The following is a 68,073-nucleotide window of genomic DNA, read 5'->3' on the forward strand; positions in this document are numbered from 1 at the left end:
TCTCTTGGACCCCAAAGATGGATGCCGGCTGATGAACGGAAGCTACATCAACAACCTCCCACGTATGCAGTGGCCAGGAGAGACCCATCAGCTTGAGCACGGAGCTGCCTTGGTCAGCCTGCCCTGCACTGACTGCAGCCGCCTCCGCTCCAAGAGGCTGGGGTGGAGCACGTTTCCCCTAGAGTGTGCCAGAGGAAATGTCAGCCTGGCATCTGAGCAGGGTCCATGTGCACACACAGGCACAGGGCCACCTGCCCCGGCATATGGCCCTGTTTGTCAGCTCAGCAGCATGAAGAACAAAGGCCAAGTAGAGGAACAGAAGCGATTAGTTCCCATCTGTGCCCAAAGTCAGAGCCAGTGGCTTGCAGGTGTCAGGTTCACTGCAGGAGAGCTCACACCTCTCACCTGTTGGACATGTGCAGCTCCTGCCTGTAATGTGGAGAAGCGACCCAATGGCTGCCAGGCCCAGGTTCCCCCACGCTCAGCGAGTCTGTGCCTTGTCCCTGTCTGTGCCTGGTGATGACTGGGTCTGCGTTCTCCCTGGAAGATGTGCCCAAGTCCATGGGGGCAAAGGTGGTGATCACCATTGACATGTCAGCCAGGATGAGATGGACCTCACCAATTATGGTGAAACACTGGGTGGTGGCTGTTGAGGAAATGCTACAACCCCCTGGCCATAGTAGTTGAGGTAGAGGCGGTGCCTGATGGTATTACGAGCCACTGTTCACCTGAACGACCATTCATGCAGGGTGCTGCTGGTCAGGCTCCAACAAGGAGCTGACATCTGGAGATTGTTTATTCACTTCCAAGGCTATGTCATAGATAAGTAGGGGGACTGGACTCCACGGTACCGGTCAACAACTCAGAGTTGACTGAATATAAATTCAGTCTATTGTAAAAATGCTTTGAGGATACAACCACTTTAAGAATCCAAGGTGGCACCTGTGGCTCAAGGAGTAGGGTGCCAGCCCCATATACCGGGGGTGGCAGGTTCAAGCCCAGCCCCAGCCAAAACTGCAAAAAAAAAAAAAAAAAGAGAGAGAGAAAGAAAGAAAGAAACCAAGATATTGTGTAACTTTGTAACCTATGAGGAGGATTCTATTTGCCCCATACTATGATAAATAATAACATTGCTGATGTTTACTTTTACAGTAAGGAAAAAAATAACAAAAGGAAAAAGGAGGCAGAGCAGTTCTTTGAGGAGTTATCCCTGCTGCATCCCCACCCCACCCCTTCTGCCCCATGGGGGAGTGATGGGAGCAGCTCCTAGGCTCCCAGTCCAGCAGCTCTGTGGTCCATCCTTCACCACCCCTTCCCAGGCTCTGGGACAGCTTTGGGGGCAAAAGGAGGAAGGGAGACAGGCCTGAAGTCTCTGTCACTGGCCAGAACACTCCAGTCCCTAGCTTGACGACAGGGGTTGGTTCCTCAGGGCCTGTCCTGTGCCCTTGCCAGGCTGGGCTGGAGGAAGCACTGGGTAGCACACTCAGGCAGCCGTGATGGCAGCAGATGTTGAACATGGAGGAGATTCAGACGCACCTGGCCTACTTATGCTGTGTCTGGCAGCTGGAGATGGTGAAGAACAGTAATTACTGCAAGTATCTGTGCCCTCCCATCAACAGCTATGGCACCTTGTACTTTGCCAGTTCAACGAGATCTGTGTTTCAGCCATCACTGCAGGGGAAGAGGCACTGTGGTTCCCTCACTACACTTCCTGACAGGGCCCCCCACCTCCTGATGGGGCCCTGGATGTGCCCATGATGCAGGGGGCTCCCCACACTTCCTGATGGGGCCCCTATACCTCCTGATGAGGCCCTGGATATGTCCATGATGCAGGGGGGGGCTCCCTGCACCTCTTGAAGGGGCCCTGGATATGTCCAGGATGGAGCTCCCCACACCTCCTGATGTGGCCCCAGTATGCCCAGGATGCACAGGGCTCCCTACACCTCCTAATAGGGCCCTGGATGTGCACAAGAAGAGGGGTACCAGTTTAGACAGAGAGTGTTTGAGATCTGGGGTCACAGTTGGGTTCTAGAGAATAAGCTGCAGGACCACCGAAGGACATGAGAGGAAGACCTGTGGGGGTAAGTGCCCTGCAAGAGGGCCTTGACCCTAATCCCCAACTCTGGGGCCTAAACAGGAGGGCAGGGCAGCAGCCCTGAGGGGAAGGATGGTGGTGTGAGGGGGGGACTGTGGCAGGCAGCTGCATGGAATGTGATGTGCCTGTCCTCCGTGGTTCCAGGTCCCCACCTGCCCCAATGCCTCCTTCACGGACCTGGCCGAAACTGTGTTTTGTATTGAGCCTGACAAGGTTGCTATGACGGATGGTGAGTTGTCCAACTGAGGCTGGCAGTGGCAGCATGACCTTCTGACATTGTGCTAGGCCCCACTGTCCCCAGGCCTGTCACCCCAGCCCACCACTAAGGCTCCACCAGCCAGGAAGCTTGGCAGCACCCCTGTCTGGCCAGCACATGTCCTACAGCACATGTCCTGGGCCCATCACCACCCCAAGCCACTCAGGCCTGTCCCCTCAGTCACCTCAAGCCCCCACCCACACTATAGACCTGGGGTGGAACTAATTGCCCCCCACCCTGCCTGACCCAGTGGGCCACAAAGGCCCATTCAGTATCCACAGGTTCTGTCTGGGCCCTGCACTAGGGGCCAGGCCATTGCCTTCCTGGCAGCAGGCTCTAGGGGGTCAGCTCCTCTTGGGGAGGCCCTGGCCTGGGGCGCCCGGTGAGGTGGCAAGGTCTGTGGAAGACCTACCAGTGTGGGACAGGCTGACCGAACCTGCCTCTTTTCAGGGCAGCACAGCAGTGTAGGGACACAGGGTCTGGGAGCAGCAGTGGGGTGGAATCTGCTGCCTGCTCTGCCCCTGAGGTTCACCTGCTTCAGGCATGCCCTGGCCTCAGGAGGGAGCAGTGTGGACCTTCCCTCTGTCCAGATGAATCTGACTACCAGACCCAGTTGGAGGAGGAGCTGCTGGACACCCAAGGCATCCCCCACAGAACTGGCTCTGACTGGGCGAGCTGAGGGCCATCCGGGTCCTGCCCATGGGTCCTGGGCGCTGCTCCCCCACTGCAGCCCAGCTGCCCTCCAGGAGCCAGCCCAGGGTCCGCCCTCTGACCTGCCCGGCCCTCCTGCTCTCACCTTGCCCTTTGCTCCTAGGAGGACGCTTCAGCACGACACCCCAGGCTGGCTTTCCCTAAACCGCCCCAGGGCTCCTCTCTCCCCTGGGTCTCTGACCAAGACTGGTAGAGGTCTCTGTTGACAGACATATCCATATCCCTAACGCAGCAGCGTGTCTTGGGTCTGTCGGAAAGGCCACTCCAGCTGCCCGGTTTCCATGGTCTGGGCTCCCCTCTGCACTAGCAGCCCCCGCACTCATGCAGCAGTCCGGGGGCTGTGCAGTCCCCTGCGAGCCCCCGAGGCCCCGGGAGGCGTGGGGGGCCCCCCGGAGGCTGGGCCGCGCGCTAATAAGGCAGTTCTGACGCTGCGTCGGGCATGTCTCCCGTGCTGAGGTCCCGGTAGGAAATGAGACGGTTCTCTATCCTCCTCCAAAGACCCTCTGCTGGGGACTGAAAACCCAGGGCAGCAACTCCAGGCCAGCCACGCAGAGTGCGCAGTGTCTGGATGGAACGCGGTCCCCCAAAACCAAAAGTCTGCGGGAGCGCTCCCTTCGGTCTCCGCAGGGGAACCTTCTGGTGTAAGAGGGAGAAGCGCCAGTCCTGTGACCCCTGCAGGTCTGAGAGCAGTGGGCCATGAGGACCGTGCCTAGGACCCTGCGGTCAGGTGACCACCGGCCTCAGTTTCCCCGCCCGGAGAGCTGCAGCAAGAACACACCGAGCCAGGCGGCCCCGCCCGTCTCGGGACGCCAGGAGGGAGGAACCCCAGTGCGCCCCGCCCCATGACGTCACGACGGGCGGAGCTGCTCGCCCCCGGCCCGGGGTGAGCTCTCCCTAGAGCAGCGGGACGCGCGGGTGCCGGGCGCGGCCATGCGGGACCCGGGCCCGACCCCGACCCTGAGCGCGAGCGCGCCCGCGACCCTGACCGCGACCCCCGGTGTGGCGCGGCTCCCTCGGCGGAGGCGGCGGGCGCGGGGCGCGCTCTGAGACCCGGGGGATGCGCGGCTGCCCCGACCATGGGTGCCGCCGCCTCCAGAAGGAGGGCGCTGAGGAGCGAGGCCATGTCCTCGGTAGCGGCCAAAGTGCGGTGAGTGCTTGGGGGACCCGCGCTCCGGGTCGCCTAGCTGACCTAGCGTCCAGACCCCGGGACCGGGTTCTTGCGCTCCTACCCACTCCTGGCTGTCCCCCCACCCCCTCCTGGCTGTCCCTCCCCACCGCCCCTCCCCCACGTTCTCTTGTCGCGGCTCCCTCTCCTGGTCCCCTCTCCAGCCCTCCCTTCCTTGAGCCCTTGGTGGGCGAGAGGGCGCTCCGGGTCCGGAGTGGGCCTCTGGCTTCACGACCCTGCTCCAACAGCCGATGGGTCATGGCCTTCAGGTCTGGCCAAGGCTCACTAGGACCCCAAGGGTTCCCTGGGCTTTCTCGAGTCGGATGGTCCCTGACCCTTTCTTGTTGGTGGGGTTGGCCTGCGTGGGGGTGCAGACCCTAGGCTTTGGCCAGTGTGGGCTATGTGCACTGACAGTGTCCTGTCTGCGTACCCTGCAGAGCAGCCCGAGCATTCGGAGAGTACCTGTCCCAGAGTCACCCTGAGAACCGCAACGGCGCAGGTGGGGGCCCATGAGGCGGTGCCAGTGCGGGTCCAAGGCACCCCCAACCTGGGGGATACCTCCCCTGCCTTGGGTGGAGTGTGAGCAGTGATGGTTGGGGACTAATTCTCTGCAGGGCTGGCTCCCTTACTCCCTACCCAGAGCCCCAGGAGCAGCTCAGAGTCACTAATCACCATGGCACCCACCCAGCCTGGGCCGTTGGCATGGCAACAGGCCTCCTGGCACCCTAGGGCTGGCACCACTGTCTCTGGGCCAGCTGGTGGGGGGAGGGGAGAAGTTGGCGCCAGGCAAACTGAGATTGCTTGCTGGGAGATGGCCTGCCTGTTCCTTCCCCCAGGACCACCCACAAGTGGCATGGCTTGTCATCCTCCCCACACCCAGAGCTTCAGGCCCCAGTAGGAGGAGCGAGGGGCTTGGACATGCTTTTCCTGAAGGTATCGGCACTGAGGATTTGGGTAGCCCACATCAGGCCAGGTGCCCACAGCATCCTACTGGTGCTTCTCTCCTAGACCACCTGCTAGCTGATGCCTACTCTGGCCACGACGGGTCCCCCGAGATGCAGCCAGTCCCCCAGAACAAGCGTCGCCTTTCCCTCATCTCCAACGGTCGCTATGAAGGCAGCCTCTCAGAGGAGGCCTGTGGAGGGGAGCTGGCTGGTGAGGGCCCTCAGCCCCGTGTGTATACGATCTCCGGGGAGCCAACTCTGCTCCCCAGCCCCAAGGCCGAGGCCATCGAGCTGGCTGTGGTGAAGGGGCGGGGCCCACGGGAGCGGCACCATCACCATCACAGCCAGCCCTTGAAAGCCAGCCCCGGTGGCAGCCACGAGGATGTCAGCAGGCCCTGCCAGAGCTGGGCGGGCAGCCGCCAAGGTTCCAAGGAGTGTCCTGGATGTGCTCAGCTAGCCTCCGGCCCCTCCCCTCAGCCCTTTGGGCTGGACCAGCCACCTCTGCCCGATGCCTCTGGCCGCCGCAAGAAGCTGGAAAGGATGTACAGTGTTGATCGAGTGTCTGGTGAGGATTTGTCTCAGGGCACCGACAAGGTTGGGGGTGTGCTGCTGCTGCACAGGGGAAGGGGACAAGGGAGGTTGCCCACTCAGGTGTGCCAGCAACCTCAGGTTAACCCCCTCGGGCTCCTGCCTCCTCCCCCATACCCCATGAGCTGTGGGCTCCCTCCACTCCTAAGCAAAGATCTTGATGCCTCTTGGTCAGCTCTGGCTCGCCAGCAGCAGGTCAATCAAACAGTGCTTCCTGGAGAAGGGGCCAGGGAGAATCTCAGAGGGTGAGCAGGCAGGAGGCATGCCTTACAGGGAAGATTTGGTTGCTTTAGGGAGTCCTGGGAGCTGCCAAGACCAAGCCAGCCAGGAGGCCTCTTCCCAGGGGTGTTGAGCCATGTCTGGTAGCTGTTTCATCCCACAGAGAGGTCTTCCTGGGATATTCTGCCAGCCCACACCTGGGCATCACGGAAGGCCTGTGGCTGTAGGGCCCAGGAGAGGGTCAGCCTTTAGCACCGTGGTGTCCAGCCTCAGTGAGGGCCTTAACTGGGATCTGGCTGGGCTGATACCAGAGCATGGGGACTACAGAGAGTCCCCTGGGCTCTTTCTACCAAAGGGAGACAAGATGAATTTGTTTCTGGGCAGCCCTGGAGACAGACTGTGCTTTCAAAGGAAGGTTCCTCAAATTTTGAGCGGTTAAAGGGAAAGGAAACAACAAAAAAAAATCAAGTCACCTTGAGCATGGTCTTGATGCGTGAGCACCTGGGCAGTGCCTTCTGGTCTCATTAGGGGCCCAACCCGCACCCACCTCCCACCTGGGAGAAGGCTGGGGCCACCCTGCCGCCTGAACCCTACCAGCTGCCACTGGTCCCTAGACCTAGAAGCATCCCCTTCCCAGCAGGGTGCCCCCACACACCCTACACTAGCTCTCGTTTGTGTCTTTCAGATGATGTCCCCATCCGTACCTGGTTCCCCAAGGAAAACCTTTTCAGCTTCCAGACAGCAACCACAACTATGCAAGCGTGAGTCTTGTGTCCACTGGGCAGGGTCAGGACTGGTGGCTTCTTTCTGGTGTTTAGGAAATATTGACCACCCTTTCCCAAGCTCTGGGTCCTGGGAGCTACTGCTGAATAGCCCCATGCCTCCATGCCTCCATGCTTCATGCTGGACCAGGCCTGGCAGGGGAGTCAGGCCACTCTTCCCACCCCAGGGAACATGTTCTGGTCTGAGACCTGGCCCAGGGCTATAGCTGAAGCATTTGTCAGTGGGTGTGTGGGGTGGGGCTAGTTTTCTTGAGCATGAGTCTGCCCTCATTCGCAGGCCAAACAGCAGCCCACTTCTGTGTTATAACAGGTGCATGTGGTCACAATTTAGGGGTCCCCTGGGGCTTTGGTCCTCACCTTTGACACATGTCTGGGGTTTCTGTTGTGGGATTCCTTCCAGGGAGGTACTCTTTGCCAAAGAGGCCACTGCACCAAGATGCTCCCTCCCCACACAACTGACCTAGGGGACCCACCCCACTCCTGCCCTAGGCTTCTGTTCCAAGGCAGACAGGGTGCAGGCTGGGCACAGTCAGGCCTCTGCAGGACTCCCCCACCTCACTTCCCTGCCCCCACACTGAGTCCAGCCTGGCCAGCTCATAGCACATGATGACATAGGCTGCAGTGACATCAGCTTCTGCGGCCCTTTCAGGGCTAACACACAACATAGCGCATGGTGGCTGCTGGTGGCTGAGGTACCTGTGAGGGACCCTGAGTCAGTGACAAGAAGGGAACTAATTGCAGGGCTCTGGAGGGGCTGAGGGGAGACCCAGGGCTAAGGCTCACTTGTCTTCCCTCTCATGCCATCCCTTCCCGCTGCGACTTCAGCATCTCGTAAGTACCCTTTATGACCTTGAACTTAAGGGCACAGCTGTTGTCCCTGGGGAGACCCTCCAACCCCCAAATAGTTTTGGGCAGGCCAGGGACTGGGCCTTGACTAGGAGGGAGTGCTCTGCGTGGGCCCAGCTCCCTGTGGGCACTGAGGTGACAGCAGGGCCTGCTGGGGGCTGGGCCTCAGACAGGTGAGGCAGGCCAGGACTCCTCTGCCAAGCCCTGTGCCCCAGAAGCCCTGCTGGGCCCTGTGTGCCTGCTTCCATCCCCACATTTGTGTCCCTCCTGCCTCCGGCCAAGGGCAGTGCTGATTCGCGGTGGTTTCCCAGGGTGTTTAGGGGCTACGCAGAGAGGAAACGCCGGAAACGGGAGAATGATTCCGCGTCTGTAATCCAGAGGTAGGGCCTGCCAGCCACTCGCCACCAGGGTCTATCTCTGGTCTGTGCTGGCCTGGCCTGGGCTCTCCTGGCCCTGGCAGACCTGATGGGGGAAGGGTGGTGGCGACCACTGGCCTGGCCCTGCTCTGGGGACGTGGCAGGGAGGAGAGGCTGTATGGGCTGGCTGCAGAGCACTGTTTCACCCCCAGGCCTGCATTTTGAGGGTGTACTGACAGTCCAGCTGCAGCCAGCCAGCCCACCTGTGTCTCTGGCCCAAAAGTCCAGAGCTGTGGGGCTACTGGCAAGGCCTACCCTCCCCCTCTCCCACTAACTACACAGATGTCTGGGGAGCTTGTTTGTCCATTCTGGACATTGGGCCTTGACAGAGTACAAAGTTTGGGGGAAGAGTAGACCTGCCTCTGGGGTGGCCTGGGGGCATGCAATAGCAGGGGAGAGGCACCTGCAAGCCCCACACTGCCAGGGCGGTGGCACAGATAGGACCCTTGCCCTGGCCTGGGCCACCTGGTAGGGGAGGCCTGCAGGCTTCAGGGTGTGCATGGGTACAGGGAGGGAATGCACGGTTGGTAGTGTCTGGATGTGTTTGTAACTAGAGAAGGCTTGATCTAGGGCAAAGGGGAGTCCGAGATGGGGGGATGTGTATCGGTAGGAGAGATACTGGGCAGGATTTGCTTTGAGGTGGGTGGGTGGTGCACGGGAGACCAGAACCAGGGGGAGCATTTATGTCCCACACGGAAAGGGGCAAGAGTGGAACTTCTGGAGTGTCGGGAGCGGGCCACTGGCCACCCCTTCACGTCCCTCCTCAGCTCCCTGCTTCTTTCGCCAGGAACTTCCGCAAACACCTGCGCATGGTCGGCAGCCGGAGGGTGAAGGCCCAGAGTAAGACCTGGGTGCAGGATGGGCGGTGCAGCGCTTGGCCAGCTGGGGCTTTGCGGGTTGCTAGATGCACATTCCCCAGCATTCCCCAGCCGGGTCCCACTGCAGTGCTTTTCCCAGGCCACACCTACTGAGGCCACACCTCCAGCCTTGCCCCACCCAGGCTCCGCCCTATTCTGTTCTTTGGTGTCTATGGACTGCGTTTAGATGGCCGCTGGCCCCGCCCTAGTCACCCCCAACCCTGCTACTGCTCACTCCAGTGTCTCCCCAGGCTCCGCCTCTGCACCCCTGGTGTTTCCCTAGGCTCTGCCCTTTCCCTGGCCCAGTGTCTCCTCAAGCTTCACCCCTGACCCAAGTTTCCCTTTGTTCCTCCTCTGCCCCGTCTCATTTTTCCCCAAGCAAAATCTCCCCGGACACCCTGAGTTTCCCTAGGCTCCTCCCCTGCCCCATCTGCTTTCCCCAGGCTCCTCCCATGCCTCGCTCCCGTTTCCTCAGGCCCCGCCCTTCTCCCCCCCACTCTGTTTACCCAGGCTCCTCCCATACCCCCCATCTGCTTTCCCCAGGCTCCTCCCATGCCTCGCCCCTGTTTCCTCAGGCCCCGCCCCTCCCTCCTCCACGTTTCCGCAGGTTCCGCCCCCTGTGTTTCCTCTGGCCCGGTCCCTGCCCCAACATCTGTTTTCCCCAGGCTCCTCCCATGCCTCACCCCCGTTTCCTCAGGCCCCGCCCTTCTCCTGTTTACCCAGGCTCCGCCCCTGCGCTGCCCCAGTGTTTGCAGGCTCCGTCTCCACCACGCTGCTCCTGTGTTCTCAGATCCAGCCTTGGAGTTTACCCTGTTGTTGGTCATTGCCTACTTTATGTGACCTGATACTCCACCCACACAAGCTTTCATCTCACTTGTTCCCAGGCCTCCTTGGCTCCGCAGCCCTGGGCCAGAGTCTCCCCAGGTTCCGTCCTCCCAGGCCGCTCGCCCCACTCGCTAATGTGGGTTTTGCTCTCTGCAGCGTTCGCTGAGCGGCGCGAGCGGAGCTTCAGCCGGTCCTGGAGCGACCCCACCCCCATGAAAGCCGACACTTCCCACGACTCCCGAGACAGTAGGTGCCCCGACTGCAGGCTGGCCCACCTCCCCCAGAGGCTCCCCAAGGCCCCCAGATCCCTGCCAGGGCCACTAGGCTTCTGCGCTTTTGCATTCAGCCTCAGTTTACCTGTCTGTGAGATGGGCTGCTCCAGCATTTCCTGTCTCTTAGGTGGGGTCAACTAAGGGCTGTGGCAGTGCCAGGCAGGAGGCCTTGAGGGGCAGGGGCTCTGATGCCCCACCCCCAATCGCTCCAGCTCTGAGCTCAGGCTCCGTGGCCAGAGTTAACACTTGCTCACTCATTTCCACTTGCTTTCCTCCTGGGTGTCCCCTCCCCTGGTCGAGCCACTTCCACTGGTTCTCCCACCTGCTTAGAAGATCCAGGATGGGCCTTCTGGGCTCTGTGGCCAGGGGCTACACACAGGACAGGAGGTGCTTTGGGTCTGCTGTCCTGGTGACCCTGCCTGCCCTCCAGGCAGTGACCTGCAGAGCTCCCACTGCACACTGGACGAGGCCTTTGAGGACCTGGACTGGGACACTGAGAAGGGTCTGGAAGCCATGGCCTGCAACACTGAAGGCTTTGTGCCACCCAAGGTCATGGTGAGAGCTGACCCCAGAGTGCTCCTCCCTGTCACTGGAGCAGAGTAGCAGCTCTGCTTGGGGCCATGCAGCCTCCCCTGGCTGTGTGGGAAGGGGAAGGGTCTTGTCAACTGCTCTAGGATGGGCCTGGAGGCTCCTGACTAAGCCCCATCCCTGTAGCCCCATCGTCCACATCATGGGCTGCTACATTCTGGGGAGCCCCAATGGGGAGAAGGTGTAGCAGCCCAAGACCCCTCCCCAGGCTCCTGGTGACTCCACACTGGAAGAGCAAATGACCTTTCATTTTTCCTGGTGTTTCTCTTCTTTCCCCTTTACCCCCCTCCCCACCGAAGTCCCCTATGCCAAAGTCCAGCCAAACCTGGGGGGATCCTATGCAAGAAAGGGGTGCCCTGCCCACCCCTTCCCCTTCCCCACCCCTGCCTCCCCACCCCCAGTCCCCCTAGCTGATTTCCCCCATCTTCCCCAGCTGATTTCCTCCAAGGTGCCCAGGGCTGAGTACATCCCCACCATCATCCGCAGGGATGACCCCTCCATCATCCCCATCCTCTATGTGAGTATTCCTCTCTACAGATTCCTGCACGTTCAGAAACCCCCATGGGTGCTGGTGCCCTCACCCCAGGTCCCTAGCATGTCTGGTGGGGGTCTAGTCTGTGAGGAGCTCTGACGTGACCTGTGTCTGTCCCCAGGACCACGAGCACGCAACCTTTGAGGACATCCTGGGTATGTGCCCTACTCAACCTTGTCTTGGGGCTTGAGAAGGTGCATGCTGGCCCTGAGGCTGTGGGGGAGCACAGCGCTTACACCCCACTTCCCTGCAGAGGAGATAGAGAAGAAACTAAACATCTACCACAAGGGTGCCAAGATCTGGAAGATGCTGATTTTCTGCCAGGTGGGGCTCAGCCCCACTCTTCCTGCCCAGGAGAGGAGGCTAGTGTGTGTGTGTGTGTGTGTGTGTGTGTGTCCGAGAAAGAAGGGAAAGGAGTGTCAGGTGTGTGGACACCACTGTGGGAGCCCCCCTCTGGCTCTGCCCCCACAAGCCTGACCCAGGCCTCTTACAGGGAGGCCCTGGACACCTCTACTTGCTCAAGAACAAGGTGGCCACCTTTGCCAAAGTGGAGAAGGAAGAAGACATGATCCAGTGAGAAGTGGGCACCGAGGCTGGGGGGAGGGCTAGAGGTGCAGGCCTGGCCCTGGCGTTCACCCCACAGCCCCCTCCCATCTCTGGGACTGGGGCTGGAGGCTGCCTGTGACCCCTATTCCCCGACAGCTTCTGGAAGCGGTTGAGCCGCTTGATGAGCAAAGTGAACCCAGAGCCGAACATCGTCCACATCATGGGCTGCTACATTCTGGGGAACCCCAACGGGGAGAAGGTATAGCAGCCCAAGATCCCTCCCCAGGCTCCTAGGGACTCCACACTGGAAGAGCAAATGACCTTTCACTTTTCCTGGTGTTTCCCTTTCCCCTTTACACACACCCCCCTCACTGAAGTCCCCTGTGCTGTGCCAGAGTCCAGCCAAACCTGGGTGATCCTATACAAGAAAGGGGTGCCCTCCCCACCCCCTCCCCTACCCTCCTTTCCTCCCTCCCCACCCCCAGTCCTCTCCCCATCCCAGCTTTATAGCCCTGCCCTTTCTTTCAGCTGTTCCGGAACCTCAGGACCCTCATGACTCCTTACAGGGTCACCTTTGAGTCCCCACTGGAGTTGTCAGCCCAAGGTGAGTCAGCAGAGCCTATTTCCTGCTCTGGGGGCCACAGTGGGCCACCAGTGAGTGGAATCCAGGAGACCTCAGGCCAGGCCTGAGCCCCGGCCTCACTATCTCTTACCCAGGGAAGCAGATGATCGAAACCTACTTTGACTTCCGGCTGTACCGCCTGTGGAAGAGTCGTCAGCACTCGAAGCTGCTGGACTTGGATGAAGTCCTGTGAGGACCAGGGCTGCTGCCCAGTCACCACCAGGCCACTTTCTCTGGACCAGGGACTTGGGGCTGGGCTGCCTCCTCCCCCAGACCACTCAGTCCTGGTCTTGCCCGGCCGCTTCAGGGCACCTCAGACGTTCTCAGGTTCTCCCGCGGGGTCTGGTTCTCACTGCGCTGATGGGGCATGATGGCCCCAGTGCCTGGGGAGGCCAGTGGATGGGCAGTGGCCAGGCACTGACCTGCCCATGCCTCGCTCGGAGGCTGCAGCCCTGGGAATCCATCCGCGGGGTCTATAGAAATAAGTGCAATTTCCTACACCTGAAACAATTCAAAGGGAAGCAGTGTTACTAGTTAGCTAGTCAAGTACTGTGCTGCTAGTTACAGCATAGGCAACCGGCCCAGCCGCCCAGTGTGTGTTCTGGACCCTCTGCCCCTCCCCCCAGCCCTGCCATATTTGATCACCAGCACCAGGGTGGCCGTCCATGGGGGGCCGGTCTGAGCCACCAGCCTGGCTCTGTCCACGCCGGCCAAGTCTGTGCTTTCACTCCTCCCACCACCCCAGCCTGCTTACTCTGACCTCAGCCGGCACTGGACCCAGCAGGGGCGGCCTGGGCAGCAAAAAAGGAAGGGCAGAGCCTCCCCCTCCTCTCAGAGGCTGCGCTGGGCTACAGCCCGCTGCCCATCTCTCCGAGCCCACGCAACACTTTCAGCGCTGCCCATCAGGAGGCCTCATCCCTGCTCAGAGGTTTGGGGGCTCAGCAGCTTGGCAGGCCCCCGAAAGCAGGAAGCTCAGTAGGTGCGGCAATGGGCCTCCCAGGCCTGAGCCAAGGGGCTGGCAGCAGACGGTGGGAGCTTCCCCACTTGGCAGGGGGCTCACAGCCTTTTCCAGGGTCTGGCAGGGTGGGCTCTTTTGTATATAGCTGGGGCTAGGGGGCAGGCCCCCCTTTTGCAGAGCCAGGGGTCTGAGGGCACTTGGCTATGTCCCCAGCCAAAAGGGGCTGGGGGGGCTGGCTCTAAACAATGTACGATTATCCCTAGTGATCATTAAACCTGACTCTCCCCTGCGGCTACCACCTGGGTCTGCCCTCTTTCAGTGCTCCTGGGGCCTCTCTGGGGCCATGGAGTCAGACCGTTTTAGGGGCCACAAGTTGTGAGGGTGGGATGGGGCTACTTGGGCTCCTAGTGGGTCTAGGATAGGGAAGGGATAGAGAATGTGGTCCTAGCAAAAGACAGAGCCAGGTCTGCAGGAAAAAGCAGAGATAGTCTGTCCTCTGCCACTTCACCCCCACTCTGGATACCATGCAAAGGGCTGTCCACCCCCTCAGCCCACCGTGTATGGTCTGTGGTGTGGCCACAGCTGGAGACCAGGAAGTGACCACAGGGGCAGATGATCACAGCCTCAGTTCCAAGTCCAAATTGCTGCTGGGCACAGCCAGGCCTGCCTCAGGTGGTTACTGTCCAGTCACTGGGGACAGCAGCAGCTGACAGCAGGACCTGCCTAAGGCCACCAGGGCAGCCACCTGTGTGCATTATGGGCAGAGCCTGGTCAGCCCAAGGTCAGGTGTGCTGGGCCCACGAGGGAAGCAGCCCCTCCCTAGGTGGTGGGCACCTCCAGGGCTTCCCAGGCTCCCAGCAAGGAGCTGAGGTTTCTACCCAACTTGAATGTTTACTTTTAGGGATTTACATGAAATACCAAATGCTTTCAGCTCTAGTTACCTATGCTGTTTGAAAGTGACACATCAGAAGGTCACATGTGATACAGCAATCTCTCCTGTATCATTCATGAGACACAGTCACTGCCACCTACAATCTGCTGACACAGAGTAGGTCGAGTTTCCGGACCACCAGGCTATGTTTCTCAGAAGGCACATTTGAGCTCTGGGCCTGGAACAGCCCGACTTTGGATTGCCTCCTCTTCCTTCGCCTCACTTTAGCAGGGCCCCTGCAGTCTGGTGGGTTCTGGTGCGGCCTGGGGCTGGGGGAGGCGTGTCTTCCAGGTGGTTCACAGGCTCCATTTCTCACGCCCATAACCACTGTGGGGGAGAGGGGTGTGATGGAAGGAGAGATACTGAAACTGAGCACAAACTCCAAACCTGTAGACCAGGGGAGAGGAGGTAGCTGCACTGGGGTGGGGGGGCAGGCTGGGTGGGTGAGGGGCAGTGACCAAGGCACCCTGGATCACTGCCATGTCCCCACCCTGTCTTGGCTGAAACACATAAACATGTACATGAGCGATTAAGGACTAAAGTCCTTCGTATTTTGAGTTTTCATATATTGATAAGAAAAAGACAAGAGCTGTGGAAAGATGAGCACTCCCAGGAGACCAAATGGCGGGTGAGCAAATACGGATGTAGAAAGTCTGAGGAAAAGCCAATGAAAGCAACAATGAAGTGCTACTTTTTTTTTTTTTAAGAGCTTTGAAATACTGGAGAGATGTTACTTTTTGACTATTGGCTTGACAAAAATTTTGAAGGCTATTAAGACATTGCTCGTGAATATGTAAGAATACTCACATGTGAATATGTGAATTTTTGTGGCTTTTTTAGAACTTAATCTGGTAACAGGTCTTAAAATGAGAATAATTGATAAACTTAAATGTTTGTCAAGCCCTCTCTGGCATCTTCTGTGACTAGGTCCACAGGATAGTGCCCACTAATCCAAGTGTGAACAGATCACATGGATGGCTTTCCAGGAGAAGGAGCAGGTTTTTCACAAGGCTTGTTGCTAAGGAAAAAAGATGCAGGAGGCCCAAATACCATCTGGTTAGAATGACCAGGTCATGCTGCAATTTTGGTAAACAGTATCTTCTCTCCCCCTACATGGGCACACCTCCCTGGTCACCAGAACGCCCTGGCCCACCCACTGTTCTACCTGCGGCTTTCTAGCCCACTCTTGTAGGGTAGATACTCTGGCCTGCATGTCCAGGCTCACCCACACATCTCCCAGCAGCCATCCCAGAGCAGCCTGTTGGCCCAGGTGTTCACCCTGGCAGAGCAACTCCCTTGACAGGGCAGATCTGGGGGCTGGCCTGAGGGTGTGGGGGACATCCTGCTGGTGGGAGTGCCTAAAAGCGTGCTGAAGTGCAGTTCCTGTTCTATAAAACAAAACAAAACCTCTTTAAATGGGAGTAAGCAGGTGGGTGTCACTGCAGTGGTCAAGATGCTGGGGCAGCAACATGCCCTGCTGTAGCCTCTGGCTTGGAGGCAGGAGAAAGTATGAGACCTGCTTCTGCAGGTGGCAAGACGGACCCCCGTGGCTCCCTGCCCTCAGCCTGGCGCCTTCAAGCAGGTGGCTGTCTCCCCTTCTTACTGGATTGAGGGCTGAGAAGGGAAGTTTAAGGAGCCAGGAAGCTGGAAAGTACCAGAAAACCTCCCACAAGGGCACTGTGAGCCCCCACCCCCACACAGGCTGTGTATGTCCCCAAAGACAGAACTGACGTGACACACCACCGGGAACACACACATACCCAGAGCAGAAGGCGCCCCAAAAGCTTATAATAGGAAACTGACCTGTGCCCAGAGTCCACTGAGGCTGAAATTAAAACCAGAACCCCCAAATCACGAAATGGTAAGACAAGTGGTGAAATTGTTGCCAGACCAAGGAGTCCATCTGTTTCTCACCCAAGCCAATCAATGGAGAAGTGAATGATCAACAGTTTTATTTTTATTTACAGAAAAGCCATTAATTTTGGAGAACAGCCAGGATGTTTCTTCAAAGAACTTTTCTGCCCCCTCTTTCCCTTTGTTACGTTTTATTCTTTTAGTGAAAGTAAACATCAGCAGTCAAACACAACCCTCCTCATAAGTTACAAAGTAACACAGTATCTTCTTATCTTAGAGTGGTTATATCTTTAAAGTATTTTTATTTAAACTAAATTTATAGTTAGTCAACACTTCATTGGGTGCACAGAACGCCCTGAGTCCTTGACCAGTACCCTGGAGTCCAGTCTCCCAACTTCTCTGTAACAGTAGCCTTGGAAGTGAATGAACAATCTCCAAATGTCAGCACAGGGGCTCATTCAGCCTTGTTAAGGCCTGACCAGCAGCGCCTTACAGGAAATGAATACCTACTGGTAACAAGATAATCTAACGAAGACTTTGTGCCATTAGAAAAATGCTCAAATGAACCATTGTGAGCACTTAAACAAAATATTAGAATATAAAATATAGCAAAGAAACAGAAGATACAACAAAGGCTTAATAGATTTTTTTAGATATAGCATTTTGCTCTTTTACCCAGGCTAGACTGCAGTGGTACGATCATAGCTTACTGCAGCCTCAAACTCCCGCACTCAAGAGATCCTCCTGCCTCAGCCGCCCAAGTAGTGAGAGGTGCCTGCCACACCCAGCTAATTCACAAAAATTATTTTGATAGAGACAGGATCTTGCACAGGTTGTTCTCAAACTCTGCCTTGGCCTCCCAAAGTGCTGGGATTACAGGCGTAAGCCACTGTGCCCAGCCAGAAATTTTAGAACTGAGAAATAAAGTTGAAAAAAAAAAAAACCCAAAATCTCATTGGACAGACTCAATAGCAGAATGGAAATGACAGGGAAAGGAATTGAGGAACATGATGATAAATCCTCAGAGATTATCCAACCTGAGCAATGAAAAAAATTAAAATATAAGTGAACAGAGAGCCACGGGGAATAACATTCATATCTCTAGAGCCCCAGAAATGGAAGAAAAGTGTAATGCTGAAAAGATATTTGAAGAAACAAAGACCAAACCACCCCATTTAATGAAAGAGATGAACCTACAGATGGCAGAAGCTGAGGCCCCCTCAACAGGCTATACCTGGAGAGACCCATACCTGACACATAATAATCAAACTGCTGGAAGTGAAAACACAGAATAGGTCTTGAAAGCAGCTAAAGAGAAATGACAGTTGACCTAGAGAGGAACGACAATTCAAATGGCAGGGTACACAAATTCAGCTGTTCTAATGAGCTGCAGGTAAGGCAGCTTAAACACGAGATTTATTTCGTTACAGTTCTGGAGGCCAAAAAGTCTAGCATCAAATGTGATGTAAATAGATGCAAAGTGAAAGGATGGAAAATGATATGCCCTGCAAATACTAATCAAAAGAAAAAGGGAGTGACTGTGTTAATATCACAGGAAGTAGACTTCAGAGTAAAGAAGTGTGAAAGAGCCATTCCTCAAGAGCATGTAACAACAAAAGCACACCCCTGAAAACAGCTGCCAAATATTTGAACCAAACCCCAACAGAACTGAAAGGAGAAATAAATTCACAAATACAATAGGATACATCAGTGCTCGTTTCTCAGAATTAGTGAACAGGACATCAGCAAGGATATAAAATAACTAAATAGTACCATCAACCAACTGGACATAATTACATTTATAGAACATTCCACCCAACAACAGCAAAATACATATTCTTCTCAAATGCACATGAAACATGCACCAAGATAGACCATATCCTTGTTCGAAAAAAAAACCAGCAAATTTAAAATAAATTTTATGTTCTCTAACCATAATGAAATTCAAGCTAGAAATCAGTCACTAAAAGAATGATATCGGGAAAACCCAAACACTTGGAAATTAAACAACACAATTGTAAATAATCCATGGATCAAAGAAGCCTCATGGAAATTTAAAAAATATTTTAAACTGAATAAAATACAAACATAACATTTAAAAAATTGAGAGATGTGGGGCGGCGCCTGTGGCTCAGTGAGTAGGGCGCCGGCCCCATATGCCGAGGGTGGTGGGTTCAAACCCAGCCCCGGCCAAAACTGCAACAAAAAAAAAATAGCCGGGCGTTGTGGCAGGCACCTGTAGTCCCAGCTGCTCGGGAGGCTTAGGCAAGAGAATCACATAAGCCCAAGAGCTGGAGGTTGCTGTGAGCCGTGTGACACCACGGCACTCTACTGAGGGCAGTAAAGTGAGACTCTGTCTCTACAATAAAAAAAAAAAAAAATTGAGAGATGTAGCTGAAGCATCACTTACAGGGAAATTTATGGAACAAAAGCTTATATTAGGAAAAAGGAAAAGTCTCAAATCATTGATATAATCTTCCTCAAGAAACCAGAGAAGAGTGATATAAGTCCAGATCAAGAAGAAGAAAGGAAATACATATAAGAGCAGAGTTCAAAAACCAAAACCATTAGAAAAAATTATGAAACAGCTGATTCTTTGGAATGATCAATGCAATTGATAAACCTGTAGCAATACTGGCAAAAATAAAGAGCAGACACAAGTTGCCAATATGGAAAATGAGAGGGCTATTTCTATTTTCTGAAACAGGCTCACTTTATCTACCAGGAAAGATATTTTGCCATGGGACCCGGTGTAGGCATGAAGAGATTTGCCCTACAATAAACTAACTGTAATAGAACCTGGCTCCATTAGAGAGCTATTTTTAATACAGACCCCACAGACTTTAAAAGGATAACAAGGGGCGGCACCTGTGGCTCAACGGGTAGGGCGCCGGTCCCATATGCCGGAGGTGGCGGGTTCAAGCCCAGCCCCGGCCAAAAATAAAATAAAAAAATAAAAATAAAAGGATAACAAGGAAATACTACGAATACTTGCATTCATATACATTTGATAGCTTAGGCAGAATTGGTCAAATCCTTGAAAGCCACAAGCTAGCAAAAGTCATGAAATTAGTAACTCGAACAACTCTCTGTCTACAAAGGTCTGAATTTGTAGGCCAGGTACAGTGGCTCCCACTGGTGATCCCAGCACTCTGGAAGGCTGAGATGGGTGGATTGCTTGAGCTCAGGAGTTGGAGAGCAGCCTGGCCAAGAGGGAGACCCGCATCTACTAGAAATAGAAAAACTAGCCGGGCGTTATGGTGGGCACCTGTAGTCCCAATTGCTTTGGGAGGAGGAGGCAAGAGAATCACTTGAGCCCAAGATTTTGAGGTTGCTATGAGCTATGACGCCACGGCACTCTCCTGAAGGTGACAGAGTGAGACTCTGTCTCAAACACACACACACACACACACAAAATGGCATGAAAACAACTAGTTGTTTATATGTAAAGGAAATGAATCTTGACCTAAACATCACATCTTATACAAAGATTAACTCAAAAAAGATCATAGATCTAAATGGACAACAAAACTATAAAAATTTTAGGAGAAAGAAATCTTCATGTCCTGGGACTAGACAAAGAGTTCTGACAATAATGACATGAAAAAAACCATCCATAAAAGAACAAATTGATAAATTAGATTTCATCAACAATTTTAAAATTTGCTCTGTGAAATACACAAGACAGTGGAAAGACAAGTTGCTCACTGGGGAGAAGCATTTGCATGGCCTGACAAAGGGCTAGCATGTAGGGTATATAAAGAATTCTCTAGGCTTGGCGCCTGTAGCTCAGTGGCTTAGGGTGCCAGCCACATACACCAGAGCTGGCAGGTTCGAATCCAGCCTGGGCCTGCCAAACAACAATGACAACTACAACCAGAAAACAGCTGGGTGTTGTGGTGGGTGCCTGTAGTCTCAGCTACTTGGGAGGCTGAAGCAAGAGACTCACTTAAGCCCAAGAGTTTGATGTTACTGTGAGCTGTGATGCCCTGGCACTCTATCGAGGGTGATGTAGTGAGATTGTCTCACAAAAACAAACCAAAAAAATGGGGTGGCACCTTTGGCTCAAGGAGTAGGGTGCCGGCACCCCCATATACCGGAGGTGGTGGGTTCAAGCCCAGCCCCAGCCAAAACTGCAAAAAAAAAAAGAATTCTCTAAACCTAGCATTAAACAATCCAATTAAAAATGGACAAAGGGGCCCGACACAGTGGCTCACGCCTGTAATCCCAGCACTCTGGGAGGCTGAGGTGGGCAGATTGCCTGAGCTCACGGGTTCAAGACCAGCCTGAACAAGAGCCGGACCCTGTCTCTAAAAATTAATTTTCAAAAAAATGGGCAAAGGAGTTATGAGAAAGGCAGCAGAAGGCAAGAAGACGCTGTGTGAACAGCCTAGGCACCACACTGACATGCAGCTGTGCTGCTTCCAGATTGGCCAAAACTGCAAACCACAATATCAATTGTTGGCAAAAACAGAGAAATTGGATCTCTCACACTAGAAATCAGTTTGGCAGCTTTGTCTCGAGGTAAAGGAGAGTGCAATCTCTCCTGGGTGTTTACCCAAAAGGAGCAAAAGTGGGAGGCGTGCACATCAGTGTCCACAGCAGCTCTGTTCCTGGTCCAAAGCCCATTGAATGCTCACTGGGGTCCATCCCTAAAAGGGGGACATTCCTGGGGTACAAGGAAGGGCCCTGGCGCCCCACAGTGGGGGCCTGCAGACCCGGTGCCATAGGAGGGGTAGAGAGGGGCATGGCAGGCATGACAGGGCTGCTTACAGGAGCCTAGGAAGGCGGTGACTTTGCTGCATTATTTAAAAACAACCAGCAACAGAGGAAGAAGCCAAAGCCGGCCTTGCCCCGCCCTGGTCTCCCCACGGTGGTGGTGGGCGGGGTGGGGGGACAAAGTCCACCTGGGCAGGGAGGGGCTGGGTGGGTCTCTCTCAGTGGGAGCACCTGCCCTCCCAGTAGCCCTGTAGTTGGAAGGTCATCCTGGACCGAGGACACTGGCCCTCTCCTCCCTCCTCTGCCCTCTGCCCAGGACTGGTGGACCTACAGGGGTCAATGTCACCCATGACCCTGGGGTAGGGGGTAGCCCTGGCAGCGACCCTGCTGGCCTCAGTCTGTGAGTCTGTGGGCTGGGAGTGGGTGGACACACACCCACTTGACCCCACCAGCAATGGACCCAAGTCCAGGTGGGCGGTGACTGGCTGTGTAGTAGGGAGGCTGGACGTAGGGACAGGACTGGGAACTTCAGAGCAGACCTTCCTGCTTGCTGCCAACACAGATTGCTGGCCAGGCCAGGTGAGGGGCAAGGGCCACTCCTGGTCTGAGGGGGGCTGTCATGGTTCTGGGGGGCTATCCTGATTCAGGGGGCCCCATCTTAGTCTTGTGGGGGCTTATCTTGGTTTGGGGGGCCATCTTGGCCCTGGGAATCCCATCCTGGTCTTGAGAAGGCTATTCTTGTCTTAGGGGCCCAGCTTCGTCTGCAGATAGCCATCCTGAACTTGGTGAGCCATCCTGATCTTGGGGAGTTCATTCTGGTCTTGCGGGAGCCCATTCTGATTTAAGGGGTCCATCTTCATTTTAGAAGGGCCATCCTGGTATTGGGGGCCCAACCTGGTATTCAGGGGCCTGTCTTGGGCTTGTGGGCCTGTCCTGATCTGAGGGGGGCCTGTCCTGGTCTGAGGAGGGCCTGTCCTGGTCTGAGGGGAACCTGTCTTGGTCTTGGGGAGCCTGTCTTGGTCTTATGGGCCTGTCCTGGTCTGAGGGGGGGCCTGTCTTTGTCTTAAGGGACCTGTCCTGGTCTTGGAAAGCCCATCTTGGTCTTGGGGGGCTTGTCCTGGTATAAGGGGGGCCCATCCTTGTCTTGGGGGCCTGTCCTGGTCTTGGAGGACCCATCCTCATCTAAAGGTGCCTGTCCTGGTCTGGGGGAGGCTATCCTGGGCTGGGGTGCTATCTTCGTTCGGGGGGTCCATCTGATCTTAGGCAGACTGTCCTTGCCTGAGAGGCTGTCCTGACCTACGGGTTACATTCCCTGGAGATAGAGTGTCAGGGGGTCCCTGTGTTCCCGCTCCCTGCCTATCCTCTGCTGTTCCTGTCAGGTGGCCCATGGCCAAGGTGTGCTTAGAGACATAGGCTGGGTCCTGTCTGGGTCTGGGCGGTCACCTGTCTTCTCTGAGGATATGTCTTCCCTCCTTAAAATGGCCTCATATCTCTCCACCGCACACAATTTCATGGGGATCTTTACTCTCACCACATGCCCAGGAGCCAGGACAGGACCAGCATGGTCTCTGTGGTCCACTCAAGTTGGCAGGGTTTGCATTCTTAGGGGTCACACGATATGACACCGAATCATATGCACCTCAGTGCTGGAGACCTTGGCATGCAGTTTCTGCCAAGCAAGAAGCAGGCCCAGTGTGACCTGGCAGGGTGCCTGATGACCCTGCACATGGGTGTGGCCTATGGCAGCTTGCAGGCTGGGGCCTCTTGCTGGCCCTTCACGACATAAAAGGGTGTGGATGCCTTGGCTGCCAAGCTGGAGCTGTCCTGAGCCCCATGCAAATGGCATTTGGTGTTCAATTTCCTGCCTACGGCCATCTGTGACCCACTAAAGCAGTGGTTCTCAACCTTCCTAATGCTACAGACCTTTAATACAGTCCAAAGGGGTCACGACCCGCAGATCGAGAACCACTGCACTAAAGTACTTCAAAATCAGATTACAGAAATCCAAGTTTGGGTTTTATTTATTTATTTATTTATTTTTGTTCGAGACACAGTTTCACTCTGTCACCCTGGGTAGAGTGCCATGGCATCATCATAGCTCACAGCAACCTCTCTTGCCTCAGCCTTTTGAGTAGCTAGGTTTTTTTTTTTTTTTTTTGTAGAGACAGAGTCTCACTTTATGGCCCTCGGTAGAGTGCCGTGGCCTCACACAGCTCACAGCAACCTCCAACTCCTGGGCTTAAGCGATTTTCTTGCCTCAGCCTCCCGAGTAGCTGAGACTACAGGCGCCCGCCACAACGCCCGGCTATTTTTTGGTTGCAGTTTGGCGGGGGCCGGGTTTGAACCCGCCACCCTCGGTATATGGGGCCGGCACCTTACCGACTGAGCCACAGGTACCGCCCCTTGAGTAGCTAGGTTTTAAATAGAAACCAGATGTCATTATTAAGAAGCCACTGCATCACAGTCCTTTGATAGAGAAGAGCCCTCAGCCTGGGTTCACATGTGGCCCTAACCCCCAGTGGCTTCCCCCCTGCCCTGGAGAGGCTGGGATGGGGGCCACAGAGCCCTGGCATCTTCAGAGTCCAGAGCTGGGCTCCTGCTCCACGGAGATAAGGCACAGGGTTCGCCCAGGTAACACAGGGGCCCACAGGGGCTGCCTTTGCCACAAACCATACAGGCTTTCTGGACCTTGCTGAGGCTGTACCCCCAGACCAGGTCCCCGCTGCCCCTGGGACCCTGGGCAGAAGGTTCCCACAGTGGGGTGCTCGGTCTGCCCACTGAGCACCCCCAGTCACCAAACGCACCAAGGGGGACTGCCCAAGCCCCAGGGCGACACCCAGGGTGAATGGCTTTCCAGGACAGGCAGTTGCATCTCAATGGAGACAAGGTGCCCCTCTGGAGGGCTGGTCAGGGGCAGCAGGTAGTCTGGTGCCCACAGCTGACCCCTTCCCCTGCAGGAGCAGCCCTGCCCTCACCATGGGACTGACCCAGAAGGAGCAGGTCTTCACAGCCCTGCTGGGGGCCGCAGTGGCCTCAGGACTCACAGCGCTGGTCCTTGTCCTAGTGGAGGCTGCCAACGTCCTCCTGCCTGCAGGCACCAAGGTGCGCCCAGACAAAGCAGGAGGAGCTGAGCTGGGCTGCCAGGCGCAGCCCCTCCTCGCTTCCTGACCCTAGTGCCACCCACAGTTTGGGATTGTGATTGACGCTGGCTCCTCCCACACGTCCCTCTTCGTGTACCAGTGGCCAGCGGACAAGGAGAATGGTACGGGTGTGGTCAGCCAGGCCCTGGCCTGCCAGGTGGAAGGTCAGTGCTGCCAGCTGGGCCCCACTGGGTGGAGGTCTGGGAGGCAGCACAGAGGGCAAGACCACGTGGGGCCAGGCAGGAGCTACTGCAATTCCACCCTTGGCAAAAGCAAGTTGACATACAGGGAAAGGGTCAAAGAGGCCAAGTGACTTGCTCAAGGTCACACAACTGGGCCATGGGAAGAAGCAACACTTCCCAGGCTGTGCCACCTCTGCCAGCATCTGCTGCCCAGTGACTGTGCTGCCTGAGGCTGCTAGCAGCAGGGCGCCTGCCTTGGGACCTGCGGGGGAAAACAGGTGGCCCCAAATTTGTTTCTGATTTATTCCTCACAATTTGAGAGGTCAGAAGTCCAAGATCAAGGTGTCTCAGGGCTGCACCTGGCTAAGACCCCAGGGGAGGCTCCATCCTGCCTCTCCCAGTTCTGGTGGCCTAGGCATCCTCAGCTTGTGGCCCCACCTCTGCCTCCGCCTTCGGATCTCCATCTCCATACCCTCTCAAGGACTCTCGTCCATCAGGCAGTCCAGGACGATCTCATCTCGAGATTACTAACTCCTTACACTGAGAAGACCCTCGCTCCAGCTTAAGTCACATTCCCAGGCTCCAGAGTACAGGATGTGGCCACGTCTTTGGGGACCTGCAGCCTGTCCTGGACACTGTGTTTCAGGGCCTGGAATCTCCTCCTATGCATCTGATCCGGCACAGGCTGGCGAGAGCCTGCGGGGCTGCCTGGAGGAGGCACTGGCACGGATACCAGAGGCTCAGCATCAGGGGACACCCATGTTCCTAGGGGCCACAGCTGGCATGCGGCTACTTAGGTGAGGGGCCTCCACCACTGGGAGTGGGGCAGGTGCCAGGTTGGGCTTCAGCCAGCTTGGCCCCGTCCTCTCTGCCCAGTCAAAAGAACAGCTCCCAGGTGGAGGACATCTTTGCAGCGGTCACCCGGGTCCTGGGCCAGTCTCCTGTGGATTTTCGGGGCACTGAGATCCTGGATGGGCAGGATGAAGGTGCCTTTGCCTGGGTCACCGTCAACTATGTTCTAGGGCTGCTCATCAAGGTGCCCCAGGAGGCCTATGGTGGGGGGAAGGGGGGGACTGCAGGACCAGTATGGCTGACAGCTCCATCTGTGGTTAGTTCTCATTCTCTGGAGAATGGACCCGGCCTCCAGAGGGGATGCTTGTGGGTGCCCTGGACCTGGGGGGGGCCTCCACCCAGATCGCCTTCATGCCTGGGGGCCCCATCGAGCATGAGAGCACCCTGGCCACCTTCTGGCTCTACGGCTCCAGCTACCGCGTCTACACACATAGCTACCTCTGCTTTGGGCGGGACCAGGTGCTGACCAGGCTCCTAGCCAGGCTGGTGCAGGTCAGGCTGGCCCAGGGGGGTGGAGGGGTGTGGAGGGCCGCTGGCTGGGCTAGTGCTTAGGCATCCCTGCTCCTGCAGAGCAGCTCAGATGGCCTGGTCCGACATCCCTGCTACCACAGTGGCTACCGCACCACACTGACCGCAGGCACCCTGCATGAGTCCCCATGTGTCCATCCTATGGCCCCCCAGAACCTCACCCAGAATCTCACAGTGGAAGGGATGGGCAACCCTGGGGCCTGCATCACAGCCATCCAGGAACTCTTCAACTTCTCCAGCTGCCAGGGCAAAGGGGACTGTGCCTTTGACGGGGTCTACCAGCCCCCCCTGCAAGGCCAGTTCTATGTGAGAGCCCCCAATGCCCACCCTAGGAACAGGAGGGATGGGAGAGGCGGGCCAAGCCTTGGCTGGCTCCTGGGGACTCTGGGGCTCCCTGTGGGTAGGGACTGACCCCAGGTGCACCTGGCGTGGCCTTGCCCAGAAACTACTGTGCCCTCCAGGCCTTCTCCAACTTCTTCTACACCTTCGACTTCCTGAACCTCACGTCCAGGCAGCCACTGGGCACTGTCAACACCACAGTGTGGAAGTTCTGCAAGATGCCCTGGAAGCTGGTGGGTGGCCCCCAGACTCCCAGGGTACAGGGCCCCTGGGCAGGCAGTAGGGCCTAGGGGCCGTGGGCATGGAGGACAGCGCCTTGGCTGTCTTGCTCCAGCTGAGAGCCAAGAGGATAACCAGTGGAGGCACCAGCCTCAGGTTGGCCATGGGGTAGGGCGGCACCAGGCTCCTCTGGACAGCTCAGGGTTCCAAGAGACAGTGGGAAGAGCTCTCTGCCAACTGCCTGACCCCTCCTGTTATTCGGAGATCAGAGCACAGAGGGTCCACCATGGCAGAGTGGTTTTGGGCCCTTACCTGGCCCCTTGACCTCCTGGGCCCCAGGTGGAGGCCAGCTACCCTGGGCAGGCCCGCTGGCTGCCTGACTACTGTGCCTCAGGACTGTACATCCTCGTCCTCCTGCTGGAGGGATTTGGGTTCAGCGAGGAGACCTGGCCCAGCATCGAGTTCCATAAACAGGTGACTACCTCCCCAGCACAAGGGCAGTGGTAGGCTCTGGGCAGCCACCCTGCAGCCCTGAGAGGCCCATGTGTCCCACAGGCTGGAGGCATGGACATCGGCTGGACGCTGGGCTATATGCTGAACCTGACTGGCATGATCCCAGCTGAGGTGCCGGCCCAGTGGCGGGCAGAGAGCTACAGCATCTGGGCGGCCGGAGTGGCATTTGTGGTGCTGACCCTGGTGGCCATTCTAGGGGCAGCTATGGTCCAGCTCCTCTGGCCCCAGGACTAACCCACCCATCTGGGTAAGTGCCTCCACCCTGGACTCAGGAGCCTTCCTGAGGCCTGACGGCTACAGTGGTTCATTCTGTGGGTTCTGGCCTCACAGTCCTGGACACCACAGTCAAGGCCTGCTGGCCATTAAGAGTGCATGGCCCTCACGCATAGCCCTCCATCCTAGCTTCCCAGGGCAGTGGGTGCCTTTCTGCAGTACCCCAAGGCCGTGTGCAGGGGCCTGTGTAAAGTCTGTCTCGGGGCCCACTGATGTAGCAGGGAGGAGCTTGAGAACTGCAGCCAGAAGGACGCATGGGCCGCTCAGGGCTGGAGGGACCTGGTTGCTGTAGTTGTCTGACTGACCAGATGGACAGAGTCCAGGCACTGTGGTGCCTCCTGGGGCAGCCCCTCCCACGCCCTCTTGGAAGCTCTGGTCAGGCTCCTGTCAGTCACTTAGCCTGGGATGTGGACCACATCATGTGGGGGTATTTTTATTAAAAACTCTTGGACATAGGATTTCCTGGGGCTGATCCTCCCTGCTGGGCCCGGGGGCAGGTGGGATCCTCACAGGCGCCGAGTGGCAGGGGCCACAAAGCACTTGGGGAAGATGCCGATGCGGCCGTCCCTGTGGCCTTCTAGCCAGGCTGCGTTCACTGCAGGGTCATGTCCAGCACTCAGGGCATATCACCTCAGCTTGGTCTCAGGGTGCCACATCTTGCTCATGCACAGGCTGAGCCCCCAAGCCCCACTTCCCAGGCCCCTACTCCCCACCCTACAGCGCTTGGGGAGTCCGTGCCCACCTTCACACAGCACGTCCACCATGTCCCCCTGCTGGAAGTCCAGGTCCTCGGGCTCCTGGGCTGCATAGTTGTGTTGGGCCACTACCTGGTAGAGGACAGGCCGCCCCCCTGCCCCCTGCAGTGGAAGGAGGGCTGCAGGATAGGCCAGGTGCCAGGAGGGGAGGTCCCCACTCTTAGGGCTGCCCTGCCCTGATCCTTAGGGCCACCCTGCCCTGCACCTCCCTCAGCTTACCTGACACTGGAGCCGCAGCCCTCTGGGGACAGTGGCCGCATCCAGCCATACGCTCTGCAGTGCCTCCTCCCCGGAGATGGGGACCCAGTGCCTATGCTCACCAGGGGCTTGGTAGCTGCAAAAAGACCTCAACGTGGCCCCCCTGGAGGGGGCCGCCTGGGGATTGCAAGGAGGGCGTGACCTCTGATCCTTGTGCTGGCCCCTCCAACTGCTGTCTGTGCCTGAGAGGTACCCACCTAAGCTGCCCCAGCTGGGCCTGGCGAGTGAGGGCCTGCCCTAGCAGTGCCCGCAGGCTGGACAGGTCAGTTCCCCTCTGGGCCTCCAGGGCCACAGTGAAGGCACACTGCACAGTGATGGTCACCCAGGGCTCAGGAATGCTGGTGGCTGTTCCCTGGAGGGAAAGAGGTGGGATGGCCTCTGAGTCCAGGGCTGTGGGCTGGACTTTGGGTCCAAGGGTGAGGGCAAAAACTGCAGTGGGGATTTGGTGCTGAGGGCTTGCAAAGATTGACTCTGAGGGTGGGGCCTGGCCCCCTGGGAGTGGCTGATGGGTGAAGGTGGGGGGGTCCCTCTTACCCCAGCACCTTCTAGGTCCTCAGCAGGGCCAGGGCTAGGCCCCCCAGATGTCAGCAATCCTGCAGGACACAGCAGGGACTCAGTCAGTACCTCCCACACCAAAGCAGGCCACCGGACTACCCCAAGCTCCCCTGGAAGACATCCCCTACCTGTGCATGGAGGAGCCTGTCTTCCAACTTGCTCCACATGGGGTCTCTGCAGGGGAAGCACAAGCTCATGGGCCTGGGGGCAGGAGCCACCTCGGGGATGGGGGTGGGTCCCCCATGCCTGTCTCCCGGGCCCCTGCAGAGCAGCAGCTCAATTGGGGGGATTGGTTCTCTGGAGTCCATAAGAAGCTCAGAGCACAATCCAGGGACTGGCCACTGCATTGGCTTGACTTTAACTTTTAACCACTTAGTGAATGGGTAAGGGACACATGGCAGGGCTGGGCCTGGAGCTCAATAGCAACTCCAACCGGGACTGCCAGTGTGAAGGTCTAGGCCGCTAGTGCAGCCATCGGGTTTTAATTCATTGGACACACTGACATACAAAGTCACTAGGAAGGTATTGCTATCGGGTCAGGAACACCAAGTGTTCAAAAACCCACGCGGACTTAGCAGATGGTTTTAAGCATGAGAGGATTTAATTGCACACAGTTGTAAAGGGCACTGAGCGCTAAGCTGCGAGTGAGTCTCAGTGGAAGAGCATGTGAAGGCGGCTACTTTAGACTGTGTCCTCTGAAGCAGGAACTTTTCCATCTGAGGCCTGCTCCCTCAGCTTCTCCCAACTCCAGTCTGGGGCACTGGGGCCAGGAAAGGGGAGTGACAGCCTGTTGCTGGAGGTGCAGGGGCAGGAACCCAGACTGCCCAGCCCGCCCCCACACCTGTCCCTCCTGATCACTCATGCCCAGAGTGGAAGGAAGAGCCTCTCCTGGGAGACCTCTGCTGGACACCACCTCCCTCCTGTCCTGATGACCAGCACCTGCCCTTGTGCACAGCTGGGCAGCCCCATTTGGGCTTCCTGGTGGTGAACTCACCTACCAGGATGGCTCTTCCTATCCCCCCACGTGGGTCCACAGACAAGGCCCAGGCTCACACACCTCTTCCTGGCAGGAGACCAATGTGCCATGGTCAGCTTGCCCTGCTTGGACAGGACCAGCCTCCGTCTGTGCATCGAGTGGGTTGTGGTGGACGCTGGCTCTTTGGGCATCTACAACTCTGGCCCTGGGAGAGGAGGGGGGGCCCTCGTTCTCAGGGGTCACCAAGCTAGGGGCTCATTGCCATGACCCCAGCCTGAGGGTCCTACCCTGGCCTGAGGGTCCCAAGAAAGACCAACCTGAGCTGAGGTGCATGTGGAAGCCCCTGCCCAGGGTTCTAGGCCTGTCGGTTCCCCACAGCCCAAACCACCTTGAGCAGTTCCCCTCTGCAGCCTGATTTGTCAAAAGAAGCAAAAACCCTACCCCAGCACCTGGGTCCTCTCCCTGGACAGTTCAGCCCAGACGCTTGTCCCTCCTCTCTCAGTGCTGCCTAGAACTATAGTGACACTGTGGTCTCAACCATCCTCCCATCCACCAAGTCCTAAGCCCCCCAGCTCCTTCAGAGGCCTGGGAGTGGGAGCTGGAGGTAAAGGGAAGGGGCCAAGAGAGGCTAGACTCCCCTTTCCTGGCACTGGGGTATGAGCCAGTTTCAATCTGGAAATGGTTTGCACAGATTTTATCCTCTGGCCAGAAGGGCCTACTGCCCAGCAAGAGAGAGACATACAAAGGACAGGCTCCTCCTACCGTGGTGTAGCCCCGGGCCTGGCTTCAGGGTTCACACCCTGTCCCTGTGGGCAGAAAGTGACAACCTCTTCGGGTCAAGAGTGTAGGGAGCAAATGGCTCTCCTTGCTCTCACCAAGTGGTTTTGGTGGGCCCTTCCACGAGGATGAGATGGCCACTCTGCCAATTCCCATCAGAGGATGTCTGTGCCCTGGAAGGGGACACAGGGCAGGACAGGCCTGGGGCCACCTGCTTACCTGAGGCTGCTGAGGCCAGATGCCTGAGCACTGGTCTTCAGGGAAGGCAGAGGCCACCACCTGGCAGGAGAAGGGGGCAGCAGGTCAGGGGGCCCTGTGAGGGCCCAACCTGAGACTGCTGGACCACCATGGTGGGAAAAATGAGTTTAGTAGAGGAAAACATCTACTGGTAATTTTAACTTATTTTTAACCCAACTTTTAAACTATTTTTTTTCTTATAAACAGTCTTCTGCTATGACACAGACTCCAGATTGATGCATCAATTCAGCTCAGAGCCCTTCCCCAGCCACCCTGGGCCTCCTAGAGACCTGCCTTGGCAGCTGATCAAACAGGCAGTGCCCCTTGGGCCTGAACACTATTATAGGTGACATCGGTATGCAGCTGGCCTAAAGGCCACCATGGCAAAACCAGGGGGCCCTTCCATGGGCACCTGGGTAGTCACCAGCTTCCCCACATTCTATCTCTGCCTTTGGTGGTGAGTTGCAGTGCTGCCCTGTGATTTGCAGTGCTGCCTGGCCCTGACCGGGAGTTGGCATGATGTGGCCCCCAGGCCAGCCACCCAGGGCCCTCTCTGGGACCTTGAGACATAGAGGCTAGAGGGCGTGGCTGTGGCCAGGTTGATCAGGGCAGCAGCACTCCACAAGTCGCCATCATGAGGGCATGAGCCTGCAGTTGGCTCTGGTTGATCCTGTCCCAGGTTCATAGCCCTATTTGGGGTGTCTCCCCTCAAACCTGAGAGGCAATGCAAGGATGACTTACTGCCTACTTTCTGCCCTCCAGACCTCTACTATGACCTTGACTGGACAGGCCCACATGTCCCTGTGAACACTACTGAGTGCTGAACTGCACATCAGGGGCAGCGCCTGTAGCTCAAGGAGTAGGGCGCCGGTCCCATATGCCGGAGGTGGAGGGTTCAAACCTAGCCCCGGCCAAAAAACAAAAAAAAAAAAAAAAAAAGAAATGAACTGCACATCAGGGGCTCTTGCAGGCTGCGCTGCCCTCCCTGGCCCACCAGGCAGCTCACCTTGGCCTTGCCCAGGAAGTCCACAGGCTGCAGATGCTCCAGGTGCCGCCGGCGAGGCCGGAAAACCTCGCCTCTGGGGACCTGCCGAGGCTGCAGGGAGGCCTGTTTCTGGAAGGGAGGTGTCCAGCTGATGCAGACCTGAGTGGCCCCCCAGGCCCACAGCTGTGGTACTGAGCCCTGGAGCAGAAGGGCCCCTTGGGCACTCTCACTTCCATAGGCCATAGGAAGCTCCAGCAGGCCCACATGGGACACCAGGGCCACCTCTCTCTGGATGCTTCCTCACCTTATGGAGTTGGTCTCGAGGGGCCAAGGTGGACATAAGCCCTAAGCCATGTCCCAGGCCAGTACTCCTCACCTGTACTTGGTCCAGGGCAGCATCCAGGCTATCCTGGGCCCACTCTGGCCACTTAGACGTGGCCTCCACTAGGCTGTTGGAGGCCTCAGTCCAAAGCCCCAGCTGGCACTGTGTTGCCGCCACATTGTACAGCACCTGAAGGGAGGCCCAGGTGACAGCAGGAGCCTGACTCCCCACCAGGTCCTTCCCAGCCCCTCAGTCCCACACCCAGTCCTTCACTTGGCCCCTCAATTGGTCCCACACCTGGTCCCTCACTTGGTCCTTCTCCTGGTCGCTCACCTGGTCCCCTCCAGTCTGGACCCTCACCTGGTGCTTTCCCTGGTCCCACACCTGGTTGCCACCTGGCCCCACACCCAGTCTGCCTTGGTCCCAGCCTGGGCTCCCCAGCCCCAGCAGCTGAGGGCTATTATGGTGTCCATCTGACATGAGGGCAGGACCCAGGCAGTAGTGTGAACACTTATAGCCTGCCTGGTTTGCTCTTGGGCAGCCAGGGATCATCCAGCCTCTGTGTGCCGAGTGTGGCCCATTGGCAGGGCCCCACCTTCCAGACCTGGCTGGAGCCATTCATTGCTATGGGCTGTCTTCTGCTTGGGACATCAGACGCTGGTCTCTTGGGGCATGCCGTGTCTCCTGTTTTGCATTTGGCTACACCCCCTCTGGGGTTCCATTATACCCTGGTCCCCCACCTGTCTGAGGTATAGCTGAGGAGAGTCCTTGCTAGGGGTCCAGGGAACACTCAGATCCTCCCCCAATGAGAAAGAACTTTTTCATGGCTGAATTAAGGCTGCCCACGGCATCAGTGACAGCAAAGCACAGTGCTCCTGGGAACCAACCCTGCCACCCAACCCCCTGTCCCCTCTGTGCACCCTGCCGGGTGCTCCCCATGGCCCTCAGTACCCACAGCCTGTCCTTTGGAGACCCCATTGCCCAGCCAAGGTAGCCCCACCCCTGCTACCTGGCCAGTGCCTGTGGGCCAAAGGACACAGGCAGGCCTTGGCCTCGGGTTCCAGACCATTCCAGTGGGCTTCCCTGTGTCTACGGGGACACATGTTGTTCCCAGAAGGCCTGGAGGCATGTAGTTCCTGGAAGGGAGGACCCTGTGTCCCTCCTCCCTGTGCAGGAGTGGGCAGAGCACACGGCAGTGGGTAGGTGGCTGCCCTACTCCCCTCCCCATGCACCTTGCTGCTCTTCTGGGCACAGACTGTTCATCCCAACTCCATGGGCCCAAGGTCTCAAGGCCTCCTGGGGCACTGGGACCCCTGGCAAGAGGGAACCTACCTGTGATGGTGACACCCTCCACAGATGGCCCCACCTGCAGTGGTGGGGACGTGTATGCTCACCTCCCAGGCCCACAGCCTGAACCGCAGCCCCAGCTGTGTGTAGTCAATGGCAGCGTTGTCCCTCAGCTGGGCCAGGGCCTCCCGGAAATCAGACAGAGCCTCTTGGAACCTGTGGGCAGCAGGGAAAGGGGCAGAGCGGGGGCCAACCTGGGGCCTTCTCTCCTCCCCCCAGCGACAGGGAACCCTGAGGGAGGGCAGCATGGTCGCCCAGGGCTCAGGGCACAAATTGGTTGAGTGGCATGGGAGGACACACCAGGGTTTGCCCTGCTGACCCTGCTTCCTGGGCACCCCTCCCCCTGCCAGGGGCCCAGTCTATACTGTGCAGGGTGCTCTGGGCTTTCCCTCTTGCTTCTGAAGGCCCCTCCAAACTCTGAGCCTCCTCCTAACCCCTGCTGGAAACCCATCTCCCCAGGTGGGCTTCCTGGGCTGATCAGAGAGGGGCTGCCCCAGAAGGCTTTGGGACCATGATCCCGAGAGACACCATCCCAGATGCCATAGTCCTTCATGTTAAAGCTTCCTCAACAAATTATGAAATGTCCTTTTAATACATCTGCATCTATGAAAGATAATACCTCTCAGCCCTTGGGTGACTGCATATTTAGTGGCGTTTTGTTCTGTTGTTTTGAGATAGCATCTCCTTCTGTGACCAGGTTGGAGTATAGTGGCATCATCCCAGCTCACTGTAGCCCGAAACTCCTGGGCTCCAGAAATCCTCCTGTCTCAGCCTCCCAAGTAGCTAGGACTACAGGTATATGCCGTATCTGGCTGATTTTTCTATTTTTTTGTAAAGACAGAGTTTTACTAGGTTGCCCAGGCTGGTCTTGAACTTCTGGCCTCAAGTGATCCTCCTGTCTCTGCCTCTCAGCGTGCTGGGATTACAGGCAAGAGTCACCATACTAGCCTTGAGTTATTTCTTTATGGGTACAATTCTTCTGTTATACTCCTGTGACTGCTGTCAGTGTGCCTGAGTGTTTACACTTGCAAAAATATGCACGTTGTTATCACCTGTGTGAGGTGGTCTATGAAATGTTGTGTTGTGTTTTTATGTTTCTCAAATATCCTTTAAAATATATAAATAAATATATTCTAAATAAATTTAAATTATTTTTTTCTAGAATTACATTTTGGGACATTAGGGATTTGGATCTTTCAGACTAGGATAGTCGTGATTACGATCATCTCCTCCAGCATGGGACCTCCCGAGCTCCAGGAATGCTGCCCCTAATTCCTTTTCTGGGAAGGACATGGTACAGAGAGCCGGGGTAGGCAGTGAGGACACTAGGACCAGCTGCCCTCCAGCCTGGTCTCATTCCCATATCCACCAAAATGGGCATATTCCCTTCATCCCTGCAACCACAAAGACATGGTGAGGAGTGACCCAGGGATGCCCAAGGAAATGTATCCTTTCTCAGAGAGCTCTGCTCTGCATCTCACTTGACTGTGACTGTGGCATGACTATAGCATCCTCGCCCAGGTATCCTTGAGGAGGGGTTGGCAAGAGAAGGGACGTAGGGAGAGAGAGGAGGTGGGGGCGGAGGAACAGATTCTTCAGAGAGACAAAGGGCCTCAGAATAGGAACAAAGCTCCCTTGCATTCACCTCTCCAGTTGGAAATTGGCCACTCCTCGCTGGAAGAAGCCAATAGCCATGCAGGCATCGTGGGTCACTGCTCGGTCAAATGCCTGGGGACAAAAATGCTCATGAAATCCCCAGGTCAGGAACCTGGTCACCCAGTGTCACAGGTACAGTCTGACTGGTGACAGGGCCCAGATTATATCAGGTTCTGGGAGACCTCCTTCATCTCCCCAGGAGCTCTCCCTTCAGAGCTCCTGCCTGGGCAAGGGTGTCACCACTCCAGTCCTTTACTGCCACAGCCGAAACAAACCTGAGCTGTCAAGGTGCCATGGGCTGGTCTGTCTGCCATGAGCACAACAGATGCTAGAAGGAAACCTCCAGTGTGCTAGTAACAGTTACCTCTCAGACATGGGATTATACAAAACTTTTGTCTTTTTAAAGTCTTTTTTTGGTAGTTGATACAAAATGACACACAAGATATCTATTAGAATCAGCAAAGCAACAACACAGAAGTCTTAGTATGGAAGGTTCATCTCTGTGTAAAGCACAGCTCTTCCTTAAACTGACTCGAATGTGGCCTGCTGGGACAGTGGCCATCCGTTATATGTGGGCCATAGAAAGGTGTTATGGGCTCATTCTTACAAATGTGGCTGAGTAAAGGCTTGTTGAACTCAGTTTGACCCAGGTGTGAGGGTGTGGCGACTGAGGGGCCCTGGTGTGATATGGCCGTCCTTCTGCTCCAAGCAGCCAAGTCAAATATTACGTAAGTTCCAGCCACACTTCTCTTCACCCTGCCCTGCTCCAAAGACAATCAGTTTTATTAATTGTAGCTGTTCCATCTGCTTTTTAAAGTTTCCAGCTAATATGCCTATGTCATTACTACTTAATTGCATTGATGTTAGACAGCACCCCTCTCTCTCTATTATGGAAGACAAAGATTTAACACAACCCTTGTCTCCTTTCTGGTCAAATCACGTTTTGTAAGTGGCATCTGGGTTAGCCTTCCTCGGATGATTCGCTGTTGAACTAACTGGCATCTAGTGGTTCTATTTCCTTTCTTGGGTAACATTTAAAACAGAAATTGTCATTGAGATGAGAATGGATTCCCCAGCAGTGCCAAAGCAGCAGAGGGGAATCCCTCGAATGCACTGCCCGGGATTTGCAGGACAGAGCCCAGATACTCTCCACAGCGGTCAATTCTCTTCTCTGTTCAACTACTGGGTGTTCCAGGCAGCTATTGCCAACTCTTCAAACTACCACAGGAACCTGGGTGCTTCGTGGGGCTGTCTGGGGATCTGAGCAGCCGGCAGGGCGCCCCTGGCTTTTAATTATGTGCTGATGGGACCTGGCCGCCCAATAAGCCCAAAGCATGTGGAGGGTGGAGCAGCTTGGGGGGCCTCCTCAGTGACAAGCAGGGTGCACCTGGGCACCCCAGCCCTTGGCTCTGTCCTGAGAAGCAGGTTGGGAGGCAGATAGGAGGAGGCAGACCCCGTCTCCTGCAAACCCCTGCCCCAGAGTTTCCATCTGGGGAACGAAGCAGACTGGAGTCTGGCCAGGTGGCTTTTCCCGCAAGACCGGCGCTGTGGAGGCAGTAAGGAGCACCGTGCCCGCAACCTGGCCTCATTACACTCAGTGTGGCTCCACCCACCCGCCTTCGGCTCTGCTCCCCAGGTGTCCGTCAGGGAGGAAGGGCAGGGGTCCCTTTCCCAGGTGGCCGTCAGGAGGAAGGACTTCGTCCCTGCCGCTGGCTCTTTATTCGCACCCTGGTGGCCCTCCCGGTGGGCCTGAGAATGCCTCCCTGGGCTGGGAACTCACCCTCAGCGCGGCCTCCGGGTCACCGGCCAGCAGGTGCACGCACCCCATATTGAAGCACATCCTGGCGGGAGGCGCCGGGACGCGTGAGAAGAGGCGCAAGGCGCTGCCCCAGTCCCCGCGCTCTACAGCTTGTACGCCACTGTGCCAATCGCGTACCAAGTCCCCAAGAGAGGCCATGGCCAAGCCTGCAGCCCTAGGAGGCGCTTCCGGGAGGAGCGCGCAGCGGGTAGGTTGTGGGGGCGGAAGCGCGGCGGGAGTGCTAGGGGTGTGCCGCTGCAGGGGGTGGGGGGCTGTGCCGGCCAGGAGGGTGCGGGTCTCCGTCAGCACTAGGTGTGACCCAGCCCCCTTCTCTCCCACGTTGCCCCGCCCCTTGAGGCCCCTCCCCACACACTCGGCTCCGCCCCACTTGGAGCTTTCAAGCTATCCGAACCACGCATCCCTTTCCGCCCGCCTTGGCCTGGGTGCGACGGGAGAAGCCGTCGGGCCAAGTTTCCGGCCAGGCGGGGACACCGCAAGTGGGCAATCCCTGGGCCAGGGCAGGCTGGCCGGTTTGTGTGGGCAGGGGGCCAGCGGCTCATGCCTGAGGTGGGGACGGGGAGGCCGGCAGAGGGGGTGAGCAGCACCGCTTCCCCCAGGCCCTCTCCGCAGCCCGCAGACGGCCGGACCCGGACGGAGCCTAGGTTAGGCCCAGGGCCTTGGTGAGCGGGCTGGGGCTGATGGCTCTTAGCATGAGTCTTTCTGTTCTTTGGACAGTGGGGCAGACACCCAAGAGTCCACGCAGGTGTGGAGGCAGCGGGAGGCACCCCAGTGGCCTCCCCTGCGTGGACGCTTTTCTCTTTTCCTCCAGGAAGAAGTGGAAAGGGCCTGCCAAGGAGGGCACCCCACCATTCCTTCTCACCTGCCTCACACCAGTCTTGGTCAAGGCAGAATACAGTGTGCCTGTGCTCTTCCTGCTTGTGGAGTAAGAGGTTGGTTGAGTTTACAGAACAGCTTCTGTGTCAGTGGGTCTGGCGGAGACCCAAGGGGGGGTGCAGGTGAGGCTGCCCAGAGTCCAGGATGGCTGGAGGCTGAACTTCTTTCTGGGAGACCTCAGGCTTTTTCCCTTGAGGCCTTCTGCTGAGTGGATGCCCAAATTATGGAGGAGAATCTGCTTTACTCCAAGTCTACTGCTTTAGTGTTAATCTTGTCTACAAAAATACCTTCCCAGTGACATGTGGATGGTATTTGACCAAATCTGTGGGCTTGTGTAAAATCAACCATGTCTGGCACTGGCACAGGAAAGGCTGCCACGGACAGGTCCTGTCCTCTTACTGCGCGGAGGACAGCCTGTCCGCCTGGCAGCTGTGGGAGCCAAGCTCCACTAAGATTCCCCACTCATCAGCCTGCAGTTGCCCTCTTGCCCAGCCAGGCCTGTGGGCCACACTGCTCAGAGTTAGCAGTGACACTTCTCCCTGTGAGGCCCGGGGCAGCAGCCTGAGTGCTCTGACCTGCATCCGCACTTGTGCTGTGGGGATGCTGAACAGTGACCCGGCAGACCTGCTTGAGGTGATGTGTGAGAGGATTTAGGAAGGCCCCAGCCTGCTGGGGGGACTGTTCCTGGCAGACTGTGCCACTGTAGCCCTGCAGTGGGGCTGTTGATCTCAACCGCCCCCTCCCCTAGGGCCCACCTAGTCCTCAGCATTCCCACTCCCAGGAGTCAGCCCCACTGGGTCCTTCTCCCCAGTTCCTTGGCAGTGTCCACTCAGTGGCTCTGCTCCCATCCTGCCCCTTCACACAGGGCTTCAAGGCCCTTGCCCTTCTCGATGCCCACTGAACATGCCTGGTGTCCAGGTCCACTCCTTCCACTGCCACTTCGTTCCACTCACCACCTCCCCAGCCCTGCCTCCAGTCTACAAATGAGGAAGTGGAAGCCAACAGGATGGGACTGGGGTGGCCGAGGGCCTGCCATCTGCCTCCCTCTCTCCCTCCCTGAGGACATCCTACTCTGCCCAGCCACCCTGCCAACATGTCAGTGAGAAGAGAGGGCTCCTCTCTTCCTCACTGCAGTCATGCTGTCAGCATAAAAACATGCCATTCCCTTGGGCGGCGCCTGTGGCTCAGTCGGTAGGGTGCCGGCCCCATATACCGAGGGTGGCAGGTTCAAACCCAGCCCCGGCCAAACTACAACCAAAAAAAAAAAATAGCCGGGCATTGTGGTGGGCACCTGTAGTCCCAGCTGCTCGGGAGGCTGAGGCAAGAGAATCGCTTAAGCCCAGGAGTTGGAGGTTGCTGTGAGCTGTGTGAGGCCATGGCACTCTACAGAGGGCCATAAAGTGAGACTCTGTCTCTACAAAAAAACAAAACAAAACAAAAAAAAACATGCCGTTCCCGTCTTAGAGAAAACTCCCTCCAACTTCACACCTCACACCATCTCTTTGCTACCTTTGCTGTGAACCTTCATGAAACAGTTGCCAGTAGTCGGTATGTCCAATGTGTCTGCCCTTCATTTTTAAAAAGTTGAGATATAATTTACATTACATTTAAATTCACTTTCAAAGTGTACAATTCAGTGTTTTTTGTTGTATCCGCAGAATTGTACAGTTGCCACCAACAGATTTCAACTCCCATTTACAGTTGCTTCCCTGCCCGCCCTGGCCTCCTTGGTCTCTTCGGAGTTGCCTGTGGAATGTCTCTGTGGACGTTTCACGCCCATGGAATTGCACAGGATTTGTCCCTTTGTGCCTGGCTCATTTCTCTCAGCTTGGAGTCCCCAAGGTTGACGCGTGCTACACGTGTAGGGCTCGCTTCCTTTGTATGGCTGGTGCCAATCTCATGTGGACAGACCATGCCTGTTCATCCAGTCACCCCCTGAAGAACACTCGTGTTGTTTTCACCCTTTGGCCATTGTGAATAATGCTGCCATGGACATTCATGTCCAAGCTTTTGTGTGGACATGTGTCTTCAGTTCTCTTGGGCACCTACCTAGGCCCGGAATTGCTAGGCCACGTGTCACTCATGCGTGGCCACACATGGCGCACATCCCATCATGTGGTTCACTCATGAGCCCACCACCACTGCACCTCTACTGGTTAGAGTCACCAGGGCCCTCCATGTTGCTGAACCCAATGGTCAGATATGGTCTCACCCAGTGACATGTCAAAGGCATTGGGCCAGACTCATCCCCCTCAGCAGACTCCAGCCTGGCCCCAGGAAACAACCTCTGTGGGTGCCCTCACCCTGGCCCTGCTCTGTCCTAGGGACTCTCCTCTAGGCACATGTACTTCAGACAGGCCCCAGGACCCTCTGGTTGTGTGTGGTGCTCACTGTCCCATCAGCAGTCTTGTTTTCATAATAAAAAGTACAAGAATGCCATCTTTGTGCCTGCCACTTCCATGTGAATCCCCTGTCCACCTCCTGGTCTGAGTCTGGACACCTGTCTCTCCTGCCACTTGCTGAATTCTCCCATGTGTCTACTGGAATCTCTCCTACAGGGATGGCCCAGCCTCACCTTGCTGCCCCAAGTGGCTGTGCCCTGACGCAAGTCTCCTTCCTCTGTTCCTGCCTGTCTCAGCCTATCCTCAGGCCATAGCCAGGGGTCCTGGCCTCTCCTGAGAGCCTTCCAGGGCCCATCGCCAAAGGAGCAAAGTGCCATTCGAGCTGTTGTGCCCACCTCCTGGCCTCACCAGTCCTAGTCCTGGAACCCAGACCCCTTCCAGCCACAAGCAGAGTGCCCTTCCCAGGCTGTGTGGCCAGCCTCTCCCTCGTTTGTCCCTTGATGCACGCCCACTCCTGCCCACCTGCCCCTCTTTTCCTCTTTCTCATAGACCACGTCTCCCCCTCACACACCCAGATTGACCTACTCAGTTTGCATGTTGAGGGCTCTAAGCTCCATAGGGCTCTTTCTTGTTCACTGAGGGATCCTGAGTGGGCAGGACAATGCCTGGAACACGGTGGATGCTCAGTGTGCATGGAATGGGCATCCCCATACACAGCAGGTCCTGATACCGGGTAATTGGTAAAGAAAAGGAATTTATTCTTCATAGTTACAGAGGCTGAGAAGTTCAAGGTCCAGGAGTTGTATCTGATGAGGGCCTTCTTGCTTATGGGGACTTTGCAGAGATCAGGTCTCTCTTCCTCCTCTTAGAAAGCCCACACCCCACTGCTGTGATAAACCCTTGATCTACTAACCCATTAACCATTAACCCATGAATTGGTTAATCTATTCCCAAAGACTCCTAGAAGCCCCACCTCTCAACAGGGCCACCTTGGGGATCAGGTTTCAACAGGAGTTCTGAAAGAGACAAATATTTAAATTATAGCAGTCCACTCCCTCAAAGGGAAAAAATAGTACCTATGCCTTCCTGGGCTGACCAGCAAAGTGAGCATCTTCAGGGCCCTGTCCAAGTTTGTCTTGAACTCTGGGACAAAAACCAGACCCATGGTCTTACATGGAAGGAGACTGCTCAGCACAGGGGAAAGCCCCTTCTGAGCATGACGGTGGTGGCAAATGCCCAAGGTGCTGGACCAGCCTCCTTGTGGTTCTCACAATTCTGGTCAGCTCTGGCTGAACTAGGGTGAGCAGGGCCTGGGCTGCCACTGGAGAGCCATCTGGGAAGCCCCTTGAGGTTAGGGAGGTGCACCGCTGGGGTCGTGCCTGAATTAGTCCAGCTGCTCTCAGCAGACATCCAGAGGAGGCACAGGCTTGGCTCTGGTTCTTCTTGACAAGGGTGCTGAGCCAGAGACACCACCCCCCCACCTGGAGGAGTGGGGCTGAGACCTGGGGGCACTACTCCTTGGGCCCTAGGTTCTGCCTGGAGGAGCTTGCTGCCCTTAGGGGTTTTGCACTTACTTGAAGGGACAGTGGACAGATAGTGTGAGTGTCTGGGGGACCCACACTGGGCTCCTCACTCCTCCTCCAGGACCTGGGGAAGTTTATCCAGCTTTGCCTGTCTGGGTACCCGCTGCAGCGTCCAAGGACTAAGGCTTACCCTTCCTATGAGCCAGGGGACCGCGGAGATTGGGCGGGGATCTGGACCCCAGGAGAAGTCCTTCTGGGAACGGACAGATGGGCCATCCCTTGGACCTGTCTGGGTGGGCGAGCTTCACAGGAACAGCCGCTAAGGGGTCACCAGACGAAGGGCCCTTGATCAAGGCCTCTGAGCACTTGTCACCGAGCTATCCGGGGCTCCCGATCCCATACAGCCTGGCCCAGGCGTGGGAGGCCCCGTGAAAGGCGCGGAGATGCCACGCTCCGCCAGCAGAGGGGCCCAGAGACCGCGGGTCCTGTGCCGTGGGACCCGGATCGCGCTTCCTGGAGCCTCGGGGAGGAGCCCACGACTCGGGCGCAAATACGTTATCTGCGCGTAGGTGCGCCTTGCAGGTGCGGGTCCCCGGAGAGTGGGGAGCGGCGAGCTGCAGCCCGGAGAGCCGCAGCATTGGCTGCGGACGTCTCCGCGTGCCTGGCCGGGTTCCCGCAGCCTGGAGAGGAGTCCTGGCGTGGCTGCACGTCTGGAAAGGATCCGACTGCTCGGAGCCCCAGGACAGAGAGCTGAAGAGAGCCCTCCGGATTGGGGTGTCGGGAGAAAAGCGGAGAGCGCAGGAAGCCGCAGGGTGTGCCCGTGGCGTGGGAGTGGTGGTCCCACGGGGCTGGGCGGGCAGCCCGCTTCTTTCGTTAGTTCATTCTCCGTTCATCTATTAACACTTTTGGCCACGACTTTCAGGAAGACCCCATTCTGGGGGTGGAGAATGCATGAGTGCGCAAAGCTAAGTCCACCCTTAGGAGACGCGTGACCCACAAGAGGGGGGGGGAATGTGTGCATGTGGGGAGAGATCTGAGAGCGGGGGCGGAGCCGGGGCGGGGCTCGGCTGGGCCGGGGAGAGGGCCAGGGGCAGGGCGCGAGGAGGTGCAGGACCACCCCCTGCCCCCCACCCCACCAGGCCCCGGCTGCAGAGCCAAGGGCGGTCCCATGGGCGGTGGCCGTGGTGGGGAAGGGCCAGGGCTGGGAGGGGATGGGCCGGTGGGCGGAGGCGGGATCCTGGGGAGCCGGGGGCGGGGCCGGAGCGGAGGTGGGGTAGTGGGTGGCTGGGCCCTGCAAGGGGCGACAGCGGGTCCCACCGCAGGCGAACCAGTCACGCTCCGTCAGGCTAAATTTAAAACGTTTATCGGGAGCTTGAGTTACTCAAAGGTGATGCTTGAAAACCATGTGTGCTTTCATAAAGATACAGGGAGGAAACCAACGGTAAAGAGAAGTGATTTTTGCTGCCTTAAAAAGCAATTCCTTCCTGGGTGGCGCCTGTGGCTCAGTGAGTGGGGCGCCGGCCCCATATGCCGAGGGTGGCCGGTTCAAACCCAGCCCCGGCCAAACTGCAACAACAAAACAAAACAAACAAACAAACAAAAAAGCAATTCCTTCCTGCCAGGAACCTTCTGCTGTCTCCTCATCCGAGAAGTGATTATACGGGGACGCGGCGCAGGAGTGAGCGGCTGGCCAGCTGTCCTGCGGGGGTTGTGGCACCCAGGCTCTAGGGGCGGATGGGTGGGGCGCGTGGTGCCCTGGGCAGCCCCTCGCTGAGGCGGGACAGGGCCAGGGTCCTGGCTCCTGCTCTGGCCCGGGCGCCTCTGCCTTTCCCTGGGGCACTAGCCAAGTGTCCTGCGGGTGCCAGGCCGCCTGCCGGTCTCAACACCGCCAGGTTGGCAGCGGGACTCCATATGGGCTCCTTGGGCCATGGCTGGGGGAGGCCTTACCGGCTCTCCTGTGAGAAGGACTGGGCCTGCCTTTGTGGGAAGGCGTGTCCCTGGGGTCCTGCCACAAGCAGAGCCACATGCTGTGAGCAGCCTGGACCCGATCCACCGGGCCACGTACCTGCCAGTGCGAACCCCAACTCAGCCAGATGGGCTAGACAGGGTGGACACCAGGAGGGAGAAGGAGAAATGCCCAGGACGTGGTCATGAGGTGATTGTTTCTTTTAATAATGCCCTTTTACGTTAATTTTTCAGAATTTGCAAATTCATTTAGTTTTCTAAATATTCTACTATATGCATAAATTGTCTTTATAGATAGTAAAAAGGCGGTTAGAAGACATATAAAAATGGAAACTAGGGGGTGGCACCTGTGGCTCAAAGGAGTAGGGCACTGGCCCAATATGCCGGAGGTGGCGGGTTCAAACCCAGCCCCAGCCAAAAACTGCAAAAAAAAAAAGAAAGAAAGAAACTAGGTTCAATCCCGGCCATGATTCAGTTTTCTCATTTGTAAAATGGACACAATGCCTTCCTTGCACCCAGGGAAGTCAGCAGGGAGCAGGTGTTCAGAGGCCACTGCAGGTATTTGCACCCTTTCCCACAGGATCAGGCTGGGGAGCCTCTGCTGCTGTTCAAGGAATGACACACGAGTGTCCAGACCCCCCATGGGAGTTGAATTGTTTTCTCAAAATTCCTGTGTTGAAGCCCTAACCCCCAATGTAACTGTATTTGTATATATGGCCTTTATAGAGGTCACTAAGGTCAAATGATCCATTGGGGTGACCCCTAATCTAACCCAACTAGGAACAGCCCTGCTGACACCTCCATCACAGACAAGTGCACAGACAGTGCAAGTTCCACTGTTTGCAAACCCCAGTCTGCCGTGCTTTATGTAGCAACCCCAGCTGACCCCTCCACTGCCACCTGCAGGCTGATTTCTGGATGCGGTGATTGTTCTGTGGGGACCCCCTTCTGCCTCACAGGTCTCTCATTCCATTTCCTGGGGAAGAGACCAGGCCAAGTGTCAGCAATAGGAAGAGGTCCAAGAACTTCTGGGGACAGATGGGAAGGGTACAGATCACAGTCCTCAAGAGGCTGGCAGATGAGATGCAGCCCTGCCCTGAGTTGCCCCAGGTGCTATGTTTGCAGGAGAGTGGAGGTCCCCCTGGGCGAAGTCTCACTTGAGGCCCAGTAAAGTGACAGCAGAGGTTTTAAAGGGCAAAAGCATTTAAGAGCAAAGAGAATGAAAGAGGCAAAGCAGTGGAGAGAGACGGTGAGGGGCTCAGGAACAGAGGCTCCAGGTTCCTCTGGGCAGGGGGAGCCAGCTCCCCATACTCTGGAGACTCTGGACCAGGGTCTTCTGGGTGGGGCTGAGAAGGGGTGTGGGGCTGCAGCTGCCCTGGGCCAGAAGCCAGGCATGCACACTGGAGATGGGAGGGTTTCTCCTGGACAGACTGGCTGAGAGGTGACACTGGCCTTGGTTTTCCACAGCCCCGTTAGTCACCCACAGTGAGGCCCTGTTTGCATGAGCACCTCACTCAGAGCTGCTTAACCACGCTTTAGTGCCTTGCTCTAATGCAGACAGCAGTCCTGGACACTTGAGGAAGGCTTTGGAGAGGAAAGACAGATTCTGCAGTGAAAAGAGAGAGGGTGCCATGGGGACAAACATGCAAGGAAATGGGTACTCAGAGAAGTATAGGAGGAACCACAGGGCAAGGAATGAAGCTGCGAAAATAAAGTTACTTCAGAATCCAGAGTTCTTGGATATTATTAAGATTTTGAAATCAGAAATCAGAAATGCACAATTCGGTGAAAGGACTGAAAAATAAAGTTCAGGAAATCTCCTCAATAGGGAGAGAAGAGGAAGACGAGAAAACTAAGGTTTAAATGGCAGGAGGTTCAGGAGGAGTGGGCAGGACATTGTCAAGAAATTACACAAGAGGCTGGACGCCGTGGTTCACACCTATAATCCCAGCACTTGGGAGGCCAAGGTGGGTGGATTGCCTGAGCTCACAAGTTCGAGACCAGCCTGAGCAAGACCAAGACCCTGTCTCTAAAAATAACCCAGCATTGTGGCAGGCACCTGTAGTCCCAGCTACTTGGACAACTGAGGCAAGAGAATCACTTGAACTCAAGAGTTTGAGGTTGCCCAAGAGTTTGAGCTATGACGTCACAGCACTCTACCGAGGGTGACAAAGTGAGACTGTCTCAAAAAAAAAAAATTATACCGGAATCTTTCCCAGAGCCAATGGGCATGTGTTTTCACGCCAGAAGGGTCACTCACTGCAGACCCACCAGGTGGACCCACTGAGACCTAGCTGTCCAGGGAGGTCCTGGTATTTACATGGCTGAGATTGTGTCGTCCACGAGCAGTGATCTACAGAGGATATTCAGAGAACTTTCTAGGAGGTTTGATGTATGTATTGGCCAATAGGTAAGACAGATGAATTCTTACCTTGCATAGTGGGAAGGGCTAATGACAAGTAAAACTGAAGACCCAAGAAATAACTAAATAAGTAAATTATTTAGAAATATGAATGTAAAAACCCTAAAAAGCAGCTACTTCAAGTGGTTGCCTCTGGGTGAGAGGTTGGTGGGAGGCTGAGGCAGGAGAATTTCTTGAGCCCAGGACTTTGAGACCAGCTTGGACAATATAGAAAGACCCATTTCACAAAAATCCACAGTAAACCTGTGGCCCCGTGGGAGTGACCGCAGTTTGCTGCCAGCCTGGGTAGAGCAAGGTGGGCCCATCTCCAAGGTCCCTGGGTCCTGCCAGGGAAGCCAGGGACCTTGGAGGTTGATGTCCAGGGGTGTCCGGCAGCACTGAGAGCACCTTGCCCTCCTAAGGACAGGCCCTTTCTCTGATGGGGATTCCCTCAGAGGCCCCCACATCTGCTGCAGAAATAAGTGGCCTAAGGGGGTGCCCGCAATCCCTCCTGACAAGGTGCCCAGGGAGGTGCCATGGCTGCCTGTTAGGGTGGCAGTTGGGGGGTTTCTATTCCGTTTGGAGTCTGAGGACTAATTGGCCTTTCCCTACTTCTTCCAGCCCCAAGGAGGGACCCTGGAGACCTTGCTGGTGACCCTGCTGTGGGAGTGTGGCATTCCACAGGGGAGTCTGTGCCCCTCATGGCTGTGAGCCCAATTGAGTGGTACTTGTCAGGGTGGATGTGTGAGTTTCTGGGTGGTGGTGGCACCCACCTCTGTCCTGGTGGACCCTGCCAGCCCCACCTGTGGGTCTGTAAATATGGGAAGCGCAGCAGTGGCCTTGGTGGTCTGGGGTACCTCAGGATGCACAACCTCTTGGGCCCCAGGGTAGGAGGTAAGGGGCAATGGCCTTACTCAGGGCTGGCTGTGCAGCTGAGGGCCCTGGTCCCCTCCTAGCAGGGCAGGGGGCTCCTTCTGGCAGAGCCGAAGTATCCCCTTGAGGGCCCCAGATGAAGGGTCAGTGCCCACCTCTCACAGCCTTCAGGGAACCCACAGCTTTTTGGTCAGTTCCAAGGTGGCCCTCACAAGCTCCTTACTATTTTTAAAACCAAGTCTTTTTTTTTTTTTTTGAGACAGAGCTTCAAGCTGTCACCCTAGGTAGAATGCTGTGGCATCACAGCTCACAGCAACTTCCAACTCCTGGGCTCAAGTGATTCTCCTGCCTCTGCCTCCCAAGTAGCTGGGACTACAGGCGCCTGCCACAATACCCAGCTGTTTTTTGGTTGCAGCCATCATTGTTGTTTGGCAGGCCCGAGCTGGATTCGAACCTGCCAGTTCAAGTGTATGTGGCTGGCGCTTTAGTCGCTTGAGCCACAGGCGCCGAGCCCCATGTCATTTTTTTATCCCTTGGGGTCAAGAAGAATATCTGGCACCCACAGGTGGAAATGAGAGAATTCAAAGTGCTGCTTCTCCTGTGGCCAAGCCTCTGCTTTAAGAACCCCAGGGGAGGCCGCACCCCTCCACATCCTGCAGGGCCGCCTTCTACCTGGCATCCCTAACTCAGTGTTAGGAGGAAACCAACCTGCATATCTTACTGGCTTAGAGGAGTCAGTGCCCAGATGCCCACTGTGGCCTCCTCCCAGGCATGTGCCAGGCCTCCTTGCATCGTGCTCCTGCAATCCAAGCCTCTGCAAGGCGAGGACTGGGCAGTGGGCTTGGGAGAAGGAGGCTGGGCAGGGGTGGAGGGGCTGCCTGACTGGGGTGCCCTGGGGTGGTCAGTCCAAAACTGCCAACCTGCCTCCTGGGAAGGGTTTGGCAGTGACAGACACTTCAGGAAGGAGGATGGAAGCTCAGACACTCACATGTGGGGGCTGGGGAGGGGCACACAGGCTGTGGGGTGACAGGCTTTTCTCTGAGTCCTGGCACCGCACCCCACAGTGAGTACCTGTTTCTATGACTGGAGGCTGGACACAAAGTCATTTTATCCATCTTGCCAAGAAGGAGGCTCTAGGCCAAAGTGAGTTGGTAGGTCTAGCCCCAGACCTCAGGAGGGGTGGGCCTGGATAGGGGTCTGGGAGGTGACTCAGCACCTGGTCCTGCCCATGCACAAAGAGCCCCTTACTGGGGCAGCATTTTCTTTTTTTTCTTTCTTTTTTTTTTTTTTTTATTGTTGGGGATTCATTGAGGGTACAATAAGCCAGGTTACACTGATTGGGGCAGCATTTTCAATTGGTGGCTGTGGACCTGGTCAGCAGAGCTGCCTGATGGTTTTTGCCCTAAGTACCAGCCACAACTTTTGTTACCCTCTCCTCTCTGGGCAGGTACCGTCTCCAGAAATGCCCACCACAGTCTCCACATGGTGCATTTGAGGGGCTGGCCTGTCTTGAGACAGGAGCAGTGCCCCCAAGCTTGGGTTTCAGGGAGGTGGGGGGCATAAGGGCATTTTCAGGCACCCAGGAAGGGCCTTCTGTCCAGCTCCGCAGGGCCACAAGCTGGAGTGGGGCCTGAGTATGAACCCAGCAGGAGAGGCCCTCAAGGGTCTTACAGCCTCAGCCAGGCCTGGAGTTGATCAGGGCATGTGTGCTGAGGGGACCAACTTGAGTTGCTCTGCCCCCCACCCAGTGGGATAGGGCCTGGGGGTCCTGAACAGCCCATTGGGCACCACAGTCACCTGCCCTGGAGCAGCCCTGCTTCCGTGTGGCTAGCCCGGCCATCGTGGTGCCGGCCCCCACCTCAGTTTCCCCTCCACACACAGCCACTCCCTTGTCCACCCCCCCACAGGCACTCCCCCAGCCACTCCCACAGCCACTCCCTCTAGGCCCCCCAACTCCTTCAGGGGCTTTACTCAACCTTTCCTGTTGGTATTCCCAGTGAATGTCCAGGGTTGGGGGCGCCTGCCAGGCACTTTGCCTTCCTGCCACAGGTGGACCAAAGCCAAGAAGTTGTGCCCTTTCCAGGGGCCAGGTGCCAGCTCTGAGTGGCAGGCTAGGGTCAAGGATGAACCCACAAGTGAGCAAAGCCCTACCCCCCACAGGATCTCAGTGTACCCCACATGGGGGAAATAGGCCTGGACAGACCCTACACATCCCCCTCACCTTTCTGTAGGGGCTGTCCTCCCCTGCCGAGCTGCCCCCAGGAGCAGCCTCAGCCTTGCCCAGGACAGCCTCAGCCCTCCCTCGATTGACCTCAGCCGTTCCTGGATCAGACTCAGCCCTCCCTGGATCAGACTCAGCTTTCCCTGGATCAGCCTCATACACACACACACACCCCAATCAGACTTAGCCCTTCCTGGGGCACCCTATTTGGGTGAAGTGCTGTCCACTATCTGGGGAGTGTCATCAGAGACACCCCGGCTGCTCCCAGTGCCCATGTCCAGGCTAGACAAGCCTAAGTACCACCTGAATGCGTCAGAGTCTTTGCCAGGCTTCACCCAGCTGTCTGAAGCCCCCATTCCTGAGGATGGTTGGTGCAGTAGTCAGTGAAGGCCCCAGGCCTGGGTGGGCAGTAGTCTGGGCCATAGTTCAGTCCCCCCAGGCAGAGACAGCCCTAGGTATGGGAGTGGCGCCACACTTGGGGAGACATGAGCCTTTCATTCTTGAGCTTGAGTTTCTCTTAAATGTCCCCAGACACATAGCTGGCCTGCACTGCCCCCATCCACAAGCTCCTGAGGAGTATGGGTCAGGCTCCTGGCCAGAAGCCATCTGTCTTGCTGTCCCTGACCTCCCATGGGTCCAGGATATCAGTGCACTATTGGCTATAAACTTGGACCTGGCCCAGCCCCAAGCCTGGGGTGGAAAGGCTGAGGGCAGAGGCCAGTGTGGAGTATCAGCTTAATGTCCACCCTGTGCACAAAAGGCCCCCAGCAGCCACTGTGTGGGGAAGCTGCAGAGAAGATTGGTGGGGCTTCCATGCTGGTAGGACAGGTCTGGGAGGTCCCTTAGCACCTGCCCTCCTTGTACCTGGCACTCCTGCATGGGACCCCTGAGTAGGGTGTTTGGGGACTGTGTGCTGTCAGGTGCCTTCCCCACAGCCCCTTACAGGCTTCCCTCCCCTCTTGCTGCCAAGCCCTTGGGCTTTGCAGAATACTGCAGAACTTGCTTATCTTATTCATTCAGACAAATGCTTCTCAACATCCTGTTTTTCTTATGTCATACGAACAGGAAGCCAGCGATTGTTTGAGATGTGCGTCAGCACGGCTGTGGCAGGGCAGAGCCTTGCCCCTGCCACACCTGCTGCAAGTCCCCCTTCTAGCTCTGACCTAAAGACGGGGGTGGGGGTGGCTTTCCAGGGGCTCTCCATAGTCACGTGGGCTGGTGATCACTGTGTGCTACTGCAAGACTGGCCCTGGAACCACCGGGGTGGTCACTAAGGAGCCTCCACTGCTCACTGGCCATAACCCATGGAGAACAGGGGGCTTACAGCATCGAGGACACACAATAGATGATCAGGTGGGCAGAGAAATGTCGGGAAATGCGGGCAGGGCCTGATGACCAGCGGGAAACAGGTGCAGGTTGAGGTAGGGGCACCCACACAAATCCTTGGGGCTGCCTTGTCTCTGTAGGATTTTCCTAGGGCCCCGCCTGTGGCTGGGCTGGGTGTTGTCTGCAGGGAGAGCCCTGAAGATGTTGGATTGACCCAGGGCCAGGAGGTCACAGGCCACAGACTCTGCACACCTTAAGAGCAGAACTGTCCACAGATGGGGGAAGAGGTGTGAGCAAAGACCACAGACCCTGGACCTGGGGGACACTGGAGGTGGGTGTGATAAACTCCCCACCTGCAAAGGTAGATCCCAATTCAGTAAAACTGTTTAAACCAGCAAAAGGGCTGCCCAATTAAAGAATTGTGGTTGTATATATATATATACAACAAGAAGTTGAGCATTTTCACCATTTTTCAGTGAGCATCGAGCAGCACTAGTACCTTCAAACGGTGGTGCAGCCATCACTGCCTCGCTCTGCAGATCTCTTTCATCTTGCCATCTGGAACTCTGCTTTTAAAGAAGTGTTTTCTTTATTGTGAAGTACAACCCACCTGCAAAAAGGGGCACAGAACATAGGTACAGCTCCAAGAACAACGGTAAGTGAAATGTGGAGCTTCTCCACTCCTCGAGAAGCAGACCGTGCTCTCATGCTCTGCCTGTCCACCCCGTCCCCATCCTCATCCTCATCCCTTCCCTATCCTGGCCCCAAACCTCTCCCCATCCCTTTCCTATCCCAGCCTCATCCCATCCCATTCCTGTCCCTGTCCTTGTCTCTGACTCTGACCCTGTCCTATCCCCGCATCCCTCCCTGGGCACACTTCTGAGCACAGTCTAGAGCTGGCTCTGAGTCTGCACTATGGTAGGCACGTCCTTCCCACCCCAGCTGAACCTGCACTGGGCCCCCACAGGCTCTCCGCGTCTCCAGCACAGGTGTGTATGTGGCCAAGCTCTCTGCACCATGCAGGGGCTCTGGCACCCCATCCGCACTGGCACCTGGCCTTGTCAGTCTTGTGCATTGTTTACTCAATTCTGGGTGAGCTGAGCCATTGTCCAAAAATAATAATAATTAATACATAAGTAAATAATGTTGTTATGCCCTAACTCCATCTTGCTAAGGGCGTTCAACACTCCCCTGTCAGACAGGAAGCTCAGCTGAAAGAGTTTAGTAATAACTTCAAAATCCTGTAAAACCCCAGTTGTTCCCCTTCTAAGCATTCCCCTTACCAAGTGTTGGCACTTGTGAAATTCAGCTTGCGTTAAGAACTCCCCCGCCCCTACCAAAAGCTCCTTATAAAGGGTTTCCACCCCTGCTTCTAGGGGTTGAGAGACTTTGAGGTGTGAGCCTGCTCTCTGCCTGGCTGATCAGTAAAGGACCCTTCTTAATTTGGACTCAGTGTGTTGGCATTTCTCTATTCCACTCGCTTCAGATATAACAATGTTTTACGTTTTTTCTAAGAACTTCTTTTTAGTTAGATTCATCCTAAGAAATATGACATTTTCGTATGCTATTGTGATTATTTTTTAAATAGTGATTTTTTTAAATGATCATTTCTATTTGTTTCTATAGAGAAACAGTTTACTTTATAAATATGGGCTTTAATTAATTCTAACAATTTTTTTTTCCTTGCTGTGTCACCCAGGCTGGTTGGAGCGCAACTCACTGCAGCCTCCAACTCCTGGGCTCAAGTGATCCTCCTGCCTCAGCCTCCAGGTAGACACCACCAGGCCTGGCTGATTTTTCTAATTTTTGTAGATATGGGGTTTCACTATGTTGCTCAGGCTGGTCTTGAACTCCTGGCCTCAAGTGATCCTCTTGCTTCAGCCTCTCAAAAAGCTAGGATTACAGATGTGAACCACACTGTGCCCAGGCAAATTCTTTATGTCTTCCAGGAGGATTAATCACACTGTTGGAGAGTCCTGACATTTTACTTCTTTCTGTGTTTGATGCCTCTTATGTTTTCCTGCCACCTGGATGTGCAGGGCTCCAGGCTGTACCCTTTCCTCCTCATGGGCCACACGGGAGCACGGGAGCATTAAATCCTAAGCTTGCCGACTGCTTGTTCCATAGACACCTTTTATCCAATAAAGGATGTTCCCTGCTAGTTTGCTGAGTCAGTTCTGAAGAGGCAGCAGAACTGAAGTCTGTGACATGCAGGCTCTGCGTCCGCAGGCCACTTGGCTGGGCTTCCTATTGTCTCGCCAGCCTGGCTTTCTGGACAGGCCTGCTGTCACCTGCTGTCCCTAGCCTGTGCTGAAGAGTCTGACTGCTGGCGTCCTGCCTAGGTGCTCAATTGGGCTTCCTGGTCCAGGCCTGCCTCAGGAGAGCACCGGGCCAGCTCTAGCCCCACCAGTGCCTGGCGTCCCGTGGTTCTGGGCCAGAGTTTGCTGCTGAAGTAGCCACAAGAGCTTCTGATGCCAGACTTTGCCTGACAGTAGCACCTCCCCTGCCCCACGGTGAGGCCATGCCAGGACCTGCCATGACCCCAACCCCACTGTGACCCAACCTGGATAGGTCCCAGCAGCTCCAGGCTGGGCCACATAGACCCTCATGCTTCTTAACAAAAAGAGCTGGGTTCTATTTGGAAATTTCCCTCAGGTCTCATTGCTTGTGATTTCTCATCAGTGCTGGAAGGTTCCTTGCTTGAGAATGTCCTGTTGGCTGCTTTTTTGCATCAGAGTTTGCACAGTGAGGAGGGGCAGCCTCTGTGGCAGACAGGTAGGAGGGGTGAAGGCCCTGGCAGAGTGGGAGGTGGCAGTGCAAGGGGGTGGGGTGGCTTCCCTGTAGACAGGTCAGCCATGGGCGTGGCCCTGTTCCACTTTGCAACCAGAGGCTGACAGGTGAGGCTGTGCACCCCCCTCACATCCCCATCCCTGCCAGCATCATAGCAAGGGACAGTCTTGACCTCCAGCCAGAGTGTGCACAAGCACAGGGTGCTGCAGGAGCCACCCTGTCTCTCAGAAGCACTCCGTGTGTTGGGAGAGAGTTCCCTGCCCTGGGAGGTCCACAGCAGCCCTGCCCCTGCCCCCTCCCAGGGCTCTGCGTTGTCCCTGCAGACCAGGACCCTTCCTGCCCTACAGTCCACTAGGGAGCCACACAGGTGAGGGTGTGGGAGCTGGTGGGAGGCAGGGCTCTGGGGTCCTGTCTGAGTGTTCTGCAGACACCCAGGGGCAGTGACTGTTCTCACAGGTATGTCAGGAGCCTGGGCCAGGCCTGCACTGGCTCTTCTCCCTCTTCTGCCCGTCAGCTTCCTTTGCTTGTCTGTCCCTTTGGGAATGGTAGAGAGACATTGTTCTTCAGGGCCTTGGGGAAGAGATCTGACAGGCTGTGGTCTCACATGTGCTGAGCTGGGGACAGAGAGCCTGCAGCCCTCCTCGGGCCATTGCTGCAGCCCCCTTCTCCCAGCGAGGGCAGCAGGACAGCCAGGCTGGACATAGGGATGGGAGGCCATCATGGCAAGGAGGCTGTAAGTATCTCCCTCAGCCACACAGGGCCCAGCCATGGCCCGTGCCCAGAGGGTGGCCATGCCTCATGGTGTTTGCCCACCCAGCAGCACCCTGAAATCTTTGAACTTATCAGACACCCTGCAGCCTGGAGGGCCTGCACCATCCTCGCCCATTCCTGAGGCTGCCTTGGAGGTCAAGGCACTGCCTGGCCCTCAGCAGCTCTGACCTGTACATTGCTCTCTCCAAGGTCACTGTAGCTTCTGGGGAAGCTCCCAAGGAGCCACTCACCTCCAGGGGACACAGCAATTGCTGGCACTGTCCAGGCCTAGGGCCTATGAATGTCTGTAGGGACAGAACCTCATCTTCCCACCGCCTGTTGCCCAGGGCCATTGGGGCAGGTGTCCATGGCAAGGCAGCCTCAGGAATGGGTGGGGATGGTGCAGACTAGGGGCATGGAGTCCCCAGCCCTCCAGGCTGCAAGGTGTCTGATAAGTTCAAAGATTTCATGGTGCTGCTGGGCAGGTAAACACCATGTCAGTTTCTGGAATGGTCATGGCCGGGTGGTGTCAACCTGGTTTCGATTCTTCTGGAGGCATCTGCTTTGTCATTGATGGGTGAGACAGAGCAGGGAGAAGGGACAGAGATCAGCTCCTTCTGCCTGGGGTGTCTGCACCCCACCCCTGCTTCTGCAGCTTTTCTACAGTTACCCTGCCATCTTTTGGTTGTACCGGTCAGCTGTGACACCTTCCTGGTCTTCTGTTATTAGTGTCTGTCCTAGTCTCTGAGGTTTCCTCTATTTCCTTCAGCTCACCTTGTGGTTCTGTCTCCAGGCTCTATTGCAGATGCTCCTGTCTATAACGTGTCTATACCAGCAGTTCTCAACCTGTGGGTCGCAACCCACAGGAACTGTATTAAAGGGCCGCAGCATTAGGAAGGCTGAGAACCACTGGTCTATAATGTTCAGTCTGCCTGACCTCCCAGGGCATGGGGGAGGGTACCAGTCCCTCGAAGCATCACCCTCCCTGTCAGCTACCAGCTTTGACTTGTGGGATTTCGTTTTTTGATTTTCATTATGATGTCTCTCTAGTCCAATCATTATGTATTTCTAAACAAATATGGGGGTATTTTGATATCCTTTGTTAGTTTGGGTTTAGTGTACAGCTGTAAGGCGTGTGTGTGTTCAGCTGTCTCCGTGCCTGTGGAGCTTGTCTGTTGGCATCCGAGTCATTGTGCTGCCAGCAGACATACTCCTGGACAGCAGCTCCTGATCTGTCATGTTGGCTGTGCTTGCATCTCACACACCAGAGCTTGTCCTGGTTCAAGCAAGCAGAGGAGTACCACCCAGCCCAGTGTCCAGGCTTGGCCACTGGTGAGACCTGAGGTGCTGGAGGCACCACAGGGGAATGGGATGGGCATCTCTGCAGGGACCACAGCTGGAGGGTTAGCCTCACCAAAGGCACAGAAATGTGTGACCTGGCAGGGCGTGTAGGGGTGGAGCTGTCCCAGGGAGGTGTGGGAGCTGGCCTGGGAGGTAGGGGTGTCAAGTAGATTGGGGTACTGGTAGTCAGAGATGTGAACATAGGTTTGTAGGTCCCTGGGCAGGACAGGAGCCCTAAAGAGGAGAGTCCAAGAGTATCCTGAGGTGCTGGGGAGAGGCCCTGCCTCATTCACAGGGAGGTGCCAGGGGCCCCAATGAGGTGGAACAGACTCAGGTGTAGAGAGTATTGAAGGGTACCCAGAGAAGGTAGGGGGAGAGCGTGATTTTTGAGACTCTCTGGGGGACTTTGCAACTTAAGGAGATAAGAAATGGACCGAGAGGGTGCTGGGAGGGCTAAGGCTTTTCCTCTAAATGGGAGAGGAAACAGCATGTTGGGTGCTGCTGGGATGAAAGAGGAGGACAGAGGGAGGAGGGAGGAGGACAGAGGAGGGGAGGGGGAGGAGGACAGAGGAGGGGAGAGGGTGGACAGATGGAGGAGGGGAGGGGGTGGAGGGAGGAGGACAGAGGAGGGGAGAGGGTGGAGGGAGGAGGACAGAGAAGGGGAGGGGAAGGAGGGAAGAGGACAGAGGAGGGGAGGGGTGGACGGAGGAGGGGAGGGGGTGGAGGGAGGAGGGGAGGGGGTGGACGGAGGAGGGGAGGGGGTGGAGGGTGGAGGACGGAGGAGGGGAGGGAGTGGACGGAGGAGGGTGGAGTATGAACCAGGGAGGAGGGAGGAGCACATAGGAGAAAAGAGGGAGGAAGATGAGGAGGGAGGAAGGAGGGGTATGGAGCAGGGAGGAGAGCAAAGGAGGGAAGAGGGAGGATGATGGGTAGGGAGGACATAGGAAATAGGAGGGGCGAGGGTGGAGGGAAGATAAAAGAGGGAGAAGGATGGAGGAGGATGGCGAGGTGTGTGTGAGGCTGGAGGAGTGTGGGTTGGGTGCCAGACCCATGGTGCTCTCCAAAGCAGCATCCCAGTGGGGCATCCCCTGAATACACTGAAATTCACACTGGGGCCAGCCTAGTGGGGATTTGGGGGCTGCGCTGACAGGCCCTCTGTGCTTCAGAGGCTGTGAAGGGCCAACAATCATCTACTGATAGGCAGGAGCCAATGTAGGCAGGGAGTTCACAGCTGGGCATTGACCTTGAGATGGGAGAGTGACCACGGTGGGCTGGCAGGGATGGGAGGAGGAAGGTAGCAGGGCAAGAGGGAGAAGGGAGGACCAAAAGGTCTCCAACAGATCCACTGAGACCACCAAGCCATGGACGAGCTGGAGGGAGGTGGGCAGGGCTGGACCCAGGCTCTCCCACAACCAGGGCTGGGACCCACTGTGTGGTGCACCCTGGTGTATGAGGTCCACACTAGCACAGAGGAAGCAGGAAGCACAGCTGCCAGTGGCCCTGGCAGGGGAGGAACGGGCCAATATGGGCCTGAGGAGACGGAAGTTTGCGCACGGTTTACCAGGTGGGATCAGGAGTCAGGGGCATGGGCGAGGTCAGAAACCCAGAGCTCCATGGAACGAGGCACATCCAGGCAGATGGAAGGCAAGCCAGAGGTTTATTCCTCCTCTCTCTTGTTCTTTTCTTAGTTTTGATACCGCTGTTCCAAATGAGAGTAGTCTAGGGTCTTTTTGAAATGCACAAAATATAAAATGAACGATTTTAAAATGAACAATTTGAGGGCGGCGCCTGTGGCTCAATCGGTAAGGCGCCGGCCCCATATATCGAGGGTGGCAGGTTCAAACCCGGCCCCGGCTGAACTGCAACTAAAAAAAAAAAAAATAGCCGGGCGTTGTAGAGGGCGCCTGTAGTCCCAGCTACTGGGGAGGCTGAGGCAAGAGAATCACTTAAGCCCAGGAGTTGGAGGTTGCTGTGAGCTGTGATGCCACGGCACTTTACCGAGGGCCATACAGTGAGACTCTGTCTCTACAAAAAAAAAAAAAAAAATACTGATTTAAAATGAACAATTTGAGTCGGGTGCTGTATCTCAATGTTTAGGGCACTGGCTACATGCTCCAGGGCTGGTGGGTTCGAACCTGGCCCAGGCCTGCTAAACAAACAAACAAACAAAATAGCCGGGTGTAGTGGCAAGCACCTATAATCCTAACTACTAGGGAGGCTGAGGCAAGAGAATCGGTTGAGCCCAAGAGTTTGAGGTTGCTGTGAGCTATGACACCACAGCACTCTACCCATGGTGATAGTGAGACTGTCTCCCTCCAAAAAGAAATGAGCAATTTGGTAGCACTTAGTACATTTACAGTACTGTGAAATCACCCCCTCTTCTAGTTCAAAACATGGACTTGTGTGTGTTTCATCACCCCGGAAGAAAACCTGTATCCATAAAGTCAACCCCCCATTCTTTCCTCTCTCCCCCAGGTCCCGGCTAACTCGCTAATTGACTTCCTGTCTCTGTGTTTGGCCTGTTCTGAGCATTTCGTGTAAATGCCATCACATAACACGTGGTCTTTTGTGACTGGCTTCTTCCACATCATGTGATGTTTCAGGGTTTGCCCATGCTGAAGCAGGTGTCAAGGCCTCATTCTTTTTCATGGCTGGGTAGCAGATGAATCAATCACATATTGCTTATCCATTTGTCAGTGATGGACACTCAGGCCATTTACATCTTTTGGCTACTGTGGGTAAATACCTCTCTGAACATTCAGGTACAAGTGTCTTTTTTTTTCTTTCTTTTCGATACAAGTGTCTTTTTGAGCCCCTGGTTTTAAATATTTGGGGGATCTACCTATGAGAATTGCTGGATCATGTTAACTCTATGTTTATCTTTTTAAAGAACTGCCAAACTAGTTCTTTTTCTTTTATTTCAATGACTGATTTTAATTTTCAAGATTGTCTTGGGGTTCTTGCCAAATCTGCCTTCCCCCATGTCTTTCTTCTTCTTTTCTTAGTTTTGATATTTCTATTTTGTTCATACTTCTCTATTTTTATTTATTTTTATTTTGAGACACAGTCTCACCTTGGGTAGAGTGCCATAGTGTCACAGATCACAGCAACCTCAAACTCTTGGGCTCAAGAGATCCTCCTGCCTCAGCCTCCTGAGTAGCTGGGACTACAGGAGTTTTTTCCATTTTTAGTAGAGACGGGGTCTCCCTCTTGCTCAGACTGGTCTTGAACTCCTAAGCTCAAGTGATCCACCTGCCTCGGTCTCCCAGAGTGCTGGGATGAGAGGCATGAGCTACCGTACCTTGCCTTATTTTGTTCATACTTTTACACATTTGCTTTCTGTGTTCACCCCCAAATTGATGCACTATTAACCCAAAGCTTTCATCACCTCCTTGTGATTATTACAGATGGTTGCTTGCTTCCTTGTGTGTTTTGTAACTTTTCATTGTGAGCTTATGAAGTGGAGCTTTTTTCCTCCAGTGACTGAAGAACTAAGCGTCCTTGAAAAGTGGTTAAGGACTATGCTTTGTCTGCCAACTAACTAGAACTAACTTCCTGGACCACACACAGAAATTAACATTCCAAATCCCTGCGATGTGCAAACCTGTGTCTGAGAGTGGCTTTCCTTTTCTTCCTGGAGTCCAGGAGACAGACAAGCCATCCTAGCACCTTTCCGTGGCAGTCAGTGGAGTTTTCTGGCCCACTCTTCCCTCGAGAGGCATCCTTTGGAGAGTCCTCAGTGCTTATCCTTGTCTCCTGCCCCAAGGGTGTCAGCACCCTCCAAGACACCCCTGGGCTCTCCTCGTGTGCTCACCTGGCCTCCCTTCTTACAGATTTAATTTTGTTTCATGGGTGCTTACAGCCATTGCTAGGTGTTTGCAGTGGAAATTGTTAAATTCTTGGAGGGAAAGTCTGCATTTCGTTTTCAACAAGCTTGCCGAATTGCCAAAGCATGATGATTTTAATACTGCATTGAAGCCTCATGGGTGTTGCTCTTGAGCTAGAAACATTGTCCACCCTTGGATGCCACGGGCCACCTTCCCAAGCTCAGTGGGTGGCCCAGGTCTGAGTCTGCAGCCTTCCCAGTACTCTGGTGGGGTAGGTCTTTGGCCAGAAAAGGCAGCTGAGAACTTGCCCACTTGCCCTCCAGGGTAGCCTCAGGCTTTGGGGTGGGGTTTTTGCCTGCTGCACTGTGTTCTGAGTCCTAAGTTGTGAACACACCCACACCTTCAGATCTTGCCATGCCACCCTAGGAATGATCCACAAGAAGCAAATATTTGGTTGTAGGGAGTCCACACTACATACTGCATAGCCAGAGCTGGCCATGGCAGGGGATGCTGCCTAGCAACGGGCACCAACCCGCTTTAAAATCTTGCTGGTTTTATACTTACATAAAAGACAGGGAAGCTAGAGATCCAAATGGACATTTTGCTTTTCTTCTTTCAGCTTTTACATGTTTCCCAAATTTTCCCCAGTACAGGAGACAGTACAGTGAATAAAAGACATTTTTCATTTTGGGGTTTGGTTGTTTCTGTTTCCTCCTGCTTGCTGGGACAGAGAGCTAGACTGTGTCCGGGGTGCTGCAGGTACGCAGCATGCAGATAGAGCGGCTTGTGAACCTCTTGCTTGAGCTGTTGCAGGCAAGTGTGGCCCTTTGTCTGGCCTTGAGAACAAGCCCTCTGTCTTTGTGGAATAATTAGCACAGACAATGACCACCGCCCCTGGGGGTTGGGGTGCAGTGGACCAGAACAGAATCTCAGAGGCATGAAAAGTCACAGTGTGGATGGTGGCTGAATGGCCACAGTTACCTTCTGAATAGATTAAATTTTTAAAACTTCTGTATGGGTAGGGAGGGTCTGCTAGGAGGCTTTGAGCCTAAGACAGAGTGACAAGGGGGGTTTTGTGTCTCCACAGCTCCAGGAGAAAGCATGGTGGGGTTTGCTGCCCTGGAGCTGGGGAGGGGGCCCCTCCCTGTAGGGCTACATCTCCCTGGATCTGTAGCACTGGGGCTGGCCCAGGTGAATCCCAGGCCTGGTTCGCACCAAAGACACATCCCTTCTTGCCCCCACCCCTCAGCACGGGCTCCTTCACCTCCCTGACCAGGCCTCTGCAGCCAGCTGAGCTTACCTAGATGGGGAGCTAGGACTTGGCCTATGGCCTGACCCCCAGGCTCTGACCTTAACCCTTCACCTATGCCCAGCTGCCCAAACTCCACCCATGGCATGCTGTAGGTGCTGACTAGCAAGACCATCTTGTGGACACAATTGAGCACAGGGGTGAGGGAGTTGGTGCTGCCCCGTGCATCCAAACCAGCTGCCCACAAGAGCTCATGACCCTTTTGCAGAAGTGTGCTGCGCAGTGTCAGTACTTTGGGGACATGGACAGAGCCTGCTGCAGGTGGTCAGCTGCCTCGGTCAACAGAGTATACAGGGCACCCACCCTATGTGAGCCTGAGGCATGAGGCCACTTGAGGGGAGACTGTGTCCTGGGTTTGCCTGGTGCAGTTGGGAGCAGCAGGGCCTGTGGGGAGTGGGGAGAGGCTGCCTTGTGTGGGGTGGCTGTTAACTGTTCTCACGGGGGAGCTCTGAACACTTCCCAGCACCCCGAGAAGGGAGGGGCCCAGTCAAGATCTGAGCAGGTGGGAAGAGCCACAGTGGAGAAGTCCTGGATTCCCCAGCTCCAGGTGTACTTGTTCCCAGTGACCGGGCCAACTTTCCAAGCATCACCTCCACCTGACTGCCTTGCCAGGGCCGGGAGGTGAACTTCAGAGATGGTGCAGCTGATGGACCGCTGCCTCTGCCTACCTGCCAAGGCCTGGTCCAGCTGGGGTGGAGGCTGCCCAGCTGGGGCCCTGCATGCCCTCCCTCTACAGGGGCAGCACTGCTGACCACTGGGGGCTGCCCGGCCCCACTAGCCCTGGCCTGACCCTCAGAAGCGTGCCATGTGTTGGGTGCTCTGAAGCGTGCCATGTGTTGGGTGCTCTGAATACAGCCGCTGTTCCATGGCTGGTGACCAGAGCTGAGAAACCAAGATGGCCACACGCTCCAGGCCACGCAGGACTGAGGGCTGACTGCTCACGTGGCAGGAGGGGTGGCTGCGCCCACAGAGAGCGCAGGGAGGCAGAAGGCAGGCTAGTGTTTCCGGCGGTCTTCTGTTACACTCAAGCCTTTCAAAGAGTGTCTGGGGCTGGATGTGCCCCCCTCGCACTCCAAGGCGAATCCCAGCACAAAGGGGGCCCTTGTCCTACACCGGCCCCTCTGCGAAGAAAAGCCATTGTCCCCAGGCGGGGCCGCCCGGCAGGAGGTGCACGCTCCACTGCTCACCGCCTCGCCCGCCGAGAGGGGCCGCATTGAGGCCTGTCCGCTCGGATTAGCAGGGACTCACGACTCAATGTGCTGCGATATTTCATGTCGAGGGCAGCGGCTGGCTCTGGGCAGAATGAATGCCTGCTTTTGTCCACTGAGTTATTTTATTTACATTTTTTAAACAGCTTATCAAGGTAAAAGATAGCTTTGCTTAAAAAAAAAAAAAAAAAAAAAGAAGGCCCTGTTGGCTCCAGGCCTGCACAGCAGCAGGAGGCAGGGCCGTTGCTGGGGTCCTTGGCTGAGGCTGGGCTGCAGCCAGCCTGGGCACCTGCCCAGCCCCCTGCCCTTCAGAGTGGGGGGCCCAGGGGAGCCATGGAACTCTTCTTGAGGGTCACTGCCCTGGCCCCTCTTGGCTTTCTTGGTTGTTTTCCCCAAATCAGAGGCTCCAGAGCCTGTGTGGCCAGAGGTTCCTGCAGCCCCACCCTGACCCAGACACCAGACAGCCCTGGGTCTCTTCCTGGCAGTGAGGAAGGATGCCAGGTTCAGGGTGGGCCCGGTTCATCCCAATCTGTCTTCAACCAGACCCAGGTTCTTTCCTCCTGTGGTGTCCAGCCTTCTCCCATCTTCCCTGGGCCTGGGTATGGAGCCAGTGCAAGCCCCTTGGCCAGCAGGTGATCTGTGCCCCTGGGGCTACTGTCCCCCGAGTGGCCAGGCATGGATAGTGGGCAGCCTGGTCTGCAGTCATCTCAGAGACACTCGGACATAAATGACCAGGCATGATGCCAGCAAAAGGACCATGCAAAGACCCCAATGCCCTGAGACAGAGGCACAGCTGGGAGGCTTCCTAGAAGAAGGTGACCAGCCACAGGCCCCACCAAGGCTGCCTAAGTGGAGCCAGCACACCTGCTGTGGCCAGGTCAGACTGAGCAGGCTCCCTCATGCCCGTCCCCACCAGCCGCCAACCCTACAGTTAGTGTCCTCAAGCCTACTTGTCCTCAAGCAGGCACCTGTGTGCACAGAGAGCTCCTGCTGGGCCCAGACAAACCAGTATGGAGACCAAGAATGATCCCCAGAGAAGTGAAGGGCTGTGCCAGCACCTTGACTCCCTCTGGCAGTGTCACTGGGTGGCCAGTGTATCAGCACACATGACAGTTGAGGCCTAAGCCACACACCTGGGGAGCACGTCCTGCACCCCTGAATGCCATCTCAGGTTCCCTCCTCAAGCTACAGTATCCTGCTAGGATTCAGAGGGGTTCTCAAACGGGCGGCCCACTGAGGAGTAGGCCAGTGAGGACCGCTGGGGGTGCTGGGAGTTCAGAGAAGGGATGGGGAGGAAGTGGGCATGGAGAGAAGGAGGGATGGGGAGTTAGAGGGTGGGTCCTGTCCCAGCCCCTGGTCGCCTTTCCCCCACCCCCACCCCGCCACTTCCAGTATGTGAGCCTAGTCCCCAAGGCATGGAGGGGAGCGGCCCATCCTCGGTCCCCCATGCCTGAGATAAAGCCCATGTCCAGATTGGGTGTCGGCTCCAGGGAAGGGGGCAGAAGCGCAAACGGTGGGTTCCAACACCCCGCGGTCCAGCGTGGGGCATTCGAGGTGCTAGGAGCGTGCACTCTGCGTCTTGGGGTACCGCAGCTTCGCAGTGGGTCTCCAGTCCAGATAGGGTCAGAGCCCTCAGGTAAAGCGGCTGGGTGTAGCTGCTGTGCTGTACCCAGGGCCCCGAGGCCCCGCCCAGCCTTCCCCCTCCCAGCTTGGTCCAGGGAGGCCGCGTCCCCTGGACCCGCGCCAGAACGTGGAGGCGCCGGTCAGTGCCGCATAGGGACAGGCCGCAGCCCTGCGCCCCCACCCCGCGTGCACCCGGGGCTGGAAGCCGCGCGGGAGCTGAGCCTTTCCCAGGCCGCTATTTTGGTCTTTTCTCCGAGCTCCGAGGGGGCAGGGCGCCGGCGGCTCCTCGGGCTGTTCTTGCGGATTATTTTTGTTCGCGCTGGGAGCGCAGCACATGTAGATTATTAATAGCGCGGCCTGCGGGACGTGCGCGTGGTCAGCGCCGCGGGGCGCAGGCGTGTTTAGACCGGGCTGAGTTCCGGGCGAGCGGGGGGGGGGGGGTCGGCTTTGCCTGCGCTCCGACCCGGTTACTGACCACACCAGTCCTTCCTCCCAACTGCGTCTCTCTCTCTCTCTGCCACAGACAGCCGCACGACTTCGTGACGCACGCGGGCTCCGATATTTCCCTCGTGGAAAGTATTCTGAGGGACCACAGTCCTCAGAAGCCACCGTGGCTGTCTCCTCACTCCTCAAGCTGCGGGAACCAGGGCTGGAGGTGCTGGCCTCTCCTGGACCAGGAGGAGCCCTGGGGGGCTGCGGCGCGGGAGGGGCAGCACCCACCACAAGTCCCTGCTGCCCTGTCCAGGCCAGGCCCTGGCCCGCGAGGGTGGGGTCACCTCCCACCTGCCCCACCCCACGCGAAGGCCTGTCTGCCAGGCGTGCATCCTGGTGACTCTGGTGGCGTGCAGGCCCCTCGCAGGGCCAGGTGACTGGAGGTGGGAAGGCCCAGGGCTCCAGAAAACGTTTGGTGGAGGTGGGGGGCTCTCCCCCCATCAAGCTACAGAGCGGGAGAGAAAAGCCATCCCAGCATCCCTGGGTGCCATGAGCAGTCACTGGGCTTCCGCATAATGTGCAGAGCCCACCAGGCCATCTTCCTCAGTAGGGAGTGAGGCACCGTCCTTCTGGTACCCTGAAGCCCTGCCACTCCAGGGTGGGCTTCACCGGAGCTGCTGCCCTGGACACTCTCCTCAAGCTTCTGTGGCCTTCCTCTTGTCTTCTGCTCATCTCTGCTCCTCAGGGGCTTGGAAGCGCCAGTCAGTCTAACTGGGAACCTCAGGGTAGGTGGCAGTCCTTGAGGCCAGTGTGTCTGCAGGGACACAGGTCCCAGCTTCTGCACTCCGGCTCTGCCCCTAGGGTGGGGACATGGGTGGAGCCTACTGGTTAAGGAAGGGTGAGGAGCACACAAGCTGGGCCAGGCTGGTGGGGGATGCACATCCTGGTCTCCCCTAGGAAGGGGGAATGTCTCCATCAAGGCCTGCATGGCTGTGCCTGGGGTCAGGGGGACCCCCACGGTGTGTGAAGCAGTATGGTGGGGAGGGAAATCTTGGGTCTGGGAGCTCTGCCTGAGGACTGTCCCCTTAGGGTCCTGCCCTGCTGGATGGACCCCTGTCCAGTCTGAGCTCCAGACAGCCTTACCTATGTGGCTGAGTAGGGGCAGGGAAGGGAGATGAGGAGGGGTCTTCCACAAAGACCCATGGAGTGGGCTTTGTCAAGTCGTGGGTTTTGCTCAGAGAGTGGCCTGTGTGTCTAAGGCCCAGCATCACAACCAGGAACTCCCTCAAGGCCTCCTAGGTCTGGGTGGTGTAGGCATCCTGTGAGCTGAGACAGGCTCTGTCTGGTGCACCTTATGCCACTGCCAGATGGCCGGCAGGTCTTCATCATGGAGATGGGTGTGAGCCCAGAGCCCACAGGGGACAAGGCCAGGGAGCGTGGGGCCTGTGTGCACAGGCCTGTGTACATCGAGTGCGGGGTGCTGAGTGGCAGACGTGCTGGTGAAGCTCCTCATGGGAGTGGGCCTCATGGGCTCCTGCTGCCAGCCAGCTCGGACATCAAAGCTGACTCCAGGGATAGCCAGAGGCAGTTCAGGCCCCTCGAGTGTCTGAGCACGTGTGTTGCAGCACCTGGTGTGTGGACTCTGTCCAGCACTTGCAGAGAACACACAACACCTGACTAGGAGCCTATGTGAATTCATTGAAGCCGTGTGTGTGTGTAGAGTGTGTCTGTGTGAGTGTTTGTGTTGTGTGTGTCTGTGTGTGTTGTGTCTATGTGTATGTCTGTGTGTTATGTGTATTGTGTGTTTGAATGTTGTGTCTGTGTGGTGTATGTATGAATGTTGTGTCTGTGTGGTGTGTGTGTCTGTGTGGTGCATGTGTGTGTGTTTGTGTTGTGTGTGTGTTACATGATATGTGTGTTGTGTGTATTAATGTTGTGTCTGTGTGGTGCATGTGTGTGTGTTTGTGTTGTGTGTGTGTTACATGTTATGTGTTGTGTGTATGAATGTTGTGTCTGTGTGGTGTGTGTGTCTGTGTGTTTTATGTGTCTGTGTGGTGTATGTGTGTGTGTTTGTGTTGTGTGTCTGTGTGTTACGTATGTTATGTGTGTTGTGTGTATGAATGTTGTGTCTGTGTGGTGTGTGTGTCTGTGTGGCGTGCGTGTCTGTGTGTGTTTGTGTTGTGTGTGTGTTACATGTTATGTGTGTAACACACACATAACACCAGGTGACAAAGGAAAACAGTGCAGCCACTTTGGGAGACAGTTTGGCCGTTTCCCGCAAAGCCACGCATGCTCTTACCACACAACCCGACAGTCGATCCTTGGTAACCACCTACCTAAAGGAGCTGAAAACTTAAGTCTGCCTAAAAACTAGCAACTTTATTCATAATTGCTAAAACTTGGAAGCAACCAAGTGTGCTTCAGTAGATGAAGGGATAATTAAACCACTATACACAGACAGTAGAATGTGATTCAGTACTATCAGCCATGAGAAGATGGAGGTACCTTGCGTATTATTAGTGAGGAAGCAGACCTGAAAATGCCACATGCTGTGTGATTCCAACTGTATGGCATTGTGGAAAAAGCAATACTATGGAGGACGGCGCCTATGGCTCAACGGTAGGGCACTGGCCCCATATGCCAGAGGTGGTGGGTTCAAACCCAGCCCTGGCCAAAAACTGCAAAAAAAAAAAAAGCAAAACTATGGAAACAGTAAAAAGATCAGAGTCAGAGAGGGAGGGATGAACAAGTGGAGCAGTAAAACTATTCTGTATTATAATATATTCATCTGTCCCAGCCCCTATCAGTGAGAGAGGTCCCTCATGTAAACTATGGACTTGGGGTGACAATCACATGTCAGTGTTGGTTCCTGGACTGTGACAAATGCCCCACTCTGATTGGGGGTTTTAATGTGAGGGAGCCAGGAAAGGGATGTAGAGAGTGAATGGAGACTTTCTGTACATTCTGCTCAATTTTGCTGTGAACTCTTAAAAAGTAAAGCCTATTGCTTTAAAAAGTTAATACACCAAGATCAAGTGCATTTTATTTCAGAAATTCAAGAGTTATTTAACATTAAAAAATCAATTATAATCCACCACCTTAACAGAATAAATAACAAAAGCTATCTAATCATCCCAATAGTATAGAAAAAAAGCACTTAATAAAATTCAAAATAATCATGATAAGAGAACTTCCATAATCTGATAAAGAATAAAGAATATTACTTGAAAGAAAAACAACAAAACAACAGCCAGCATGTTTTAAAGTTTTATTGAGGTATAAAGTGTACTACATGGCACATTGGGAGTGTAACATTTTATACCTTTCAACACACCCGTGTGTATACAACTATGAAACCATGATGGTGAATATACCTGTGGAACCATCCTCTGCTTCATGTTACTGTAGATTATTTTTCATTTTCTAGAACATTACATCAATAAAATTGTATAGTATGGCTTCTTCCTCTCAGTACAGTTATTCTGAGGTTGATTCATGTGATTTTCATCCGTAGCTCCTCCTTCTAATGCTGGGTAGTACCAGGAATTGTTTATCCTTCTCCTGCTGATGAACATTTGGGTTGTTTCTAGTTTTTGCCTGGGACAAGTAAAGCTGCTGTGAACATTCAGGTACAAGTCTTTGCATCTCTTGTGTGTCAATACCTAGTAAGGCAATAGCTGGGTGGTGTGGTGGGTGTATGTATTTAATTTGTTTTTAAGATGATCTCACTCTGTGCAGTGGCATCACCATAGGTCACAGCAACCTTAAACTCCTGGGTTTAAGTGATCCTCATTTAAGTCAGCCTGGGGGGCAGCGCCTATGGCTCAAGGAGTAGGGCACTGGTCCCATATGCCGCCACAACCCAGCCCCAGCCAAAAACCAAAAAAAAAAAAAAAAAAAGTCAGCCTCCGGAGTAGCTGGGACTACAGGGACCTGCCACCAGTCCCAGCTAATTTTTCTATTTTTAGTAGAGATAGGGTCTTACTCTTGCTCAGGCTGGTCTCAAATTCCAGAGCTGAAATGATCCCTGTGCCTCAGTGTCCCAGACAGTTGGGGTCACAGGTGTAAGCCCCTGAACCTGCCAAGTGCAGCCTTTTGGGTGAATCTACATTTTGTGGAATAAGTCCTTTATTTTTATTAATACTTTTTTTGCCTTTTATTATATGCTTATATTTTAATTTTTAAATGAACGTATTTAAAATGCCAAAGAATAAAATAAATTTTAATGAAATAATCCTCCCAGGTTTACGGCCCCTGGGCTCATGATTCAGTTCTAATTCCCCACACACACACAATGAGCCACCACTGCAGGAGGCTGGTTGGTGAGAGCTAACAGGGGTCTAATATGCCAGTCTATTATTAGCTTTTGACAACAGTGTACTTTTTCTGTTTGAAGTGGAATTTATGAATGGTTGTACAGCTCAAATTTTTTTTTAATTCTGTCTGCTTAACAGCCCGTTACGTCAAAGAAGACTGAGAGAAGGCTGAAAGAAGAAACAGACTTTTTAATAAGGATTAAGAATAGCAATGTTATCTTGTTTCTGCTAAAGAAAAGATGATTTGCTTGCACTGTGATACTACAATATCAACATTAAAGAAATTTATTGATCATCAGCATTATAACACTCATAGGACCACAAATATTTTAAATTAGAGGGAGAGTTACAAACGGTTTTTTCACAGAAATTAAAAGATGAAAAGCAGGGTGGCGCCTGTGGCTCAAGGAGTAGGGCGCCGGTCCCACATGCCAGAGGTGGCGGGTTCAAACCCAGCCCTGGCCAGAAAAAAAAAAAAAGATGAAAAGCAGGTA

The 68,073-nt window shown here is 55.6% G+C and overlaps 3 protein-coding genes across 8 annotated transcripts; 2 read left to right on the forward strand and 1 right to left on the reverse strand.

The window, feature by feature from the left end:
• The first annotated feature begins 3,911 nt into the window (after positions 1-3,911).
• Positions 3,912-14,554, forward strand: NSMF (NMDA receptor synaptonuclear signaling and neuronal migration factor). Of its 4 annotated transcripts, XM_053556609.1 has the most exons (15): positions 3,912-4,209; positions 4,665-4,726; positions 5,236-5,736; positions 6,664-6,739; positions 7,918-7,986; positions 8,810-8,862; positions 9,861-9,950; positions 10,407-10,531; positions 10,998-11,081; positions 11,218-11,251; positions 11,350-11,420; positions 11,590-11,669; positions 11,799-11,901; positions 12,171-12,246; positions 12,360-14,553. In XM_053556609.1, the coding sequence occupies exons 1-15, from the start codon at positions 4,139-4,141 to the stop codon at positions 12,455-12,457; spliced, it is 1,593 nt and encodes a 530-aa protein (XP_053412584.1). In that variant the 5' UTR covers positions 3,912-4,138; the 3' UTR covers positions 12,458-14,553. The 4 variants fall into 4 exon arrangements, with proteins under 4 accessions (XP_053412584.1, XP_053412590.1, XP_053412588.1 ...); XM_053556615.1 differs by lacking the exon at positions 9,861-9,950 and having other exon boundaries at positions 12,360-14,554; XM_053556613.1 differs by lacking the exon at positions 7,918-7,986.
• Positions 14,555-20,998: 6,444 nt separating this feature from the next.
• On the forward strand, positions 20,999-27,220 carry ENTPD8 (ectonucleoside triphosphate diphosphohydrolase 8). 2 transcript variants are annotated; one of them, XM_053556634.1, is made up of 12 exons: positions 20,999-21,305; positions 21,474-21,511; positions 23,684-23,828; positions 23,913-24,030; positions 24,695-24,845; positions 24,925-25,084; positions 25,162-25,392; positions 25,471-25,734; positions 25,890-26,000; positions 26,326-26,460; positions 26,542-26,746; positions 26,902-27,220. In XM_053556634.1, the coding sequence occupies exons 3-11, from the start codon at positions 23,703-23,705 to the stop codon at positions 26,731-26,733; spliced, it is 1,488 nt and encodes a 495-aa protein (XP_053412609.1). In that variant the 5' UTR covers positions 20,999-21,305; positions 21,474-21,511; positions 23,684-23,702; the 3' UTR covers positions 26,734-26,746; positions 26,902-27,220. The 2 variants fall into 2 exon arrangements, with proteins under 2 accessions (XP_053412609.1, XP_053412613.1); XM_053556638.1 differs by lacking the exons at positions 20,999-21,305; positions 21,474-21,511 and having other exon boundaries at positions 21,764-23,828.
• Positions 27,221-27,223: 3 nt separating this feature from the next.
• NOXA1 (NADPH oxidase activator 1) lies at positions 27,224-36,890 on the reverse strand. 2 transcript variants are annotated; one of them, XM_053556629.1, is made up of 14 exons: positions 36,421-36,890; positions 34,630-34,712; positions 33,032-33,140; positions 31,692-31,826; positions 31,337-31,444; positions 30,313-30,372; positions 30,079-30,122; positions 29,398-29,521; positions 28,469-28,514; positions 28,320-28,378; positions 27,983-28,137; positions 27,747-27,861; positions 27,515-27,629; positions 27,224-27,367 (listed from the first exon to the last, which is right to left on the reverse strand). In XM_053556629.1, exons 1-14 carry the CDS (start codon positions 36,595-36,597, stop codon positions 27,279-27,281), a joined length of 1,419 nt encoding a protein of 472 aa, XP_053412604.1. In that variant the 5' UTR covers positions 36,598-36,890; the 3' UTR covers positions 27,224-27,278. The 2 variants fall into 2 exon arrangements, with proteins under 2 accessions (XP_053412604.1, XP_053412601.1); XM_053556626.1 differs by having other exon boundaries at positions 28,469-28,601.
• Positions 36,891-68,073: the final 31,183 nt, after the last annotated feature.

The sequence above is a fragment of the Nycticebus coucang genome, chromosome 2 (genome assembly GCF_027406575.1).
Source record: "Nycticebus coucang isolate mNycCou1 chromosome 2, mNycCou1.pri, whole genome shotgun sequence".
Taxonomy (NCBI): Eukaryota; Metazoa; Chordata; class Mammalia; order Primates; family Lorisidae; genus Nycticebus; species Nycticebus coucang.

Bases quoted from the DNA above. Each gene is read 5' to 3' on its own strand.
- ENTPD8 (XM_053556634.1), top strand. From the start codon at position 23,703: ATGGGACTGACCCAGAAGGAGCAGGTCTTCACAGCCCTGCTGGGGGCC. The intron at 24,031-24,694 runs GTCAGTGCTGCC...ACTGTGTTTCAG, and splicing joins CCTGGCCTGCCAGGTGGAAG to GGCCTGGAATCTCCTCCTAT. The intron at 25,393-25,470 runs GTCAGGCTGGCC...CTGCTCCTGCAG, and splicing joins TCCTAGCCAGGCTGGTGCAG to AGCAGCTCAGATGGCCTGGT.
- NSMF (XM_053556609.1), top strand. From the start codon at position 4,139: ATGGGTGCCGCCGCCTCCAGAAGGAGGGCGCTGAGGAGCGAGGCCATG. The intron at 7,987-8,809 runs GTAGGGCCTGCC...TTCTTTCGCCAG, and splicing joins TCCGCGTCTGTAATCCAGAG to GAACTTCCGCAAACACCTGC. The intron at 11,252-11,349 runs GTATGTGCCCTA...ACTTCCCTGCAG, and splicing joins AACCTTTGAGGACATCCTGG to AGGAGATAGAGAAGAAACTA.
- NOXA1 (XM_053556626.1), bottom strand. From the start codon at position 36,597: ATGGCCTCTCTTGGGGACTTGGTACGCGATTGGCACAGTGGCGTACAA. The intron at 29,522-30,078 runs GTAGGAGGAGCC...CTCCTCTCCCAG, and splicing joins AGGCCCGGGGCTACACCACG to GGCCAGAGTTGTAGATGCCC. The intron at 27,862-27,982 runs GTGGGTACCTCT...GTCTTTTTGCAG, and splicing joins GCCCAGCTGGGGCAGCTTAG to CTACCAAGCCCCTGGTGAGC.